Source organism: Amblyomma maculatum, chromosome 11 (assembly GCF_055883805.1).
Source record: "Amblyomma maculatum isolate TAMU_Amacu chromosome 11, ASM5588380v1, whole genome shotgun sequence".
Taxonomy (NCBI): Eukaryota; Metazoa; Arthropoda; class Arachnida; order Ixodida; family Ixodidae; genus Amblyomma; species Amblyomma maculatum.
The window spans coordinates 135,042,288-135,103,235 of record NC_139354.1 but is presented as its reverse complement, the minus strand read 5'-3'; the positions used below and the strand labels follow the sequence as shown (position 1 = coordinate 135,103,235).

General features: G+C 42.6%; 1 protein-coding gene and 1 long non-coding RNA gene across 4 annotated transcripts; both read left to right on the top strand.

Moving 5' to 3' along the window:
* Positions 1–7,781: 7,781 nt before the first annotated feature.
* LOC146175015 (uncharacterized) lies at positions 7,782–23,142 on the top strand. 3 transcript variants are annotated; one of them, XR_014701755.1, is made up of 7 exons: positions 7,782–7,922; positions 8,918–9,013; positions 9,075–9,159; positions 10,606–10,674; positions 11,210–11,260; positions 16,115–16,180; positions 23,090–23,142. It is a non-coding gene; the product is annotated as an uncharacterized LOC146175015 (long non-coding RNA). The 3 variants fall into 3 exon arrangements; XR_014701756.1 differs by lacking the exons at positions 16,115–16,180; positions 23,090–23,142 and having other exon boundaries at positions 11,210–11,301; XR_014701757.1 differs by lacking the exons at positions 7,782–7,922; positions 8,918–9,013; positions 9,075–9,159 and having other exon boundaries at positions 10,532–10,674.
* A 1,672-nt stretch (positions 23,143–24,814) lies between these two features.
* LOC146175014 (uncharacterized) lies at positions 24,815–29,935 on the top strand. The gene is made up of 3 exons (XM_084583431.1): positions 24,815–25,019; positions 27,231–27,396; positions 29,759–29,935. Exons 1-3 carry the CDS (start codon positions 25,008–25,010, stop codon positions 29,899–29,901), a joined length of 321 nt encoding a protein of 106 aa, XP_084439557.1. The 5' UTR covers positions 24,815–25,007; the 3' UTR covers positions 29,902–29,935.
* Positions 29,936–60,948: the final 31,013 nt, after the last annotated feature.

Sequence of the window (60,948 nt, the reverse complement as noted above, 5' to 3'; positions counted from 1 at the left end):
ATTGATTTTCAGGTACAATGGATCGCGCCCAGATTCGATGATCGAACCTTAATTTGGACCGAGCCACCTGAAAATTGACAGAGGCCAAATTCGACCAAATTGATTTCTGGGTATAACGAACTGCACCCAATTCGATTATCGCACCGTAATCTGGCCCGGACCAAGCCCCCAAAATTGGTACGTGTCAACGGAAGATTGACCTCGGCCAAGCTGGACAAAAATTGGTATAGAAGTAAACGCACCGCGCCCAGTTCCATAAATCCAGAGTGTGGAGCCTGCTTTCGCACGATCGAGTAGGCAGTGTGTCTTGAAACCGCTCATTTTTGTGCTGCCTGGCATAATGCTTTCACATTAAAAAATTGCCTGTCGGGTTAACGTACGCAAAATACGTAGGCAAGTCGGGAGGAATTCGTTCGAGAGCGGATGATTTTCCTGAGGGCCTCTTTGCCAACGGCACTTAAATCGCCTTCACGCCTGGGGTGATATTACGTGCAGAGGGAACAGGAACTGGCTTATTGTTTGCGCTGTTGTCTTGAACTGCTACAGAGTACATGTACACGCAGTCAACAATTGTGGTGACCTTGAGTTAAGAATCGGCGGGTGCTAGTAAATGTGGGCAGAACGTAAACGCCCTGCGAGCCTGGCCTTTAGTGGAAGACGTTATCGCTGGTACCAGGGCAATTTTTTAACCTACACGAGCTACACGGGTAGCAGAACACCATTGGAGATATTGAAGTTTTGTCACACTGAAGTAGATTATAATGTCGGCCAACGTCCACCGAAGCAGGGGAACAAGTGAGCGCATCACTCGCCTCACTCTTCACGTGCCTTCACTCCGTCTCAAGTTAGCGGTAAATGAATAGTGCAGAAAGCTTTTGCCACAAGATGTCCGCGTATACCAAAAATTCAGCGCTAAAACGTCAGAAGTAAGATTTCACCTGGATTCACACAACTGCTCAACTTAGCGGCCACGCGCGTCATTTAGTTGCCATAGCGATAGACGCCAGCGCGGGATGTTCAAATAGGGGGATGCTGTAATGCCTCAAAAAAGCCCGCTTTTTGAAGTATTCATACAGGCTCACATGTGCTCGCTCGCGGATACACCTACTGCCAGGTGACCGCAGGAGCACAGCAACGCTAGTGTCCCTGCATATGCTCCCTAGGGAGCACGCAACGCTGTCCGGGAGTACACCCTATGCTCTGGCAATGCAGTAGGTGCTCGAAGGTTTCTACCGCGACGCAGCCATCATACACGTCACTGGTCGCGAGTCCGTGGTGCATCCCGTTCCCCAGGCCACACGCATCCAATGCGCGCACTGAGAATTATTGCGCGCTGTAGCCGAGCCATCGATCGGCCCTTGACGCTGTGAATGCGCTCACCATCTCGTGCGATGAGCGGGTCAGGGCGCTGCGTCCGGAGGTACCGGAGGTGGTCTAGAGGGCGAGGGACTCGTCGCTGGGGCGGAGACGGAGTTCATGCGCTGCGCTCGCGAGCACGTCGGCGCTTTCGCTGCTTTCAGCGCCGCAATGACCTCCGCCAGGCGCTCGATGCGCGTGCGAATCTGGCACGGCAGCGGAGTTCCACGATCGAGTATGTAATGCTAGCATATGCAGTCTTCGAAAACCTAGAGTAGCCCCCCCCCCCCCTTTTTTTTCTGTTGCGCTCACTCACAACCGCAGCAAACGTATTACATCTCACCAGAATTAACTAGCTTGCATGTAAAATAAACTGCCTTCGCTTTTATTATAGCGCTACTTTCATCTTGTGCTCTGGTCGAGTGTTTCATAATGAATTTAAAGCGCAATCGAACTAGGTTTGTTAGTGCGATAACGTTAAGGTACCGCTCGGCGGAAAACCCGGCGTCAGCTAGACAGAAAAATTGTGATTGGTCGAGCTGCAGCATGAGCATTCATTAATAAAAGAGAAAAAATAATCATGGGCAATCATTAGAATCTGCCCTCTGACCCTCTGAATAAGGAGCGAGACGTTATTACCTCACCGAGGCTTATTTGCCGGATTACAATGCAGTACTTAATGGCAAAAATCATGTTGATGTCTGCAAAAGGGTGTGCCAAGGGAGCCCCAAGTGGCCTTAGGGACCATTAGGGCAATGGCGTCACGGTCTTGTGGTGAATTTGGGTCACCCACGTTCTTGGAGCCTTTTCTATGCAGTAATTAAAATGACCGCACAGGAAGATGATATAATTGCCTACTAATGGAATGAACCTTATGGCTTCATATCTTTCATTGCGGCTGGACAATGCAAGCAGTCAGTGTTACGGTGAATTTATACAGGCTGGTTAGTGCAGAATCTTGCTTTTGGATCACACTGTAGCATCCAAGAAGCTGCAATTCACATTATTTCCTTGATTTTGCAGGTGCCATGGCACACACAATCGAAGGTCGTGGAAAAAAGTATCCATTGTAATAATCTGTCATGGATACGTTCTTGAAAGGGAAGCGTAGGCGTGAGCTGAGGCTTGTCAAAAGCGCAAGTATTCGTTGCTCTGAAGATGTCTCTGCCAACATGAGGCAGGAAGAGGCAGTAGAATACATACCGAGGGCCATTTTTGTGCCATGCAACATCAATTCTGCACATGCTGAATATAAAACCAGTCGAACTTTGGTGGAAAGCAACCAAGTGATACTAATTTTCCTCGTGATGACCATGAACCACGTACTAATTCAGAGGAAGGCGGATGTAACAATAATTTTCAAGAAAGACCAGACCTCCTCGAAGAGTATGATGATGAGAGCAATGCTAAAAGATGTTGTCTAGAGCCTACGGGATTAATATATGGTAACATAAGAGATCAATTGCAGGCTTGGGCAGTGCAGCACCATGTTGAAAGGGGAACAGTGGACGAAATCCTCAGCATTCTGAAATCCTACTTTCCAGAACTTCCAAAGGACAGCAGAGCTCTCTTACGCACGCCATATGCAACTCCATTTGTGCCTATGGGCAGTGGTCAATATGTCCACCTAGGGCTTAAGGAGGGCCTCATGCACACATTCAAAGTGTGGCAAGTAACTGAGAACTTTCCTGAACCTCTGAAGCTTTCTTTCAACATTGATGGCCTCCCTCTTTTCAAAAGCAGCAACAAACAGTTCTGGCCAATACTAGCCTTAGTACATCATCCACACCAAAGGCATAAGGACAATGTGTTCGCTGTTGGAGTATCTAAGCCAAGCTCCCTAGATGAGTACTTACAGCAGTTTGTTGATGACTTGCAGTGCCTGCTGGCTAATGGTTTCACTTTTAACATGCAACACTACAGTTTTGAAGTCCGGGCAATTCTGTGTGATGCACCAGCCAAAGCATTCATCAAGGCAACGAAACAGTTCTCAGGTTATTATGGTTGCAACAAATGCTCTGCAAAAGGCACCTACCTTGGCCGCATGACTTACCAAAGCATGGATCGCCGTTTAAGAACAGATAATTCCTTTAGGAACTTTGAGCAGGAAGAACATCATAAGGGTGACTCCCCATTAACAGCGCTTGGCCTGCCCATGGTGACTGGTTTGCCACTTGATTATATGCATGTAGTTTGCCTGGGTGTTGTCCGTAAATTAATCGGTTACTGGCTCAAAGGAACAATTGCAGTCCGCCTGCCGTACTCTTCAGTGCAACTTGTGTCACAGTCGCTTGTTTCTTGTAAAGGCTTGATTCCTGCAGAGTTTGCACGGAAACCACGACCGCTAGATCTTTTATAAAGGTGGAAGGCTACAGAGCTTCGCATGTTTTTATTGTATTTAGGGCCTGTCGTTCTAAAGAAAGTTCTGAGGCGTCGAATGTATGAGCATTTTATAATCCTACATGTAGGCATCGTCATTCTTTGCTGCCCAGCTATGTCAGAAAGGGTCAACTTTGCAGACTAAATGATCCGTAGATTTGTACAGAAATGTCGTGGAATTTATGGAAAAGAGTCACTGGTGTACAATGTGCACTGCTTGATACATCTTGCTAGTGATTGTGAAACACTCGGCGTTCTCGACACATTCAGCTGCTTTCCCTTCGAAAACCATCTGAAGGATTTGAAGTTTCTAATAAGAGCAGGGAACAAGCCTTTGGAACAGCTATACAGGCGGATCTCCGAGCAGCGGGCATCACCTGTCTCCTGTAGTGGGCCTGAGGAGGTAAATAATTGCGGTGTAATCCAGTCCTCCAAGCATGTCAGAGGCCCAGCTTTGTCGTACAGTGACTGGGATCAGTTTTCCAGGGCATTTTGGAACTACACTACTCTTGACACTAAAAGGCCAAATAACTGCCTGCTTCTTACTGGTAACAAAATTATTGTTGCATCCAACTTCTTGTCCACTGCATCGGAAACTCTTATCGTTGGAAGACTGTGCAAAATTCTAGGTGATCTCTATATCCACCCATGCCGCTCTTCACTGCTATCCATTTTCGTTGTTTCGCTTAGGAACACAAATCTAAGTGTGTTTCCCTTTTCTGACATTGTCTGCAAAGGGCTGCTTTTGCCATTAAAAACCCATCATGTCTTTTTTCCCATATTTCATCTCCTTTGAAGCCAAATATGAATCCCCAGATGTAAGCTTTTAACTGGAAATCTACTGGTTTGTGTTAGTATTTGCTAGCTTCAAGTGGTCCAGAACTTTGCTATTTATTTGCTGGGCCAATTGTTTCAGGCAGCAAAGCTGGGCCAAATGCTACCAGAAGGAACCTTGCCAGTTTTGTATTATATGAAATGGTTGCTAATTTTGTGTTGGGCCAATTGGTTTGGAGGAAACTTGATGGCTCCAACTAAAGGCCTGGTGGTTATGAACTGGGATCTATTGGTTCCAGCTAAGTTCTTGCTGCCCAGTTTGAAGAATTTCTTGCATTGTTTGGAGAATTATGATGTCTAACATTTTTAACTAGATATTTTGAATTATGCCTGCAATGAATTTCATCGAGTATGAAAGCTAGGAGACTTATTACATATTTCTTACTCAAGTTATATACACCCTAACAAAGGGCACATATGAATTGAGCCCAGAAATCAGTTTAAACGTGAGTGAAGTTCTAGATGTAAGTTGTATTTTAATACATTGTTGTTGCTCTTGTAGTGGCTGCTTACTGAGTGAGGTCTGAAGCTACACTTAATTTGTGCTTTCACATGGTCGTGCAGAGTAATTAACATTTTAACATAGGTCCTGAGTGTCTTCAGTAATTTGTTTTGGGTGCCAACATAGCATTTAGGAACCGTTACTTCAGAGCTCAAGTGCAATATTTCATAAAGGTAGACAGCAAAACGTCAGTACCAGTTCCTTATTACCGGTGAGCGGCTATGTTTCAATGTAGGCAGGGAACCTATTGGTTCCAGCAGGTGCTTGTTCCAACAGCTGTTGGTCTTAGTAGCTATTGGTAGCTGCTGTTAACATTAATGTGTAAAAAAAAGTGCATCATTCTCAGAACCAACACTGGACCAGCATATATTTCCACCTGGGATTTATGTCACTTGCCTGTTGTCTACAACATTGGTCACGCCACTGATTATGCTGGTATTGAACTTCATACTGAAAACTCCCTAATTAAAGGCAGAATTCCTCAAAGTATGTCCCCACTACCCAGCCTAAGGCAAAAGCAGCAATTTACAAACTTTTGTCAGATATATCTTGCACACTTTTCTTGAAAAGCAAGAGATAAAAGACAGTGGCATGCAGCTATTTCACTGCTGTGGTGTGTTGGCTTAAGGTAAAATAGGAGCCCTCAAAAGGCAAAAGCCCTCAAAAGAGAGGCCCATGGAAGATGACAAGATACTGACAAGTGAATATAGCTGTAAGAGCAAAAGTATTTCCAGCCTCATGTTGTCCCTTGGAATTAAAAAAGGAATGCCGTAATTTTTGCTACAGTGCATTAAAATGCTTACCATAGGTTTCAAACGCTAGCCTCAATCCAGCTGTTCATTACACCTTGATGGAGACTTTATTCATCAGATATCACATCATCGAGTTTCTCGGTGGAGGAAGCACATCAGTTGTGCCTGAAAGCTGGGTATTTAAAGAAGGCGCAGGCACTATGTGCTTTTGGCCTCCCTCAGCATCAAAATATGAGGTCACAAAAATGGTAATCAAATCTGTGCCAGTGGAAAAGGACTGGAAGAAGTATGATGCCAGGATCCTGGCAACTAAACGCAAATATACACATTTATAAATCTCTTTTAAATGTAGTGCCCTCAAGGTTTAGGAGATCTGATATGATGTCAGGATTTTCTTTTCACGTGCATCAGCTCCACTAGTGCAGGTGCTACAGTCACTGCTCACTCTGCCTACTGGGAAACAGAAATTTTTTGCACAATAGAATCTATTCAGTTTTTATCATAACTAGCTTGAGCACTAATGTCTGAACGAAATGTGAGATGATCACAGAACATGGAGCCACTGGTAATTACTAAAGTATTTCTCTATATGTAAATAAATAAATAAGACAGCAGCAAAAATTCGGCTGAAGAATAAGTAATGGTGCTAAAAGTACTAAGAATATCTAATGGTGCAATGGAAAAAAAAGACCCAATGTTGGCTAAATGCAAATATGTTATTGCTTACTTGCAACCTAATTCTCAATTATGTTCATATTAAAAGGCATTAGCATGACACATAGGCACAGTAAATGTTGTCCTGATTATATCTTCGCCAAACAGTGTACAGAACACATAAATTTATCTTTCCCTGGTCGTGTTCATATTTATTAAGCTTAAAATATTGCCCAACTTTTTTTATTTCATTTTTCAGGGCTGCCTCTAACTACAAAATGTCTGTGTGACATGTCCATGACTTTTATTCTACTAGTAATGATTATCCTTATTTCCAACAGCAGCAAATTTATCAGCAAGACATACGTTCCAACTGTTAGGAAGCAAGCACAGCTTGTCTTCCATAAGTGATCAGCCACAATCCTGTTATTTATTTCTTGTCCTACTGCTGAAACAACCACTAGCTCGAGAGGTGCAGACTTCCCTTTCCTGGAGCTGTACTGAAAGTTAGTTGCTTTCTGCAGAAGCGAGATAAGTATAACGTTTTTTTTTTTATTCGCTAAAAGGGTAGGAAAAGTAGTTGAAAAAACAGCTGTCTTTTTCTGTCTAGGTGGTGATCTACCACGTCAGCTGCATAGTGGAAAACACTGAACTATGAGACCTACAAAAATAGTGACAGGTGCTTTCCTTTCTGTTCCTGGTGTTGTTCTGTTTCTTCTCCTTTTGTGTTTTGTGTGGCACAACCTAAATGGCTGAAGCGAAGCTATTTCATAAGATAAGTAATTATAGCGGACACTCGGCAGCGCTGTCACTATTGAATCTTCAGAGCCTCACTTCTCACGGCTTGCAATTTTTTGAAGCTACACGTTCTTCTAGTTATACGGTGCTAAGCTTGTAGTTTACAGCATGTACAAATTCCATACTGTGTTTTATTGGTGCTTACTTCGGCATTTTCTTTGCAGTGCCTTCAACACTAAAGCCGCATGATGTAGCCCTTGCAAAGTAGAGTGTACCTGGGTTGCAAAACTCTCTACTTTGCTTAATATTTTTACCTATGGCACAGAATGAAACATCAGTTCTCTTTTGGTGCTGCCCTAATTTACGTAGCACATATAAGCATTAGCTGCAGTTGCATTGCTATTCCTCTTCGCATTCCTTGTACTGTCATCTTCTGTTGTGAAATAGGGATGTTTCAAAAAGTGCAGGTCTATCTGCATATTTCTGTTAAATGGGTAGAAAATGATTGCCCCATTCTCTCATGCCCTGTGTGTTATAAGCAGCATGTATGCAGCACTGCACTCCTTTTTAAACCAGGAACTTACGAGGAAGCGAGAGACCTGGAGCCCAGTGCACTAGTTACCTCCCACCTTGAATCAGAAGATTCCGAAGAAGATGTAGTCCATAGAAAAAAGGAAGAATTTTACTCATCGACGACGAAAATGAAGGTAAACAGAAGGAATAAATGACTGTTTTTTCAGGGTACCTTTTAGGGCAATAGTGTCAAAGATACCAGTCTTCAAGGAATCTAGCATTGACATTGTCTGCAAAAATAACAGACATGGCTCTCGCAGGTGGTAGGTGATAGGTGACATGGCCATGCAGGTGCTTCCAAATAGAGCTTCACCTTTAAGATGGAAGGGTGAAATTAGAATGCAATCTTCCAGGAACTTTGGATCGAGTCAGACATGCTCTCCTTAGGCCACACAGGCACGCTCGTGTGGCTATGTTAAAATGAGAATCTATACATATAATCTGTATCGTGTAGTCTCTCATACAACGGTGTACCTTATGACTGTAAACTAATGAGAATGTGCTGGATATTAGGGGCACAAAAAATTATGGGGGACACTTATGCGCCTCCTTTATTGGCAGGGCACGAGAGCATAGGTGAACCCCCGACATATAACTGAAACAACCAGTTGGTCCCACTTTGGCCAAGGGGTATGAACATGCCTCCGTAGCCTAGGTGCAGCATGCCTGACTTGGCATTCAGGACCACTAAAAGGCTGATTGTTATTTTACCTTCCCATTTCAAATGTGCAGCCTAAGTTGGCAGCTCCTCCTAACTTTCTGATTATATGTGGTCTCTTATGTCGCACAAATTATAGAAGAATCAATGCCCATCCATGTCAGCTGCCAGCTTCCACCTGCCTGTGCCATGCATGTCATTTTTTGTTCACAATGCCGATGCCAAATTTTGTGAGTACAGCCCCTTTAGCTCCATTAGGTTATTAAACAATTACTGATTAAACGAGAAGAGAATGGACATGAACAGGGATCCGCAAAGGGAGTCAAGAGATGGGTGCCATTAGTGTCGTCACATCAAAACCTTAAAGGCGGAGCTTACAACTTCCCTCTTTTTGTTTTTTCTGCTTTTTTTTACAGCTAGTAGTATGCACAAGAATTATAACCAGCCAATTAGATTCCTCATTTTTTTCAGTGAACACGGGGGCTTCTGAGAAGCCACAGAGGGCTTCACCTCTTGAAGCAAGCTGGAAGGGAATGCATCGTTCTACAGAGAAATCTGTCAAGTCAGGTAAGTAGTTGTTTAGGCTTTCCTATTCAATATATAGCATTGTTGTGCCTTATTCTTTCAGGGCAAATTTCAACACCCACTACTGCAGGTGTCTCAAGGAAAGCAGCTCATGAGATGAAAAAAAAAAAGGCGCGAAGCGAAATGCAGTGAGTGCACTTCCCTGCTTCAGGACATCGCTGTAGGCAGTAAAACAATGCAAATAGGCTGGCATACATAACAAATGTGACATCATCACCTAAACCCTTAGGCCTGAAATCTGTATACCAGTGAAACTGAACCTGCGAGGTTCTAAAAATAACAAACCCCGTTAAAAACCTTTCCGTGAATAGTGACTGATATGTGGTTCAAGACGCAAGATGGCTAAGGTTCAAAATTGCCCACTAACCATGCATTTTCTTATTTCATTTAACTTCCCAGAAAGTGTACAAAGGGATTGGGTGAGAAATGAGCCATGGTGTTGGGATCAGTGGAAAGGTTTAAATAAGAAAGAAGAGGGTTCATAATTGAGAAGTGGCTTAGTGCACTGTTTAGGAAAAAAAACAAAAACCTTCGATATTTATATCCGGACAGAGCTTAAGGTTTGTAGAATTTAATGGCCATCCCAAAGTAACTCAGGCTATGAGGATAGAACTTAAGAAATGGGCTGATAAGTGAAAAGGGGGTGACTATGGAATGACAGAACTGTTTGGCAGACCACATTGGCAGGAAAACCTCCTTTAAGGAGCATTCCATCACTGCTTCATGGACTATAAGTAAAGGTGCGGACATAAGTAAATGGTGTACGCTTTTCCATTCCAATTAATATCACGCCTTCTGCACTGGGGATAAGAAAACAATGTTTGTCTAAGTGAAAAGGCACTGGCATCTACAACCAGTTTGCACATACCACGACTGCCAGTTTCAATTATGCTATGCCTGAAAATGTAGTACAAGGAAAAAGCATGCTCCATTTACTTTTGTCCACGCCGGTAAGTTGACAACAAAAATTAATACATGATTCTTGTTTTGTATTGCAGATATTGCTTCCAAAATAGACTACTGATGAGTCATTCAAAGCTGAATTCTGTTTCTGAAATCGATAATAGAAATGAACTGCTCAAGGAGCTGCAGCCTTCTACTTACGAATGATAAAATGTTTAAACTTGAGTAACACCTTCATGTGCAAGGCCGTAGCATCATTTGAGCCCATATGTAATGAGGAAGCTTGCAATAATGCCTTTATTATTAGTGTTTATAGATGCTCTTCAGTGAATCTTATTGAATTCAATAGTATGACTTATAACAACATAAACTGAGTTAATAAAGGTAAGTATACAGTATTCTTTCTTGTTACTAGGTTCATATGGCAGTAGTTCTTCAGTGAAAACACCTGCTTGTACTATAGAAGGGTTAAAATATTATATTATGATAATGCTACATGTTTCGAATCAACTCTGCTATTAGTCGCAATGTGCAATGCTGTAGAATAACATTACATTTAGTACAGAAGCACGAATCTTTACAAAGAGTAAAGCTTTTTTCTTGCCACTTTGTTTGGTGTTCTCTGTTAAAAGTGCCATGCATAAATGGCTAGTATCTCATTCGGCTTGCAGATTCTCCATCCTCGATTATATTGTGCAGTCAAGAGCGGGAAGTGGTTCAGCGGCAATCTAGCTTCAACGGTAAGATCCGACTCTCACCAAACCATTACAAGAAAGACCAGGTAGTATAGGCTCACTCAAGGAAAGCGCAGTCATCAAAGTAAACTGTCCACAAGACACATCAGCGACAGCCTTGTGCTCCATCTTCTTATAGTGTGGTACTAATACAAACACTTCTAAGAAGTATGTCACAACAACAGCTAGGTAGGTGCAGGTAACCTAGCAAAACAGCAGATTTTTCTGACATACTTAAATTAGCACACAGCCTCCACTTCCTCCACAGCACATCGTTGCATCAAAGGTTTGTCTTGCTTAGCATGAGGCACAGGTAACGAACGTAGCCAGGCACAGCAGACTTAATTCTGACATGTTAATACAGAGACAAGCACTATGCTTTGCATTGTTAGCATGTCAAAGAACGCCGGGCAGTCTAAAATATTGCCGAGGCCTTCAATAAGTTGCAGTTCTCTTGACTGGTCAGTATGCTTAAGCTGCATATGTCATGTGCTTGAATTAACCAGTATCCTGCATTCGATTTATTTTGTTTCTTTTCTAGATTTTCCATCACATAACCCTAGCACCCCACCTGGTGTATCCTGCTTCTCAGGTAAGCTTTGAGAAAGGCTGCGAGATATACTGCTTCCTGTCTATGAATCACAGAGCACCGCAGTCGACCTGAACTAGATGTTGTAAAAAATATTTTGCACCTTATGCAAAAAAGAAAACTGGATTCTCTCTGATGTTCATCTGGCAAAATCATAAGCGCATTACTTTTAGGGAATTGAATAAACAAGTTTCTTATGGATTGCATATTCACCTGACTTGCAATTCGCCCCTGCAAGGGTGTTGTTGTCCGTAACTGGAAAACATTTTCATTTCAGCAATCACATCTGCGATGAAAGTGACATATTCACTGCAACATAAATGTGCTTTGTTTCGGATGCTTGTTTAGCCTTATCATGCACTGCATCAACATGTCTTGATACCACTTGAATGTTGTGTTTACCAAGTCACAATTTCCAGAAACGTGGAAACAGTTAAGGGAAACTCAGTCTGAAAAATCTTTTTAAAAACTTTGTTGTGGTTGAACTCTGGTTAACCCTAGCTGAATTTCAATAGCAATGGCGGAGCTTCTTTTGCCTGCTACATTATTCCGCTAGCACGCCCTATCTGTGTAAGGTGCTACATGACTGGGGACACTTAAGCTCATCCTTTAAGAGTATGACGCGAGAGTGTAAGCTACTAGCCCACATATAAATGAGAAGAGTTCCATGCTGCTGAACCAAATGTGGAGCGAAAGCATTAGCTGCCGGTGGTCGAGCGTTCTTCTTCTCGGCTGTTCAAGGTCAAACATGGCCCTTTCCGGGACGACGCAACGGCCCGAAACTTGACGTAGTATTGTTATCGCAATAAAAGATAACGAGCCTGGCATGCAGAAGAGACATAGGAATGCACTTTTTATATGAACGGCTCCATATTTTATGGGAGATCTAGTAAAGCTGCGAGGAGTATCAATACCCATCTGCTTGTTTCGCAAGCACATGCCTCACCATATGCAAGATGTGTTGATATCACTGCACGATGGCTTATTATGACAGAGGTGTCTATAAAGCAGTATAAGTAATACCTTGAAAAAAGTGCCGAGTAGCAATTTTCTATATACGATGACTCAAATCTTGCATGAATAATCAGACAATGTTACAATACTTTTTGTGTAATCATGACCATGGTCCTTATAAAAATTTGAAGCTATGAAAAGCTTACCACTAATCGATCACAATTTGTGCCTGAAGAGGCTAGCTACTGGCATCATGCCTGTATTATATTTTTCAGTGGCTCGAAACAATTTCCAACTGCAAAAGCATTACAAAGGCAATGGACCAAAACATCTCCTTACAGTACTTAAGAAGTATAGATGTCAGATTTTTGGTTAGTGCTTTGCTCTTTTGCAATGATGCATACTGTATACACATACCCCCATGCGGTATTCCCATACGACTGCCAAACAATTTATAAAGACTTATAATCGAATTTTCTTCTCTTACCTATTTTAAGGCTTTTTTTAACAATGCAGAAATAGCTACGGCATCAAAGTTATCTAGGTCAATGAAGGATTTAAAAAAGCTGCAATATTATCACTTTTTCATTCTGACTCAGTACAATGCCAAAGTCAGCCTTCTTCAAAAGCTAGATCCACAATGAGGAAGAAGCGGCAACTATGTTAGAGTAGGAACCATTTTGTTAGCGATATAAACATGGACACAAAGACCATGATACACAAGGGACACCTGCCAGACTGGAACTAGCTTTTACTGTACAAATACATGACATATATATATGACAATCAATGAGCACACGCAGATGCCTCGTCATTCACACATGGTCTCACCCCCACCCCCTCCACCCTCTTTTCTTTGTGGCATGCGATTACGAAGATAAATAATTTCTTTTCTTGCCAATGCAAGGGAAGGGGTACTAACACACATGTCACCCAACTTGTCAATTTGATAGGCCTCAATAATTTCTCTTTCTTTTTTTCTGGGCCCACACACATCACGGACGTAGCATCACATACTGGAAAACAATCCTTGCAACTCTTGCAATGCTTCACCAATTCCGACCCTCCGGCCAGTGATTGAGCAGCCCTACGGTGCTCTCTTATACGGTCACTCACACACCTTCCAGTTTGGCCAATATACACTTTGCCACAGGCAAGCGGGATTGAATACATGACTCCTGTTCTACATGTCACAAATTTCGTTTGGTGCTTTCTGCTGCAGCATGGCTTCTTCGTTTCCGTGACTGCGGAACATAGCTGGATAGTTTTCAAGTATGTGGGGCTACATCCGTGGTGTGTGTAGGGGCCCAAAAAAAGGAAAGAGAAATTATTGAAGCCTATCCAATTGACAAGGCGAGCGACATGTGTGTTAGTAGCCCTTCTCTTGCATTGGCAAGAAAAGAAATTATTTATCTTCATAATTGCATGCCACAAAAAAAGAGGGTGGGGGGTGGGGGTGAGAACATGTGTGATGGACGAGGCACCTGCGTGTGCTCATTGATTGTCATATATATATATATATATATATCATGTATTTGTATAGTAAAACTAGTTGCAGTCTAGCAGGTGTGCCTTGTGTATCGTGTTCTTTGTATTTGTGTTTATACCGCTAACAAAATGATTCCTACAAGAAATTACCAACTAGCCCAGCTTGAAGTCCTAACGCATGTTATAGTTTTTTTAATGTCTCATGTGACCTATATGAAACTTTACATCACAGCTGTGACTCTGCTGTTGAAACCAAAATGGAAACAGGCTAGAGGAATTATAAATGGTTTGGTTTGTGTTGTGGGGTTTAATGTCCCAAAGAGACTAAGGCTATGAGAGACGCAGAGGAATTATAACTTAGTTATGTCTCTTGAAGAAGCTCAACCTTAACCTTGTAATAGATTTATAAGACATATTGCTGTACATGGTTTACCAAGTGGTATTTGCCTACAACTACTAAGTTATTTATAATTTCTCTGAGTAGTTGTAGGCAAATACCACATGGTAAACCATGTACAGCAATATGTCTTATAAATCATTTACAAGGTTAAGGTTGAGCTTTTATCTTCTTCAAGAGACATAACTATGACAACAGGTGGTAGGGCCTGATGGGTTCATAATTTTCCTGTGCAGTGCACTCACTTTTAACACACAAAGAAGTAATTCATTTACATTAGCACAAATATTTGCTTTTTAGTATCTTTTTTCAATTTGCTCATGAAGAGACACAACTTAATATCTGAAGATGGATTATTTAGAATAACTGAGATCTATTTAACTTCTGTCTTCCATAATTACCTACTTCATGGTTTAAGGAGCCGGCTTCTTTCTTGCCCGATGGAGTTTGGCAGGGCAGCTAGGAAGGATGGGGCACAAAATACTGCAACTGATATGATTCAACTAGAGAAATATGTGGACCTGCATTGTTTTTAGAAGAGTATATTTCTGATATAGTAGTGATGTAGATAAGTTATGTAGATGTAGGTTGAGGGTTGCCGGAGAAGGGGTAGGCAGCGAACGCGATGGTTAGATGGCATCCTCGAGGCACTGCATATGAAGTTATGCGATGTTAGGAAGATAGTGAGAGACCGGAAAGCGTAGCGTGACATGGTTCATAGGGTCACGAAGAGTCGGACACGACTGAACTGAACTGAACTGAGATAGGTTTTCAGGTTTGTCATGGCAGTCCTCAATAGCTTCAAGAGAAACCATTTAACACAGGTCTATCTGGTTGAGAAAGGAATATAACTTAAAATAATAATGCCCTCAGTATGGAATGCCTTTTTTGCACAATCAACCAATTTTGACAATTCTAGTTGTGATACTGAAAACTAGGGCACAATTAGGTGATCTAGAAAGAAAAATGTAGGTAAACACTCTGAGACTTGGTAAAGACAACAGTTCTACTTAAGTCTGCAGTTAGTTCTGAAGTGTGTGAAATGTTTTTAGAAAACATCAATCCCAAATTTGGTGTCTGTACCCTTTTAAAGCACTGACAGATATGCTGCTTGCTAATATTATCGGACATGTTCTGTCATGCTTTCTTGTTAGGAATGGGTGGTGATATGGACTCCAACACAATGAAGGACTCGTCGCAGGTTTGTCTCTTGTCGCTGATCTCAATGATGAGACAGGGAGTTCAAAATGAGTAATTGGAGATAAGGTGTAAAAAATTTAGAGTGCACTAAACGCATTCACAATTATGCACCTTTTCGCAGTTTCTCATCACATTTGCTAGGACAGTAAGCAAGCCATGCAGTGCTGTGAGTTCACCTCCCTTTCCGCTTCCAGTTTGCCTCTCCTCCCTCATGGCCTGCTTAGAGGGTGCAGCGGCATTGCAGGAGAGGATGGAAAGTTACAGCCCTATGTGATGCCCTTCTCCCGTAGCAAGGCACAGTACTGAAAGTGCAACGAGTCTCCCACTAACAATGAAAGGTGTCTACAAACTGCTGTTGCTATAAACGAAGAGCCATCCATTTTCCTGAAATCACATGACATGCCATGCTAAGAGTTTTCTTTAACTGTTTGAAAAACTGCTACTATCCTGTTTTTCCTGAACTTTGTTTTGAACCAGTAAAATTGATTATGCTAAAAAAGCATATCTGAAGTAGTGTTTGTATTATGACGATACCTGAATACAACTAAAGAATTAAGTTGCAAACACATCTCAAAGATGGTCCTCCATTTAACGGTGCTGACTGTTTGTCACAATGTCACAGTTTTTGCTCTAGTCTGAGATCACAAATCGATAGGAGGGGGCCCCCTCAAATGGCAATAAATGGAAAATTATGACAATTGCTCAATACCTCTGGCTGGAGGGCCTCATTTGAGAGGTGGTTGCCATTGTTTTATTTCAGTATTTTTCTGTTTGCAGTATTTGAGTGGCATAATAATTATGGGCTTCTAACTTTGCAGGCACATCATCTATCGAAAGCCTCACTGGAATAGGACTCCATGCTGCTCAGCCCCTTCATGAATACAGTAAGCCGTAAACTTCTTTCTTTATTAAATAAACAATTATACCATTAGCTGTACACATCATCCACATTCCATGAGACCACTCTCTAGGGAAAATAACTATCATGCTACTGATCAAATCAGAACTAGAATGCGACATAAGGAGAGAGCTAACAGCCAATAACAGAAAGGAAAGCATATAGGATTTTTTTTGCTAATGTCAAGTATTAATGTAATAGCAGAAAAAAAGTTGATCTTGTGACTACTTTTCTGCGTTTCTGTTTTGAATTTAGAGGTCTAGTCAATAATGAGAGATGGATACTTGATAAAAAGCAGACTATGAAAAGCATGAAAGCAAACAATCTGCTCCGTAGGGGTGGTGTAGTGGTTACGGCGCTCGAGTGCTGTGCCCAAGGATGCAGGATCGAATCCCGTCCCGGGCGGCCGCTCAGTGCCCGTGTGCTGTGCGATGTCAGAGTACGTTAAAGAACTCCAGGTGGTTGAAATTTCCCGAGCCCTCCACAACAGCATTGCTCATAACCTGACTTGCTTTGAGACATTAAACCTTGGAACCAAACCACAAAATGTCTTACAAAAGTTAACGAAACAAACACAAACAGGAAGAATACTTTTTTTTTCTGGGGGAAAGTGGGGGGGGGCTTCCTAAGCATATATTATCGGCTGTTGGGGTTCCTTGAAGCAAAAAGCCTGACTTCTCCTATACTGCAAAGAAAAAAAAATACAACATGCAACCAATGGGATTTTAACCCGGAACCTTCTAAGCGCAGATCTGTTTCTCTACCAGCTGGCATAGTACGACAATGACTGCTCAAGCTTCCACTTGGGTATTTATGTTGTACAGTCTATCAAAAGTGTAAGCGAAGAGGTCTGCTTCTGATCACTTCGTGCGGCTTGTAATGCATTTCCATCGTTGCGAATCCCTTGATGGTAAGATTTTTTTGTCCTGCCCTGTCCAATGGGAAGGACCTGAACTAATGCTCAGTGGTGGAACTGCTGCGTTAATTGCACCAAACTGCACCAAATCAGAAATCCTGCTACATACTGCTACAAAATCAATTTTTTGCCTACTTCTGTGCCATGCCTGTGCCAAAAGCCGCTAACTGTCGACAGCGAAACCGAATTGTTGCGAAACCAAAACTGACATCTGCTGACAACACTGTGCAAGGCGGAAGAATACTTTTGCAGGTCTTGGGCCAACGTTAGCCCTAGGCGGACAATCACTTGACACAAAATTTACGTTTGTCTACGTTACTTCTGCATCTCCTGCTGGTGTTTTTTTTTTTACTTGGAGGGAGTGAGAGGGTTCTGCAAGATATATCTAAGTCCAATGCATGAAAAAGGTGAAAGGAGAGGCTGGCAGGCTGGCCGTCTAAGGTTCGAAGCACGTTCAAGCGCGTGACGGCTTCGAGCTGCCTTGGGCTGCGCGGCTGTGAGTGCAAAGGATGTTCGAGAAAGCCGGCCAATGCAGACGGCGCGATTTCGAATGAGCGACTGTTCTGACATGCGCTCAGCAAAGCACAGCTGGAGCAGTATGCACGCTTGCTTCCTTTTTTTTCGTACCAGTGAGGTATGGATTGCGATGACCTGAGTAGCAGCGGAGGGAGCGCTAATGATTTGACTGCTTCTGTGTGCGCGCACTGAACTCTGTTGGCCACTTTGTACCTTAAGTCCAACTGGTTACGTGGAACATCTTGTATAATTTCACAGTTTAACTCATATGCAGGTACTCAATATATTTGCAGCCCCACATACGGTCAGTAATTACCCTTGGACATTTTCATTACAATGAGGAAAGCATACACACAATCCTTGCAGTGAGCTGCGAAAAAGCAGACTCGCGACTCCGAGTGCTTGCGTCGCTTTGATTAAGCAGCCACTCGCCAAACCACCGGAAGAAAAAGAATGAAAGCAAAGATTACGAATGCCCGGAATCAGCACACACTCCACATCCCGCGCCTTCTGACTTGGCAACGCCAGCAGCATGCCTCTCGAGGGAAAAAAAATTCTCCACCCAGGACATGCAAAAGTATTCTTCCCCCTTTCCCCTCCAATCAGAACGGATCTTGAAGGCAAAAGGCAACCTCAATGTTACCCTGATGTGCACGATAAGGACACTCAGAAAAGAGGTCAGAATCAGAAAAAGGTACAGGAAGACATCAGGCTGGTGATTAATATGAGCACCAATGCTGAGCTGCTTTTCTCAAAAGGCGTTAAGTGTAAAATTTTTCCAGACGTTGACAGTGGACAAGCCCTTCTGAAGAATGGACAGGAAAGGCTTGTAGCGGCACTGTCCAAGCTGGAGTCATCAAGGCAAGAAAACAAATAGTGCCTTAAAGTTGCAGTTTTACGAAGCGGCAGTTTTGAATTTCTATAGAGCGTTTTTATATTAAGACAGCTAGCTACCTTCTTTCCAAGGCTACAGTGTTTATAGTGTAGTTGCATATCTCGTTATGCGTTCCCTCTGAATAAAAACGGCTCTGTTTTTAGCAAAACGTCCTGTTTAGGCTGCATTTGAGCTTGAAGCTAGCTTTTGCATGGCTATGGTCATTATAAACAACTGAGCAATTAGGTTCCAGAAATAAAACAAGCCTTCCTTTATTTAGGCGTCTATAGTTCGAAATTTTGCTATAAAATGTTTTTCTGCTACAAAAGCTGAAATATTTGCTATAAAATGCTATTTTTCTAGGTACAAAACTTGCAATTTCTGCTACAAACTGCGATTTCTTCTGCTTTAAAAGCTGCTACAAGAAGCCAGTTGACAGTTCCACCACTGAATGCTAAATCAGTGCCACTACACGGTTCAGAAGCAGGTTCCCCAGGCTCTACACTTTCGATAAAAGCTGCAGTTAAGTAGAGAGTAGAACCACTGTACTGCAGTAGGTAGGGCAACAACATGGGACCAGCCCTTGTGTTGCATTGTTCTCTCTTCTGTGTGCATCTTATTTGACTGGTAAAATACCCTTCAGCATGCCATACCAACAGGCCCACCATTCAGCCTTGCTGCAATAGGTAAAGCACCGAACGTGAAATTTGGAGCTCACGAGTTCATATCCTGCAGGTAGCGTGCAGTTTTTTATACTTTCAAGTTATCTTCCCGACATTATTACTTCACCCTAATAAAATAATAATTCGCCTATGTTTTCCTTTGTGTCAATGGCTGTTGGCTCCCTCCTCTCATAACAAAGCCCTTGATAATCTCCCTTGCATTAGTTTGCTAGCAAGGATGCTAGACACTCAAAATGTTGGCAATGCTCAAAAATAGCCACAATCCCAAATCTGGAAAGAGATGGCATTCTTACCTGCACAAAGGAATATCTAGGGAATAATAATGTATGCAGTGAAGCATCCTTATAGTTTGTTAGGCATTCTGTGAGTATATGGCAGACAATTTTTCTGATGGCTTACTCAGTTGATAACTGAGCAAACTAGACTATTTTAAAGGGCAACTTCAATAGCTTTTCGTCATTTTTAGTTACTGACTGTACCACAATCCTCGGTGTCACCTGCCTCCAACACAAAAACCGTTTTTCATAATACTATGTAGAACTGTTGAATAACAAATAAAGAATGAACTGAAACCAAAACTGGTTTGACTGCTACAAGCAAAGTTGCGTTGACGAATCAATGATACCGCATACAGTATTGCAAAAACACTTGCGCATGTGTTGGCAGAAATAGAGACTGAAAATCATGATCCGGCTGATAAAATCCCTAAGATGACCGAATACAGGCCGCTAAATTTTGTTCATGCATTGAGTGGGCAGTTATGTGGGTATAATGTTTGTGATGTCGCAGACGCAGTCTTGCCCACAAAAATCAACTGAACTGAGCCCGCAAAAATGGCACACTTTAATATTGAGTACTGCAAAAATTCATTATCACATGGCTTCCAAATCTGGTAGAATGGGTCAGGACTCAGAGAAAAGCCTGCAGTAAAAGCTCTGCCAGAATATGCAAATGTCAAAGAAAAACCCGGAGTTTACCTTAAGTGTCAGTGAAGCAGCGATGAGATTGTTGTTCTACCTTTTACCTCAGTCACAGTGCCTCTCTGCAAGTGCTTTATATAGAAGACTGAGTTAATGTCGCACAATTTAATCATGTAGCTGTTCAATAAAAAGTTTGGCATTGAGAGGACCTTGAAAGGGGGACTTCAGATTAGGTCGCTAGTGTGTGCAGAAGTAAAGCTGTCCCTGCAGGTCACAGTGGCAAAAAGGCCATTTCACAAGCGGCAAGATGCCCATTCCATTTGTTATAACATGATGCCACAAGAATATTACTGTGAATCCTCATGCTTTCACTTTTGAAAGGCCAACCTGAAAAAACATGAGACAGTTGGGCAATTTGGAATGTGCCATACTGAATCAGACAGCACTGTCAAAAAGAACGTTCATTTGGGCTAGATGGTGCGTAATATCTGAGGGATCAAGTAAAGGCGAATAACTGAGACAAAACGCAAGTAAGAGTGAAGAAGTACAAACGCTTGTCCTGCGTCGGTCTTGTGTTTTTTCTGTTATGTGCTGTTACTTTATCCCTCAAATAGACAGCATTGGAAACAGGGACAACGAACAGCGATACAACTTAGCTGAGCTCTTCTTGGTTCTTGAGCCCGCCTCTTCCCACTTACTTCGCTTGAGCCTATATACATGTTGGATCATTGCCGCACGTACACTGGTTTGCTTCTTGATCTTCGTCACTGGCAATGTGCAGCAATGTTTAATGGTTTTCTGGCGCTGTATTTAGGAGAGGTTGACATGCACGGGTAACTTTAAAAACTTCACTACAAGCTTGCTTTCGAAGTACTACAGGCGCCCCTAATGGTTCATAGCCAGCCACAGCATCCTCAAAGCCGCAGGCTGCGCGTCGTGCCATCATTGTTTCCATTGCGGCCTCCGCTGCTTCCGCGGTGAACAAGAACTATAGTCTATGGATTTTCCAGGGAGCATACAGCAACTATTCTAGTCACCATACAGCAACTGCGGTTTTCACGTCACCCTGCATCCCCTGCACCGCTGCCCCTTGCATACACGCATGCGGTGCCAGCTTCTCTTGTTGACTGAAAGATGGCGCGCGTATAGACAAACGCGGGCGATTCAAATATATCTGTCGAGAGGGTGATACAGATGCTGATAAATGCATTCAGTGTGTAGGGCGAGTGATTTATTTATTTATTTAAATACCGTAAGCTCTTACGGGCTGCTGCAGGGTGGGAAAGGAATCGCTCAAAGCAATCGCCCAAAGTATAACTCCTTGGAACAAAACCAGCGATTAAGTACTCTAAAGCCTTTTTTTTTTAAATTCGCGAGCAGATCAGGCGTTTGGTAATAAACTTCAGTATTCCTAAACCCTCAGTCATTTTCAGCTGCCGCTTTCCCTCGTTCTGTTTGAGCTAGGTCAAAAATTCCTGTGCGGATCGATCATTCAGTCTGCTAGTATCCCGACTTTTCTTAGCATCAGTGACTGCTCCCTTTCTGTGAGCCCTTAAAGGACTATAGACACCAAATTTTGGTGCAATTTTTCTTCTTGTTAATGATGCATAAACCATTCCTGTATATCGATCCGAATGTAGTTTGCACCTGCGACCACCAAATAATTTATAATTGGATTTTCTTTTATAATCAGTTTCGGTTTCAGCAGTCGAGAGATGGCTGTGACGTCACAATCAAGCCTTGACGCGTGGCATGAAAACAGCGATATAATCGTTAATTGTTCACTTGTGGTGATTGCTGTTATTGTTGCAGGCTAGCTTTATCATTGTAGTGAATTCAAATGACACAGGAATGATTATATCGCTGTATTTTCACCCCTCACGTGACCTAGACCTGACTTCGACGTCACAGCCATCGAATCCGAAACAGAAACAGGCGAGAAAAGAAATTCGGTTATGAATATTTCTGCAGTCTTAGGCTAATATGACGTGGTGATCCGCGCACAGTAATGTCCTAGGCATCATTACAAAAGATAAAACACGAACCCACAAATTGTGTGTCTATAGGAAGAAGCAGAAGAAAACGCATCCTTCAGTTCTGTGGACCTTTAAGGCCCACAAAAAGGAAGGATGCGTTTGTTCTAGAAATTACATCTAATGACACAAATAGGAGACACATTTCTGCTTTCATTGATACCGAACCAAGATCTGCATTTTTCATTTTGCTGTGAAAATTTAATTCTAACTAGAATGAAGTATTGCTGGAGTACCTAGTATTTTCTACATTTTATCCAATAATCATATCAGGGTTCGTTATAACATTGTTCAATAAACTGAGATGTAATCTTTCACAATGCGTGCATATAAAAATTATGTGATTCAAAGGTTGAATGCTGTTGACTACAGAAAAAAAAAACTTTCTAGAATTGCCATTTCAGCTGTAAAGATTTCACTGTTGAATGAGCAGCAGTGCATATAGCTTGTATAAACCTGTTATTTAACTTTTAAGGAGTAATGCTTCCTGCGTCCTTCAAAAAACTTTAATTATATACTTGTGCTGTGAGATCTGAACCCATTGTACAATTAAATTACCTATTCCAATATGCACATCATATCACTGAAGTTTCAGGTTAATCTTAAGTGCACATTTTCCATTTCAACTAGAAAAAGCATGCTGGTAGTAATTCCCAGCTGGACTGTCATCTTTCAGCTGGAAGGGGATAAGATTCAACTGGGGTCATTTCCAGGTGAAGTTTGACTAGAGGTGTAAATTTTTTAACTGGATAGCAAGAACATTTCGGAACGGCATGTTTTCTAGTTGAGAAATCCAGCTCGAAACAATTAAATGTCATTTCAGCTTGAATTGGTGGTTTCTTGACAAAATGTATGGTTTAAAACTAGATGGGTATGATTTCCATTCCAATAATCCAGCTGCAAACCAGGTCTTTTTCAACCTGGAATGTTTAAGCATTGTTTGTTATTCACAGGCCCCCTCCTAGATGTGTGCAGTCGGGTCAAAAACCTGGAGTCTCGATTGTATGTAAGTTTTTGTTATGAGTTTGCATGTATATATATGCATGGTTATGGTGCATTCAGAAAAATTCAGAGATCATGTTTGTCAACAAGTCATTTGCCCAGAGTATAAATAAACGCCAAAAATGTATATTCTGATGCAAAACGTATTGTTTAGTTGTTAACATCACAACTAGTCAGGGACACATAAAGGCACGGCAACCTAAAGTAATGCAGGAAAGTACACAGATTTGTCATCGCCAGCAGCATAAAGATTGCCTACTGGACTAAATGACCGGCTCTTATTTGATGTGGTGCAAACATAATTAATACAAAGATGACACAGCCCCCTGTGTTCTACATCTTGTCTTCGACCCGGTAGTACCGTCTCGATCTTCAGACTTCCGTAATTATCACTGCTTGGCTCTTCCTTGAATTAGCATAAAAATGATGCACAACTGATTGTCAGACTGATCAGTTCAGCATTATTTGCCAACAAGTTACAATAATTTCTAAGGTGCAACATGCACTACTTGCTGATATTATGAACCAAGGCCCTGCAATGCGTTTGTCTGAGTGCTGTAATATTGAAAGCTACAAGCTTGGTTTTCACAATGTGAACATGCATCAACCATTCTAAACTTCAATCACTAGTTTCATAGCAAGATTATCCTGAGAGACTATTACCAACTCTCGTTATATGTTTTGCATGTGCAACTTTTCGCTTCAAAGTAATGTCTCAATGCAACTTTTGCAATGCTTTTTGCATGAACTAGAATGATTAATTTTTTTTACTCAAATGTGCATTAGAGAGTGTCCTGCACCATGTGAATAGCACCTGAAATCAGGCTGAATCACACTAATATTGTTAAGCTTGCATTCACAGCATTGTGTGAGACATACAATATAAGCAATAAAAATTTTCCTTTAGTTCCTCACTTCTTCCTTATGGCAATATAGCCTGTCATAACTGTTGTGTCATCTTTATTATCCTGTGTGTCTTGCTGTAGTATTTTACAAAAGCAAGTTAGTAGGTAGTATTCACCAGTGCTCATAAAAATGAATTGGTATTATATGACTTAACTTCCATACCTTTTGCTTTTGCATTATTGAGTTGTAGGTTTTTGGTACATCTTAATAGTAATGTAGGTCCAGTTACATGCCTTAGAATCTGTAATACTGTTACGAAAAGTTTAGCTCTGTCTATACACCTTTTAATAGTTGCTCGCTGGACTGCATTTTGTGCTTGGTGCTTGCACAGTGGAAGCCACAGAGTAACCGGTTTTTCTGCAGTCTTGAGAGCGAGGTGTTTCAACAGCTCCCTCACAAGATGAAAAGGTGTACAAGCTCTTCCTGAACTGGCTGCATTATACCCTCCTACACATTATAAAAAGCTAAGATAGTGTAGCAGTCATTTATAGAGTCAAGAGGCATTTTATTATAGAAAATTATTTTTGTCACATTCACTGACTGCATGAAACAATATTAGCAATAATATGAATTAATGAATATTATTATGGTTCTGTTTGTACAGTCTTGTATTGAATGCATACTATAATTCTTCACTAGTACTGACATTCTTCTCATTGTGAAACTTGTTGAACCATACAGTATATGAATCACCATAAAATGTGCTAGCCTTCAGCTGTTCAGTTCTGTTGTTTGAATTCCTTGTTGTAATCTCTACTTGCCATCACCATTCTTGCAGCCTTTGAAAAAAAGGTATTTGACAATCAAGTGCCATTGCTCAATGAAATCAAAAGCCTGCGGACCCTGCTCACCACAGCAAACAGCTCAAAATGTGCCAAAATTCCTGATTACTGTCCGCAGCTGCCAGCAGTGAGCAGCAAGGATCTGTTCGAATTTGAGGAATATCTTGGCGAAGAAAAGAACATGGAGAGCAAGGTAACAGTCTTTTTTTATTCACAAGAGTTGCGTGAGCAGCACCTCTGAAAGCTGCAGTAAATATTGATGGTACTTCACAAAATTTAAAATATGCTCTCGTATGTGTAAAACATTTGAAGATACTTGATTTAAAGAAATCTGCTAAACGCTTTTGACAATTTAACTTGGTCTTCTCATATTTCCGACATTTGTTCCTCCGCATTTTCCAAGCTGTGCTACATGAGGCGGAAACTTAATGATGCTCCAAGTAAACTCAAACTTCTTGCATACACATCATTTATTAGGTCTAAATTAGAGTATGCTTCAGTTTTATGGGATCCTTATTTAAAAAAAGACATACATAAAATAGAGATGGTGCAAAGGAAAGCGGTTAGGTTCATTTACAGTAAATACAAGAGGTCAGACTCACCTACTACACTAATGAAAGCTAATCATATTCCACTACTTGAACTACGCAGAAAAATGTCCCGTTTATTGTTTATGCACAACCTCTTAACACACAAATTAAACATACCTCGCCCTGAAATCCTTAAACAATTGTCGCGCAGGACACATCATTCAAAAAGTAACCTGCTCGAACCCATTTTTGCTAGGACTGACTCTTTCAAGCACAGCTTTTTTCCACGGACCATTTCCGACTGGAACTGTCTTCCTGAGGCCATTCTCCAGTCTTCCAATTTCAATAAAGCTCTTGAGTTACATTTTTTTGAATGATACAGTGTTGTATTTTGACTTGTTCATTTACTCTAATCCCGTGTTTTGATTTTTATTTTTATTTGTTGTTAATGCCTTGTATATCCACTCCTGCCTGGGCCAAAATATTGGCCTGCAGTATTTTGAAATACATAAATAAATAAATAAATAAATAAATAAATAAATAAATAAATAATCTAAACATAAAAAATTATGATCTTCAAGTGTACCATCTTTAAATGCAGTGTGCAGTATAATTACATTTATTTTGAATATGATATGGTAAAGTTTCTTGTGAGTAAGCAAGAAGATGGAGATATTTTCAATCTAAAACTATGAAAAAAATGCATATGGGAGAAATAGTGACAGTGTAAAAGAACTACAGTATTTTGTATTCAACAAAAGAAATTTATGATTTCACATACACTTTTCATGAACTGACATTGTGTTAGTTAACTTCGTCACTTCATAGAGAGGTCACGTAACACATTCCTAATTAAGAAACTAAAACTTGTCTCTTATAAGTTCAAACTGCTGTATGCCTTGAACGAAGTTTTTTTTTTTCTCTTTCTGTTGTGTTGACCAGACTTAATTTGCGATTGCTGCCATTTATGCATGTTGCAATTTTAGCGCGATATCATTACAAACATTCTGCAGAAATTCTGGCATGGGCGTGAGCGAAAAAATGAACATGGCTCAGGCAAGTAGTAGCTGGAAGTTGACATGGCCGCATACTGGTTGGTCAGTTGGTTGTGTGATGTCATTACACCACCCAACAAGGCAGGAGATGCCAACTTAAGCTTTTATTTTCAGATGTGTGGGTGAAATGGAAATAAAACTTTTCATAACCCTTGGGCAAGGAGTAAGGCACACTACTCTTAAGCCATGCAAGTGTATACGACTTAGTTAAATGGGTATCAATGGATATCTATGTCAGGTGGTCTTCTGCATAACTTGCTAGTTTATGACTGTATGCTAATGATATATATGAGATAAGAGAGGCAAAAAAATAGAGTTAAAGATTCAGCGACTGCAAGTGGATAGAAGACCTGCAAGAGAAGCTGCAGGCTGGACCTGTTAACAATGTATCATGATATGTTTAAAGGCGAGCTTGTGTACCCAAAGTTTACTGCTGCAAACCATTACATCATCCCTATGTAATATCCTAAGACATCAAAGAAAACAAATGAAAAATTAAATGCAGCTCTATGACAAATTATTGGCCTGCACAAGTACCGCAGCAACAAGCCTGGCTTATCCAATATTGCCACGACTCAAGCCACTGGGAGCCGTGAAGTACATGTAGACAAGGACCCAAGAATAAGGTCGGCTTCTAGCTGCGATAGCAGTGTCCAGCACCAGCACGCCTCTCGAGCCAACAACTGCTTCGTCGGCGGCGGCACCAAGCACGGTGGCTGCGCCGTGCTAGGCACGAGGCAATATGTTATTCTAGAATGATGAATATTTGTACTTTCATAAATCTAAGCCACTGATTAGATTTTGTTTTTTTTTATCCAGGTGAAATACTTCTCGAGATTGGGCGGAACTGACGTCGTCGATATTATAAGAGTCCTCCTCAGAAGTCTACTGACCAAGTCAGTAGCAATGGAGTTCAGCTGGGAAGGCTCCAGGGGGGAAAAGTTTGCCTTTATAAAGCTGGAAAACATCCGGACAATGATACTAGGTAATATTTCAGCTAACATTGTCAATTTAAGAGTCCATAGTGAACAATAGTACATCTCATTTTTCGGAATTGGTGTGCTTCATATTATTTTATGTGGGCTTATGCATTACCAGTTTGATGTTATTCTAATGCAATGAATGAGCTCATTCTTTGTAATCAGCCTGAATACATTGCAATGCAGGGCAAAGGCCTCTCCCATATCCCTCCCAGCTCAGCCTTTGTGCTAATTTGAGGTAGTTGAAGTATTTGTAAAAGAAACTAGTTCACCATGGTGCTTGATATAAAACAGTAGTACATAAATCATCCTCTCAGGAAGACATGCTTACACAGATATACTGCATCCCAAATTATGTCTTAACATTATGACTTAACATATATCACAATTTTTTTCTTTGATTCTCAGGAAAGTTACAGAAAGTTACAAAAGTGATTTAATATATTATGGTTTCGTGCTGCACATGGGTCAAGAAAACACTAGATGAACTCAGAAATAATTGGGTACAGATTTTTAAGGAACAGAAGGCATGAACAGAGTTGAGTTGATTAGGGAAAGGAAATGAGAGGAAACGCAAACAGTATAGGAGCAGCACGAAACTTGTACGCAGCAGTGGTTGCAAATCGATGACGGCAGTCAGTACTATAGTGGACTGCACGTACGCATCTGTTTGATGCTTTGTTCTGCTCATAAAATGTGCTCATATTTTGGATGCATTTCTTTTCAGAGAGTGTCACTGTATCCATTGCTTTGCTGTTTTTGCATCCCGTCTCTGTTTTTCTTTTCCCCAAAAACATTGCTAATTCGGCTCTAATAAAGTGTGAATGCACATAACATATTTATCTTTTATTTTCCTAAAGACTGAGGTCTCCCATTGAGTTAACCATGGAAAGATATATAGCAAACGATCGTTAATTCGAACTTCACCAGACCGTGCAAAAGTTTGATTTATCGAATGACCTCAAAAAAAAATGACCAGAACCATTTGCAGTAACGCTAAATTTACTGTTTTTACTCGCGTAATAGACCTACTCTTATTATTAACCCATCCCGCACGTTTTCGCCCTAAGAGTTAGTCCACAGCTCATTTTTTGGCAGTGCCCAGGTGCTGCGCGGTGATCAAAATATCATGGTGTGTTTATCTTTTCATGTTAGTTCTAGTGGCGGACGGGGGGGGGGGGAAGGTGAACTTTGCAGTGCCAGCGGCATGCTGGCGGTAGCCTGTTCGGCCCGTCCATCTGCACAAGGCTATGTGCTCATTGCGTTCGCTAGCATGTCGCGATTAGGGTAGGCGCCGTCGGCTGCCACAAAACCATTGGAACGCGATAGCCTTAGGAAAAGTCGAGCAACTACGTTCGGTTATCTGGCTGATGCATGGCCAATGACCTCCGTTGCCACGGACTGACGCGGGGCTCATAAAACTGAAATCGAAACTTTGTCGGCCTATTATCGACAATAAAGCCATTTGTGTTTCTTCATACTTGCCGTTACGCGTACTTCAGAGGAGTGCTATTTTGATGATCTCTGCTTGCAATCGTGGCCTTAATACAACAGCACAAAAAACGACGAAACACAGATAAGATGATCGACGTCACTACTCTTTTCATCGGTCCTCGTTATTTTTTTTCGCTTTGCGCTGTTGTATTACGACGACTCTTTTCATCGTTTAGTCCTCGTGTTTTGCGCTGTTCTTTATTAAGTATCTTAACCAACTTGCCCAGCTTTTGGTTCTAAGCAATCGTGGTCTGACTGGTGAGACCTGCATACCTTCCGTCCGACGCGCATGGGCGTTGTCTGGACTGCGCCAGCTGAAATACTCATCTTTCTAAATTAACGGGGATCGATTTAATGAGCATTTAGTTGCAACTCTTTGAGGTCGCGTGCAACAGACATTAAGCGTGGTTGCCGCCACGGCCGCCTCCTACCCTTCGTAGCGACCAGCCGCTGCGCTGGGCTTCACCTACGCTGTCATGTTCCATGTTCTGTCCCGTTCTGTTCTATCTTCTGTCCTCGTTTAATTATGACGTGCACAGCCTCTTAACGCAGGCGCGTTTCTTTGGCCATATATATGTGCTGGGCGCCAGGTCACCCAAACGCGTAGGCGCGCAGCTCGAATTATCCTTCGCATTCGAATTAATGGTTTTTTATTGCACAAACCAGTGCAGAGCATGGCCGAACCAATCAGTGCAGTTCAAATTATCCGAACATTCAAGTTATCGAGGTACGAATTAATGATTGGGCTTTCACTTTATGTGACATTTGAGTAAACTAAGGCCAGATAACTACACTGATTTCCTGCTAGGTCAGGGTGAAAGTTGTAAATGCAATAACAAAAGGAGAAGCTGACAGTTTTCTTGTATTTTTCAGAATGTGTGAGGAGAGATAGCGTGCCCTTGGGCAACACAGCAACGATGAAGCTCGTGGAAAATGTCACCAAACGATGGCTAATAGGAGCTCTGGACAGGGACGGCGGCCGCAACGAGCGACGAAAGACAAAAGACACAAGCTAAGGACCGATCGAAGACCGAAACCATTTAATTTTTTCTCTGCATAGTATTTAATGCTAAATAAAATTGTGTTTCCTAGTGTTTGCTTAGTTTGAAGCTTACTTAAGTTTGAAGCTCAATTATGACAAACTGGTGGCATGCTGAGATAAAAAAACCTTATCAGTGTATAACAGCATTTCAATACTTGTTCACTAATACTTTGTATTTTCGGAAAAATCTGAAACGTAAACGTATGCAATGCTATTAATTTCAATTAATAGCTTCTAGAGAAAAATTTCATTTTTAGGTTGAACTAATACTGAAACAAAATCTGCAGGGCTGTGCATGACCAAACATTTTTGGTTTTGCACGGTAAGGGCAAGTAAAGCCGGCAACACACTGACTGTGCGCCATGGCCCGAGCTCGGCAGTTGGGTGGCCAAGTCGGCAATGCATTGGTAGTGTACCACAGTCCGACATCGGCTGTCCCCTGGCCAGGTTGGCAATGCTTTGATTGCGTACCGCGGCCCGTCCTCGGCCGGAGACTGGCCAAGGGGGCGTTGCGGTGAGTTGGTTGTGTGGCCCGATCTCGGCCTGAGGCCGGCCAAGTGGGCTGCAGGTTGGTCGGCCCGAAGTCGATGGGTTGGCCGATCAGGTCGGCCCAAGCTCAATGGCCGACGATCGCCCGTTCTTAGGCCATTGTCAATCCCCAAGCTCGGGCCGAACTTGGCAGCCGAGGTTGGGCCGGTGAGTTTTGGTCGGCCAGAGTGGCAATGGCCAAGCATGGGCCGATTACTGGCCTGCCGCCTGGGAAAGTTTCGAAGGCGTGAATCCAGAGCGACATAAATGATCATTGAGGCAAGGAATTCTACAACGCATATGAGTCATGGAGACCTCACATTGTCTCGAGGTACAACATCGGACATTCCAATGAAAGTTTAAATGGTTAAAATCCTTAGTCGAGAGGTGTGGCTCAAGGCTCAAGGAGTTTAATGTTTGAAACCGTTCAAAACGGCATATGTTTAGCAAATTAATATTCAGTATAACATCGGCAACAGGCCCATTGAGTGACTGAATTTTTTAAATAATCCGCCATTATATTAGAAGCGATGCCGCACTGTCCCAAAACCTACTGAAAACATACTTTCTGTAAATATAACGGAAGGAAAAACATCAGAATTTGTTTCAAACGACGCATTTTTGGGATTTCTAATGCTGCTAACACTGACAGGCAGTGAGAGAGTATGATTACGTACCGGGAACGTTTTGAAGGGCCAAACCAATTGCAAGCAATTCAGCTGTAAATATTGGTGTGCAATCAGGGATCCGTACAGAAAAACTCCAATCGAGTGGCTGGGAATAAATACCTTTTGCTGCTTTTTCATTTCGTTGTAAGACATCTGTGAAAATAACTACGTGTCGTGGATACTGTAATAAATAATCTTCAAGCTGCCCATTTATTACAGTGGTAGTCAAGTGTTTTGCATTAGATGGCAACGACTGGTCAAAGCACAGTGCGGAAGTAACTTGAATATTGCCAACACGTCTTACTGACATAAGCAAAACTGCAATTTTGGACAGCAAGGACTGAGTAAATAAAAATTGTGGCTTCTTATAAATAATGCGGCCAATGATAATCTAGAACCTGAGCTTGATGTTAATAAAAATGGGAGAAGACCATTCAGGCCGAGGTTCCAGTGCTCGTAAAAAGGTTCGCACAGGGAGGAGCTCGAATCGAGAGTTCAAGTCACGTACACGGGCCTCTAAATGGAGGACTGCATTTGAAACAGACTTTGGCAACCCCAAACAGTCTTAAAGTGCGCCTCTCCAGTAGCAACAAAGCTAGTAGTTTTTATTTAGTACTGCTGGAGAAAAGTACATAGCCAAACACCAGAACTGGTCTCACATACGTTTTATAGAGAAACAAGAGTTTCTCTGCGCATATAGAAATTTCTTATGGCTTATTCGAATCTGGTGACCAATTACTTTTGATATGAGGCCACCAGTGTAATCGGGAGCGATATAATACGCCCCAGTACTTGAAGGAATCAATCTGTGCAGTTTGTGAACCGCAATATGCAAGGAAGATATAAAGATGGAGTGCCGGTGGGAAAACGAGTACTGAGTATTTCTTCACGTTAAGAATTAATTTTTCTTTACCCAGCCAAAGAGAAAAGGACAATAAAACCCGCATACGCGTACGCTTTTATATTTGGATGAACAGGAATATCACTCATAAATATATAAAACAGCAATGGAGATAGCACCAATGCCTGAGGCATGCCTCTAATTTGGTAATAAGTTTCAAAAGTGAAAGAACTTCTAGTGCAGAAAAATGTTCTATTCCTTAAAGATTCTTTTAGCCATGCAAAAATATAAAAATGTGGCCTAATTTCGTTTATCTTATTCAACAGTATAGTGTGTTCTACACTGTGATATGCTTCGGCGATGTCCAAGTGACCAATGCCGACACTTCTTTCTTCTTTATCGCTAACCTAATTCTACTCTCCAAATCTGTATGAACCGTCCAAATAAAACATCCCTGACGAAGCCCACTTTGTTTATCACCAAATGCATTCAGCCCTCTGAGTTGACCTCAACGTAAGTAGAACCCTCTTGGTTAGCCTCCACGTTTCAGCCCCATAGGTGAGTACAGGTATCTGGTACAGATTCTAGTGGAAATTAAGAAGAAATGGGCATGGGCAGGACATGTAGTTCAACAAAAGGAGAACCGATGGTCGCTGAGGGTAACAAACTAGATTCCAAGGGAACGAAAGCGTAGCAGGGGGCGGCAGAATGTGAGGTTAGCGGATAAGTTCAAGAACTTCGCAGGGGTCAAGTGGATGCTGCTTGCACAGAACCGGGTTAATTGTTGAAATATGGGAGAGGCCTCCGCCCTGTGGTGGGTATAGTCAGGCTGATGATGATGATGATGATGCTGAACTGCTTTCAGGGTCATAACACGGTTTGTGAGGCGCAGATGAACTATGCGTTCAATAAGTTTCACTAGATTTGAAGTCAGAGAAGTCGGCCGAATAATATCCAAATCAAAACCTTTTTTCGGAGTTTGAGGATTAGTATAATTTTAGCAACTTTCCAGTCTTCAGGTAACGAAGCCGTTTCCAGGGAAAAATTTACAATATTCAACACTTCCGCGTTGTGGTCTTGCACTAAAGCTTTCAGCCTGGCGACTGTAATACTGCCAAATCCAGAAGCTGGAGGTGTCAGAGCAGCCGCTATACAATGCAATTCCGATGGCAGAACAGCAATGAAATCAGCACATGCCGTAGGCCACAGTAACAAAACCACCGTTTGCGCTTCAAAGCGAATAGCATGGTCATTCGCAATTGGTTTAAGTATATCTTTTGCTTCATTGGGTGATAACACTTCTGACTCGGTTACGTGTGGCGAAGATGAACTTTGGCTGCGTTCCTTGAATCTATACAATGTCTTCCAATTAATTGGGTTGAAAAGATAAATATTTATATTAGCATTATAGTCATCCTTTTGACGCCGCGTAAAATTTATAATTATTCAATTTCGGGGACACTGGTTATGGGAAAGGGTCTTCCATGCAGCGTTTCTACGACGGAATGCTTTTTACATTTTTCGTTCAACCATCGGCACGATATTTTGTTATGGACAGACAATTTCTCAGTGAAGTGAACACTAAACGCTCAGTGGCATCTAAAAGAGAGGAGAGTGCTTGTTGAGCACGTTCAGAATGCTCAGATGATGCTATGGAGGAAAAAGAGCAACTCACAAACTTTTTAAAGAGTTCATGGTTCACAAATGTTTGTTCACAAGTAATTACTCTAAGGGGAGCAGATACTATATTAAACGTAACTGGGAAGTGGTCGCTAGATGTACCACAATCCACCGTAGCCCATGATGAGACCCTAACGTTAAATCAATTACTGACCTAGAAGCTGCTCGCATGTAGGTTATGAGCAACGCACATCATTTGCAGACATCCAGTTCCTAAGCCGCTGCCCACATATATCATAACGGTAACCCGAAATAACATCGTGCGAATTAAAATCACCAGCAATAATCAGTCTGTTGGTTGAACTCAATAGATCACCTAAACAATCTAGTGTACGGACACCGGTTGGGAAGTAGACATTTGCAATAGGGAGAGGAGCACACTGTGGAATTGCGACATCAACTGCAAGCAGTCAGTCTTGTAAAAGTTTGTGTGACACCTTCACCCGATGAAATGTTTTTGACGAAATTAATGTTAGCAATCCGCCACCCCGGTCACTAGTGCGATCTGATCTAAAAGTTCTCAAATATTTGAGAAAAAACGGCCTGTTTTGGGAAAATCCAATTTTCTTGTAGTAAAAGTATGTCTGGGTTAAAATTTGAGATAAAATTTTGTAAATCGTCAAACGAAGGCGCAATTGAACGACAATTCCACTGTAGTACTTTTAACCCCGCCATGATTATTGTAGAATCCGGGAGGCTGTTAACAGCCGCCTTTAAGATATCAGTGTTATTCTAAGGATTAGGGGAACTTTTTTAGATTTAATGTTAGATTCGGCGGATTTTGAGGGAGAGGAAGAAGCGCGGCGCTTCTGGTATGAATATGTTATCTCTACATGCAATGAGTAAACGGTGGACGCGTGGGTATCCACAGGACCCTGACCCTGAACTTTCATTGAAGAAAAAAGAGTAGGCGTCTTCTGGGTGGAATCTTCATAAAGTGAAGCCCTAGCAACCATAGGAGCATGGCATTCAGCTATACCAGGGTTGCCAACTTACAAAGTTGCAACTTCTGGGGAACCAATATTCGTAGCTATGACCTGTGACACAGCTTCTGTAAACGTGATTAATATACGCTCGAAGACACCCTCAAGTGATTTCTCTACAGCTAAGACAACCGACTTTGTCAGGCCTCCTTCCACATCAGCACCTAGTGTTTTTGCACAAGCTGCATATGAATTCCTCTATGGTCTACCTGTGCATAGGCATCTGCTTTCTAGCACTTTTTGTGCTGGATAATGTCGAGAAGAGTTTGCTCATGTGCACGTTTTGGGCATGCATCATCATCAGCAGGGTAATCTGCGTGACATAGTGTGCAAATCTAAGATGAATGGTTATCTCGGCACAGTCTGCAACGTGTTGCGGATTTGCACGCCTTGCTGCTGTGTCCAAATCGCCAGCAGTTTTTGCAATACAAAAGGGAAGGTGCAGGGGATCTACACGGTACACAATGGGCCATACCCTAATCTCTGTTGGACAGTTAGCCCCGGCTAACGTTGCTATCATCGATTCTGTCGGCACCCTAGAGCTACCAGCATCCCTGCTGCAACGAAATAGTGATATGATTCCAGCCCTAGCCTCGTAAATTCCTCGAGCGTTTCTTTCGGATAAGCCGGCGAATCCACGCCGCGAGCATGCCAGCTGTTCAGGTATAAAAGACTTTACTGGCAGTGATGCAAACGATGTGCATCGAAGCAAGGCCGACACACACTGTATGTTCGAGGACTTACAGAGGATACCCCTCCTGCCAAACGGATGCACCTGAGAGATTTGTAGGTAGTGGGGAGTGACAGCCTTTAGCTGCTCCTGGAATATTTTTGGATTTTTCAACTTCTCAGCTCCATCTCCAATTGGTACAAATGCCACCGGTTTTATGCTTGTTCCATTCCTTCCAAAAGATTCCAAGTCCAAACTTTGGGCCGGCAGACTGGTAAACCAGGATGCCGAACCCCCACCTGGGGAAGCTAGAGACATTATAGGCCTGTTTGTACATGAACTCTAATTCCGATTTAAAACAACTAGTGGTCAATTCTCCAATGTGAAATGGCCTCACCGGAGAGAACGGTCAGGCTCGCAGACAATACAGAAACCAGCAGTCAGGAGAAGACAGCAGAACAACACACCAGCACACCAGAACAGTGCGCCTCAACAGCCTCAACTGCGTAGATCTCAGCACACGGGCTGCGGGTGATCGACCGTTCTTCTTTTCTCTTTTTCTTCTTCCTCAGCCCAAATATAAAATCCCGCTTTAACCAAACCGCATGAACGTACCTTAGTAGCGTACAGGGGTATAGTGAATGCCAGGGCCCTGGCAGGCTGGTAGGATTGCTTTCGCAATAATATATAGATAATTGCGTCCTACATTTATCAGCGTTACTTGATTCTGCAATATCTAGTGGTAGGCAGTTCCACTCCGACGATGGTTTTATAATCAAAGAATTTATGCAGGATGTTGTATGGCAACGAGGAATGTCATCATTCCTCGAGTGATTGACGCAGGATGATAAATATGTCGGCATAGGGATCAATGCATCGTTAAGAGTGAAGGTCCTATAAATAAAAACAGACAGACGTGACACGTTTTTGCGCAGAGCAAGATGTGTCAATGTAAACATATTTTATTGCAAAAGCAATACTACTCTAGGTTTCGAGCCTTCAGAGTAGTACCGCGGTAGCCACGTACGTCTTACCCACGTGACGCTGTGACGTCACACCCGCCTGATACTAGGCTGAAAGCTGGGCTACGACCTCAAGCGGTCGTTGTAGCGCGGCACATCTTACCCACGTGATACAAAAGTGAGAGGTGGGCACCGAACTCAAGCCGTTGGCGTGGCGTGGTTGGAGCCGCGGCATCGTTGGCAGGAGCAGCCAACGTGTGTCTCTCGTTTCACGTGGGACAGTGATATCAAAATCAGCCTGCTAGGACCCTGGCATTCACATTACCCCTATAGGCCACTAAGACTCGTTCATTGCCTGTGCTTCTCCGCTCTGCGATTCTACGACTGTTTTCCTGTTGCCTGACCCACTATGGCTTGGTCCTCTGCCTGTCTTGGACTCTTCTTATTGTGAACTGGTGAGGCCTTTCCGCGAGGGGGAAATTTTGCCATGTTTCCCCTTTATGGTTTAGGTTTCATACCTAGCTAGGGCTACGACCATGCCATTTTCTTCCCCGGGCTCAGGTCCGGTAAACTAGTTCGCCAGTTTGCCGGGAGATAACTCACCTCTAACATGCATTTCTGCCAACGATGTCAAACATATTCCTGTGGCACTTATTCCTGTTGGTGATAGATTATTTAAAATGAAATATCCTTGCCTAATCCAAGATCAACTGAAAGCTGCAACGAGCTGATACCTGTAGAATTCGGAGGGGCAAGCATTTGATGGAAGAGGTTTATTATGCAAATCTGATGACTTGGACTGCGTTGCTGACTTACCGCATTGCACTTGATTTGCCTCATTTCCTGTGAAGGCACTTATTTCAGAACAACTTGCATGCGTGAATGTAATAATCCGCGGGGCTAATTTCTCCGCTAAGCAAGCAGAGATTCTTGAGGACCTTCATGATTCCGGTGTTGGTATCATGTCAGTGTACCGTTGTAGAAGAGAGGCTGAAGGCTCGCGCATAAAAACGGAGTCAGCAATTGCCACATTCGCCCTATGAACCATATCCTCTTACCCATGTGAAATTAAAGTTTGGCCAATTATATACAGTGTTGACCTCTTACATCCTCGGCCATTAAAATACAAAAACATTGCTGGCATTTTGGACACAGTGCCAAAGATTGCAAGTCGGCAACGCGCTGCCGCATTTTCAGCGGTGATCATGCTTCAGATTCCTGCACTTCTTAGTCTATTAACTGCTGCCTTTGCCAATGCAGTCACACAGCTGATTATCCCACTTGTCCAAAGAGGCCGATGAGCAGTGTCCTAGACATTATTCAACGAGACAGGTGCTCGCGCGCCGAAGCTTATGCCCTAGTAGCAAAAAGACAGAGTGCATACGCAAAGGTTGTCAGCACCTCATCTGATGTTGAAGCAAGCTTAACAAAGTCGGTTGTTGCTGTAATAGAGAAGGCTGTTGCTGGGTTACTCGATCGCTTGAATGATACATTCAGGGATGCTTTGCAGCAAGTAATTTCCCCGCAGGCCGCATCGTCGTCCTAAGATACTATAACTCCTTCTACCTGCTCTATTTCCTATAAAACAATTGATAACATTCAAACTACCTCCTCTTCTGCATCCACGCGTGTAAAGGCAAACGATACTGACTCAATCCCTATTTCTGCTGCATGTCAGTCAGATGTTGAGACGGCCTGCCCATCTCAGAAGCGTCGTGCTTTCTCTTCTCCTAATAAATTAGACCATGCGCATGTCAAATCTAAGAACGGTACTCAAGGAATTGCAAAGAAAACGGATGTGTTGAAAGAGGATATTGCTGCCTCATTTTTAAAGCAATAATTATGGCGGAAATCTGTAATCCAGGGGAATTGACGTTCTATCTTATCATCTTTTGACGACCTGCAGCACCTTCTACTTAAAATTACCCCTGATATTATCTTCTTGAAAGAAACTTGGCTCTTTTCTAATCGTCCTTTCAGAGTTAAAAAGTACCGTGTTTTTATAGCTGATAGCCCACAAGGCAGGGGCAGAGGCTTGTCAACATTGATTTCAACAAATCGAGTTTATCGTGCTAAAGTAATTCATGTATTGGGCCTGATTGTAAGATACTTGTCGTTGAGTTAACTGTCCCGCAGTGTGTCCCGGTCCTAATTGAATATATCTAATTTCCCAGAGGCGTCCGTAGGACAGATTGTTTAGAAGCTTTGCTGACAATTAAATAAAATGCAGGTTTGGCTGGGGAATAAATTCCGATCATGTCATATGGGGTTTAAAAACAGACTATAGTGGGCTTTGGTTTTGGTCGTCCAGAAATGATGTTGAAAGTTATAATGGTCGCGCCTATACTTATATGAGAGCAAATTCTCATTCAGCAATTGATTTAACATTAGCTACAAATGGTATTGGGGTATCATCGTGGTCTACAATAGACTTCCTAACACTTTCAACATTACATATAATCCGATTAGGTCAACTGGTACATCAGGTATATTTGTCAACATTACCCTGTTCAAGAAATATCTAGGAGAGGCCTTCAGGTCTTCTGCTCCTTCTGATAAATCGAATCGTGGTCCTGAAGTATAATCTTCAGTTTTAGACGCCGCTCGGTGATCAAAGTTTATTGTTCAGTCTGCCATTAAACAAAAAACAAGACTGCTTCGAGCTGGTGGAATGAAGAATGCGAAAAAGCCTGTCGTCTGGGAAAAGCCGCATAGAAGCGCCTAGCCCATATTCAGTGCCCAAATAACTGGATTAATTACAAATTCTTTGCAGCTTCAATTAAAATAACAATGTCCAAGTCTACCCTACTGAAAAAGTGTATGCGAAATGTTCGAGATTGCTACGATGTGTACGAGAAATGTGGGAGATTTCTAAGAGCTATGCGATTTGTACAAGAATTCTATGAGGTCTCTTAGAGCGTCTACGATGTCTCGTAGAGTTGTACGAGGATTGTACGATGTCTCGTAGGGCGTCTACGGTGTCTCCTAGAGCGTGTACGATGTCTCGTAGGGTTGTACAAGAATTGTAGGATGTCTCGTACAGATGTACGAGGGCTCAAGCAGCTTGTAGAAGATCTCGTAGAGTTCCGTAAAAACCCCGCAGACGTCGTACGCGGTCTCGTAGAGCTCGTACGCTCAGTTGTAGGAGACATCGTAACGCTCGCTTAAAATCACGATGCTCGTACAGCACCAGCACTCGATTTCGCAGTGCTCATTCAGAGTCCATGCGAGTTCAGTTTCCTCACTAAGCCTCCCCGTAAAAATTTGAACCAGTTATAACATGGTTCCATTCGGCCCCACACTGACCCAATTAGATACAGCCATATATGAGCTCAAATGGGCACAAAATTACGACCAATTTGGCAGCTAACGGAATTACCCAAATGGTTTTGCAAACAATGGGCACTCGCAATTGTTCCCACGTTCATAATGATCATTTAGAATCCCAACTGGATTTTCAATATTATACAGGATTGCAATTCATATATGTCCTATCCTATTGGATATTCAAATTGATTTTGAAAATTTGAATTGGTCCCCGGGATTTCAAATGGCACTTCATGGTATATATGTAGTTCTCAATTGGAAGTTCTAGTTGGTTTGGACGATATTCGTAGGTGTATGTCCTCATCAGTTCAGTTCAGTCGTGTCCGACTCTTCGTGACCCTATGAACCATATCACGCCAATCTTTTCGGTCTCTCACTATCTTCCTAGCATCACATAACTTCATCTGCAGCGCCTCGAGGATGCCATCTAATCATCGCGTTCGCTGCCTAGCCCTTCTCCGGTGACCCTCAACCTTTCCCAACATCAAATCTTTCTCCAGGGACTCCTGTCTTCTCATCAGATGACCAAAGTAGCTGAGCTTTAACTTTAGAATTTGAACCTCCAATGAGCAGTCAGGGTTTATGGTCGACAATATCGACTGATTTGATCTTCTGGCCGTCCAAGGAACTCTCAATATTCTCCGCCAGCACCACAATTCAAACGAGTCAATTCTTCGGCGGTCAGCCTGCTTCACAGTCCAACTCTCGCATCCATACATTACAAATGGAAATACCATAGCACGAGTTATACGGATCTTGGTTGGCAAACTAATGTCTCTGCTCTTTACTAGGCAGTCAAGGCTAGGCATGGCTCTCTTTCCCAGAAGTAGGCGTCTCCTAATTTCATGGCTGTAGTCTCCTTCCGCGGTTACCTTGGAGCTCAAGAAGAGAAAATCTGTCACAGTTTCCACTTCTTGTCCCTCTATGCTCCAAGACTTGATGGGGCAAGGCGCCATGATCTTTGTCTTTTTAATGTTCAGTTTAAGCCCACACTTCTCACTCTCTTCTTGTACTCGCATCAGAAGTCTCTTGAGCTCCACTTCACTTTCTGCCATTTAAGTGGTATCATCCGCATGTATGTCCTCATATTTGACAGTTAAATAGAAAAGATCATTAAGAGAATATAAAGTTTGTGTCATAGTTTTACAGTTTATCACCGAGTTAGACAGTTGATACCAATTTCCTTCATCTGGTTGGCGAACCATATTGTATTTACACGTGAATTCCTGAATAATCACTGATATATATGCCATATATATTTCAAGTTTAATGCTTTCGTATATCTACATGGGCGTGCTGCTTACATTGAATGTAAAATATAGGCAATAGAACACATATTTTTAATAAATACAGAGTTCAGCATGAACATATCACAAAACAAAAATGTATCCGCAATATATATATATCATGGCATGAAAGAAATGTGGAAGAAATAAGATGAACTAAGACAAGATTTGAGCATTGTAACTAAATTCATTGAACGCACATCAGTGCCATAACATGCCGAAGATCAAAGATTAATTATAATTATCAGTGCAAAATATAAGAAGAGAAAGTAGTTACACAAAGTTAAAATAATTTTGGAGCTTCAGCTAGTTTACCTCAATAACAGACGTGACAGCATCTTAAACATGAACTGCATTTTCATTCCGCAAATTTTTATATAATTTTTCTCGTTTAAGGTTATCTACTTTTCCAAATTATTACCAATGTAACAGCATTCACTAAATGCCCCACTAACACACCTTTGACCCTACGTGGCTATAGACATTGCATGCAGAGGGCACACATGGGTTCGAGCTTTCGTATTAACGTATTTATTTTATTAAACTACTATTTTCTGAAATGCCCTCATTAGAAGAGCTTTCTTGATAATTGGCTTCATTTGCGCCCTTCCTCTTTTGTTAGCTTTATTTCACTGTGGGATGTTTGAAATTCTCACGCGAGGTCGTGTAACTGTGATGTCATGACAAATATGTCGGCTAATCAGGATTTTTTTGGTATTTATTGTGCAGAATCTTTTCAGTCGAATGAGAACTGTTCACTTAAACTTTAGTAAATGATGTTCCTGCTGCACACCTTGACTAGCACTGCCCTTCGTTCATTGTATCTGCCACTATGCTGTGTGCACAATGTTGGTGTGTTGCCGATGCCATGTATACGATAGTCAACCTGGCAGTCAAAATCACCCTTATATTGTGTTTTGCATATGAATGGAGGTGACGCACTATAACTGCACAGCTTTACCACCGTCAGGCATCACAAGTTTGTATGAAGAATTGGCTTGGAGTTTCATCTGTAGCAGGAAAAGTAAGTGTGATAGCAGAAATGTGAAAGCCAACTCCAGTACTGAACTTCACGAACTCATAATCCCTTGCAAAGACCACAGAAAGACAATTCTCAAACGACTGAACAGCACTAACAGATGGGATGGGAGAGAAGATGACAACAATTCTGCTTCTTTCTCTACATCACTCATTTGACTGATTATAAACAACCGGACTGAGTCTCTTTTTCAGCACAAGGATATGCCGAGCCAAAAAGCTGCTACAGCCTTTTGAGTTTTGACTTGCACATCTACATCTATACGCCATTTTTAAGTTTCCTGAGACTATAACAAACCCTTGCTGAACTGAACTACTCTGAATTGAAGCTTTCTGCTGCATAATGACACTTGCAAATGCTGTCCGTCTCATTGTCAAATGAAAAAAAAAAGAAACGATTGAATCGGTGATCTTAGACTGACGAAAAGATGCAAAAGTCCTAGTACTTTATGAGGGGCGATACCAACAGTATATGTGTTGCATCTCGAAGCTATGCATACTATACACATACATGCTGCAGCATAATATTGCAAGGAAATGTCTTTTAGATGGCATATTTTTCAGTGTCAATGTAGGCTGCGTCACGCGAGATGCGTAACCTATTGAAGAAAGCTGCACGTGCAACTCGTCCACCAATATATGCTGTGCAGTTTCCAACAGCAGTGCATAATTATTTATGCTGCAAGGAACAAGCAGCTTGGCTGCTTTTTCTTCTTTACTGCATGTATGCTGTAGGCCACATAGACAAGTTGAAATATTTGTATGGTCAATTTCATTAGTGCCTAATTGAAGTAACGTGCACGCAAACAGGTGTAGGTAAAAATGCCCCGGAAAAAACGTCTCCGGAAGAATCGTCCCCTGAAGAAGCGGAAACTAGGAAAAAACGTCCCCAAGGCCAAAACCGGCCCTAAAAAAGATTTATTCCGGAACACACATGAAAAAAAAAACAAATTTATGCCATTCTTTCTTGGCTTTAAGTTAAATGTAATCATCATATGGAACCTGCGTCCTCTGGGGGCCCGAAATGTTTACAAGAACTGTGTAAATTAAAGCATGTCACTGTCACTGTATTACCGCTGCCATAACCTTTTTTTTGTCATGAATGCCCGCATCAATTCGATGTTCGCGGTCAATTCCAAGCCGACAGGTGAAACCGTTGTAATAAAGTTAACATGCATCATTCATCATTGCAGCTCGCCACAGGGAAACGTAGTCTACGTCCTATAGCGCAAGACTCCAGCCCCGTTCGGGGACATTTTTTCCTACTTCGCCAATAGGGACATTTTTTCCGGGGGCATTGGGATCCCCACGTAAACACCCCACACTGTCTTCGCTTGAAGCTTGACCGGCAAGCTATTTTTGCATGTCGCATATCTTGCCTGACTGCAGGCGCCATGCTGTCACAAAACTGTTTTTGCTTTTGCTATAAGCTACAGAAATTAAAATTTCATCACCATTCAAGAGTTAAACACTGGTAGTAGTGATGCACACATCACAAAAGAAAGTATCGCTCGCGGGTGATCAGTGGAGCAGTGTGCGAGCAGGATTCGGCGTCTGTTTCCAAACAAATCACTTGATCTTCCAATATAAACGCACAACTCAAACAATGGCCACTGTCGCTGTTTATGATCAGCAATTTTCGCAAGGAACTTGGCGATGCATTGGGCCAAAGCTCCGATTTGCTGAACCGCCGCAACGCATTTCTTATCTGTCAACCCGCCGTACATGACAAGCACGCATAGTTTTTCCAGCATCGCAAAAAAAGAAGCGAAGCTCACGGTGGTCTTTTCCGCCACCGCTAGCTTTCGCTAGCACCGCCACATTTCTGAATGCGCAAACTACAGGCGCGCATACACGACAAACATGTAGCGTTAGCGTGTAGACACTTGACATCGTGCTTGCCGCTGTTAAGCGAACAGCAAAGCCGTTAAGTCGGCAACTTCCGAAACCGAAACAAGTCGAAATCAGCCGAAGCAGCCGAAGCTGTAGTGCTAGTCATAGCCATTGGTGGCGGCGTCGCTATAGCGTCGCGGCGTCGCGCTTTCTTTTGTACTGCTGCCGGCGTCATGCTCTCGAGATTTGCGAGGCACAAAGCGCAGCAAAATAGCTCGTGCGATGTGCAGAAGCGTCGTCAGGTTCTGTGTAAACCTGTGCAAAAAGTGTGCCGGCGTGCCCAACAGATAGTGCGTCTTCCTTTGTGCGCTTTCACTGGAAACACTACGCTGACGGCGGGACTATTGGAGGGCGGTCACCACCCGGGACACGTTTGGCATCTCAGATGTAAGTAAATTTCCTTTGGTCCTGCACATTCTTCTGAAAACAGCGCAGAACTGGTCATGCATGGTCATATGGGAGAAATAGTGACAGTGTAAAAGAACTACAGTATTTTGTATTCAACAAAAGAAATTTATGATTTCACATACACTTTTCATGAACTGACATTGTGTTAGTTAACTTCGTCACTTCATAGAGAGGTCACGTAACACATTTCTTATTAAGAAACTAAAACTTGTCTCTTATAAGTTCAAACTGCTGTATGCCTTGAACGAAGTTTTTTTTTTCTCTTTCTGTTGTGTTGACCAGACTTAATTTGCGATTGCTGCCATTTATGCATGTTGCAATTTTAGCGCGATAGCATTATAAACATTCTGCAGAAATTCTGGCATGGGCGTGAGCGAAAAAATGAGCATGGCTCAGGCAAGTAGTAGCTGGAAGTTGACATGGCCGGATACTGGTTGGTCAGTTGGTTGTGTGACGTCACTACACCACCCAACAAGACAGGAGATGCCAACTTAAGCTTTTATTTTCAGATGTGTGGGTGAAATGGAAATAAAACTTTTCATAACCCTTGGGCAAGGAGTAAGGCACACTACTCTTAAGCCATGCAAGTGTATACGACTTAGTTAAATGGGTATCAATGGATATCTATGTCAGGTGGTCTTCTGCATAACTTGCTAGTTTATGACTGTATGCTAATGATATATATGAGATAAGAGAGGCAAAAAAATAGAGTTAAAGATTCAGCGACTGCAAGTGGATAGAAGACCTGCAAGAGAAGCTGCAGGCTGGACCTGTTAACAATGCATCATGATATGTTTAAAGGCGAGCTTGTGTACCCAAAGTTGACTGCTGCAAACCATTACATCATCCCTATGTAATATCTTAAGACATCAAAGAAAACAAATGAAAAATTAAATGCAGCTCTATGACAAATTATTGGCCTGCACAAGTACCGCAGCAACAAGCCTGGCTTATCCAATATTGCCACGACTCAAGCCACTGGGAGCCGTGAAGTACATGTAGACAAGGACCCAAGAATAAGGTCGGCTTCTAGCTGCGATAGCAGTGTCCAGCACCAGCACGCCTCTCGAGCCAACAACTGCTTCGTCGGCGGCGGCACCAAGCACGGTGGCTGCGCCGTGCTAGGCACGGGGCAGTATGTTATTCTAGAATGATGAATATTTGTACTTTCATAAATCTAAGCCACTGATTAGATTTTGTTTTCTTTATCCAGGTGAAATACTTCTCGAGATTGGGCGGAACTGACGTCGTCGATATTATAAGAGTCCTCCTCAGAAGTCTACTGACCAAGTCACTAGCAATGGAGTTCAGCTGGAAAGGCTCCAGGGGGGAAAAGTTTGCCTTTGTAAAGCTGGAAAACATCCGGACAATGATACTAGGTAATATTTCAGCTAACATTGTCAATTTAAGAGTGCATAGTGAACAATAGTACGTCTCATTTTTCGGAATTGGTGTGCTTGATATTATTTTATGTGGGCTTATGCATTACCAGTTTGATTTTATTCTAATGCAATGAATGAGCTCATTCTTTGTAATCAGCCTGAATACATTGCAATGCAGGGCAAAGGCCTCTCCCATATCCCTCCCAGCTCAGCCTTTGTGGTAATTTGAGGTAGTTGAAGTATTTGTAAAAGAAACTAGTTCACCATGGTGCTTGATATAAAACAGTAGTACATAAATCATCATCTCAGGAAGACATGCTTACACAGATATACTGCATCCCACATTATGTCTTAACATTATGACTTAACATATATCACAATTTTTTTCTTTGATTCTCAGGAAAGTTACAGAAAGTTACAAAAGTGATTTAATATATTATGGTTTCGTGCTGCACATGGGTCAAGAGAACACTAGATGAACTCAGAAATAATTGGGTACAGATTTTTAGGGAACAGAAGGCATGAACAGAGTTGAGTTGATTAGGGAAAGAAAATGAGAGGAAACGCAAACAGTATAGGAGCAGCACGAAACTTGTACGCAGCAGTGGTTGCAAATCGATGACGGCAGTCAGTACTATAGTGGACTGCACGTACGCATCTGTTTGATGCTTTGTTCTGCTCATAAAATGTGCTCATATTTTGGATGCATTTCTTTTCAGAGAGTGTCACTGTATCCATTGCTTTGCTGTTTTTGCATCCCGTCTCTGTTTTTCTTTTCCCCAAAAACATTGCTAATTCGGCTCTAATAAAGTGTGAATGCACATAACATATTTATCTTTTATTTTCCTAAAGACTGAGGTCTCCCATTGAGTTAATCATGGAAAGATATATAGCAAACGATCGTTAATTCGAACTTCACCAGACCGTGCAAAAGTTTGATTTATCGAATGACCTCAAAAAAAATGACCAGAACCATTTGCAGTAACGCTAAATTTACTGTTTTTACTCGCGTAATAGACCTACTCTTATTATTAACCCATCCCGCACGTTTTCGCCCTAAGAGTTAGTCCACAGCTCATTTTTTGGCAGTGCCCAGGTGCTGCGCGGTGATCAAAATATCATGGTGTGTTTATCTTTTCATGTTAGTTCTAGTGGCGGACGGGGGGGGGGGGGAGGTGAACTTTGCAGTGCCAGCGGCATGCTGGCGGTAGCCTGTTCGGCCCGTCCATCTGCACAAGGCTATGTGCTCATTGCGTTCGCTAGCATGTCGCGATTAGGGTAGGCGCCGTCGGCTGCCACAAAACCATTGGAACGCGATAGCCTTAGGAAAAGTCGAGCAACTACGTTCGGTTATCTGGCTGATGCATGGCCAATGACCTCCGTTGCCACGGACTGACGCGGGGCTCATAAAACTGAAATCGAAACTTTGTCGGCCTATTATCGACAATAAAGCCATTTGTGTTTCTTCATACTTGCCGTTACGCGTACTTCAGAGGAGTGCTATTTTGATGATCTCTGCTTGCAATCGTGGCCTTAATACAACAGCGCAAAAAACGACGAAACACAGATAAGATGATCGACGTCACTACTCTTTTCATCGGTCCTCGTTATTTTTTTTCGCTTTGCGCTGTTGTATTACGACGACTCTTTTCATCGTTTAGTCCTCGTGTTTTGCGCTGTTCTTTATTAAGTATCTTAACCAACTTGCCCAGCTTTTGGTTCTAAGCAATCGTGGTCTGACTGGTGAGACCTGCATACCTTCCGTCCGACGCGCATGGGCGTTGTCTGGACTGCGCCAGCTGAAATACTCATCTTTCTAAATTAACGGGGATCGATTTAATGAGCATTTAGTTGCAACTCTTTGAGGTCGCGTGCAACAGACATTAAGCGTGGTTGCCGCCACGGCCGCCTCCTACCCTTCGTAGCGACCAGCCGCTGCGCTGGGCTTCACCTACGCTGTCATGTTCCATGTTCTGTCCCGTTCTGTTCTATCTTCTGTCCTCGTTTAATTATGACGTGCACAGCCTCTTAACGCAGGCGCGTTTCTTTGGCCATATATATGTGCTGGGCGCCAGGTCACCCAAACGCGTAGGCGCGCAGCTCGAATTATCCCTCGCATTCGAATTAACGGGTTTTTATTGCACAAACCACTGCAGAGCATGGCCGAACCAATCAGTGCAGTTCAAATTATCCGAACATTCAAGTTATCGAGGTTCGAATTAATGATTGGGCTTTCACTTTATGTGACATTTGAGTAAACTAAGGCCAGATAACTACACTGATTTCCTGTTAGGTCAGGGTGAAAGTTGTAAATGCAATAACAAAAGGAGAAGCTGACAGTTTTCTTGTATTTTTCAGAATGTGTGAGGAGAGATAGCGTGCCCTTGGGCAACACAGCAACGATGAAGCTCGTGGAAAATGTCACCAAAAGATGGCTAATAGGAGCTCTGGACAGGGACGGCGGCCGCAACGAGCGACGAAAGACAAAAAACACAAGCTAAGGACCGATCGAAGACCGAAACCATTTAATTTTTTCTCTGCACAGTATTTAATGCTAAATAAAATTGTGTTTCCTAGTGCTTGCTTAGTTTGAAGCTTACTTAAGTTTGAAGCTCAATTATGACAAACTGGTGGCATGCTGAGATAAAAAAACCTTATCAGTGTATAACAGCATTTCAATAATTGTTCACTAATACGTTGTATTTTCGGAAAAATCTGAAACGTAAACGTATGCAATGCTATTATTTCAATTAATAGCTTCTAGAGAAAAATTTCATTTTTAGGTTGAACTAATACTGAAACAAAATCTGCAGGGCTGTGCGTGACCAAACATTTTTGGTTTTGCACGGTAAGGGCAAGTAAAGCCGGCAACACACTGACTGTGCGCCATGGCCCGAGCTCGGCAGTTGGGTGGCCAAGTCGGCAATGCATTGGTAGTGTACCACAGTACCACAGTCCGACATCGGCTGTCCCCTGGCCAGGTTGGCAATGCTTTGATTGCGTACCGCGGCCCGTCCTCGGCCGGAGACTGGCCAAGGGGGCTATGCGGTGAGTTGGTTGTGTGGCCCGATCTCGGCCTGAGGCCGGCCAAGTGGGCTGCAGGTTGGTCGGCCCGAAGTTGATGGGTTGGCCGATCAGGTCGGCCCAAGCTCAAAGGCCGACGATCGCCCGTTCTAGGCCATTGTCAATCCCCAAGCTCGGGCCGAACTTGGCAGCCGAGGTTGGGCCGGTGAGTTTTGGTCGGCCAGAGTGGCAATGGCCAAGCATGGGTCGATTACTGGCCTGCCGCCTGGGAAAGTTTCGGCGTGAATCCAGAGCGACATAAATGATCATTGAGGCAAGGAATTCTACAACGCATATGAGTCATGGAGACCTCACATTGTCTCGAGGTACAACATCGGACATTCCAATGAAAGTTTAAATGGTTAAAATCCTTAGTCGCAAGGTGTGGCTCAAGGCTCAAGGAGTTTAATGTTTGAAACCATTCAAAACGGCATATGTTTAGCAAATTAATATTCAGTATAACATCGGCAACAGGCCCATTGAGTGACTGAATTTTTTAAATAATCCGCCATTATATTAGAAGCGATGCCGCAGTGTCCCGAAACCTACTGAAAACATACTTTCTGTAAATGTAACGGAAGGAAAAACATCAGAATTTGTTTCAAATGACGCATTTTCGGGATTTCTAATGCTGCTAAGACTGACAGGCAGTCAGAGAGTGTGATTACGTACCGGGAACGTTTTGAAGGGCCAAACCAATTGCAAGCAATTCAGCTGTAAATATTGGTGTGCAATCAGGGATCCGTACAGAAAAACTCCAATCGAGTGGCTGGGAATAAATACCTATTGCTGCTTTTTCATTTCGTTGTGAGGCATCTGTGAAAATAACTACGTGTCGTGGATACTGTAATAAATAATCTTCAAGCTGCCCATTTATTACAGTGGTAGTCAAGTGTTTTGCATTAGATGGCAACGACTGGTCAAAGCACAGTGCGGAAGTAGCTTGAATATTGCCAACACGTCTTACTGACATAAGCAAAACTGCAATTTTGGACAGCAAGGACTGAGTAAATAAAAATTGTGGCTTCTTATAAATAATGCGGCCAATGATAATCTAGAAACTGAGCTTGGTGTTAATAAAAATGGGAGAAGACCATCCAGGCCGAGGTTCCAGTGCTCGTAAAAAGGTTCGCACAGGGAGGAGCTCGAATCGAGAGTTCAAGTCACGTACACGGGCCTCTAAATGGAGGACTGCATTTGAAACAGACTTTGGCAACCCCAAACAAAGTCTTAAAGTGCGCCTCTCCAGTAGCAACAAAGCTAGTAGTTTTTATTTAGTACTGCTGGAGAAAAGTACATAGCCAAACACCAGAACTGGTCTCACATACGTTTTATAGAGAAACAAGAGTTTCTCTGCGCATATAGAAATTTCTTATGGCTAATTCGAATCTGGTGACCAATTACTTTTGATATGAGGCCACCAGTGTAATTGGGAGCGATATAATACGCCCCAGTACTTGAAGGAATCATTCTGTGCAGTTTGTGAACCGCAATATGCAAGGAAGATATAAAGATGGAGTGCCGGTGGGAAAACGAGTACTGAGTATTTCTTCACGTTAAGAATTAATTTTTCTTTACCCAGCCAAAGAGAAAAGGACAATAAAACCCGCATACGCGTACACTTTTATATTTGGATGAACAGGAATATCACTCATAAATATATAAAACAGCAATGGAGATAGCACCAATGCCTGAGGCATGCCTCTAATTTGGTAATAAGTTTCAGAAGTTAAAGAACTTCTAGTGCAGAAAAATGTTCTATTCCTTAAAGATTCTTTTAGCCAAGCAAAAATATAAAAATGTGGCCTAATTTCGTTTATCTTATTCAACAGTATAGTGTGTTCTACACTGTTATATGCTTCGGCGATGTCCAAAGTGACCAATGCCGACACTTGTTTCTTCTTTATCGTTAACCTAATTCTACTCTCCAAATCTGTATGAACCGTCCAAATAAAACATCCCTGACGAAGCCCACTTTGTTTATCACCAAATGCATTCAGCCCTCTGAGTTGACCTCAACGTAAGTAGAACCCTCTTGGTTAGCCTCCACGTTTCAGCCCCATAGGTGAGTACAGGTATCTGGTACAGATTCTAGTGGAAATTAAGAAGAGATGGGCATGGGCAGGACATGTAGTTCAACAAGAGGAGAACCGATTGTCGCTGAGGGTAACAAACTAGATTCCAAGGGAACGAAAGCGTAGCAGGGGGCGGCAGAAAGTGGGGTTAGCGGATAAGGTTAAGAACTTCGCAGGGGTCAAGTGGATGCTGCTTGCACAGAACCGGGTTAATTGTTGAAATATGGGAGAGGCCTCCGCCCTGTGGTGGGTATAGTCAGGCTGATGATGATGATGATGATGATGATGATGATGCTGAACTGCTTTCAGGGTCATAACATGGTTTGTGAGGCGCAGATGAACTACGCGTTCAATAAGTTTCACTAGATTTGAAGTCAGAGAATTCGGCCGAATAATATCCAAATCAAAACCTTTTTTCGGAGTTTGAGGATTAGTATAATTTTAGCAACTTTCCAGTCTTCAGGTAACGAAGCCGTTTCCAGGGAAAAATTTACAATATTCAACACTTCCGCGTTGTGGTCTTGCACTAAAGCTTTCAGCCTGGCGACTGTAATACTGCCAAACCCAGAAGCTGCAGGTGTCAGAGCAGCCGCTATACAATGCAATTCCGATGGCAGAACAGCAATGAAATCAGCACATGCCGTAGGCCACAGTAACAAAACCACCGTTTGCGCTTCAAAGCGAATAGCATGGTCATTCGCAATTGGTTTAAGTATATCTTTTGCTTCATTGGGTGATAACACTTCTGACTCGGTTACGTGTGGCGAAGATGAACTTTGGCTGCGTTCCATGAATCTATACAATGTCTTCCAATTAATTGGGTTGAAAAGATAAATATTTATATTAGCATTATACTCATCCTTTTGACGCCGCGTAAAATTTATAATTATTCAATTTCGGGGACACTGGTTATGGGAAAGGGTCTTCCATGCAGCGTTTCTACGACGGAATGCTTTTTACATTTTTCGTTCAACCATCGGCACGATATTTTGTTATGGACAGACAATTTCTCAGTGAACACTAAACGCTCAGTGGCATCTAAAAGAGAGGAGAGTGCTTGTTGAGCACGTTCAGAATGCTCAGATGATGCTATGGAGGAAAAAGAGCAACTCACAAACTTTTTAAAGAGTTCATGGTTCACAAATGTTTGTTCACAAGTAATTACTCTAAGGGGAGCAGATACTATATTAAACGTAACTGGGAAGTGGTCGCTAGATGTACCACAATCCACCGTAGCCCATGATGAGACCCTAACGTTAAATCAATTACTGACCTAGAAGCTGCTCGCATGTAGGTTATGAGCAACGCACATCATTTGCAGACATCCAGTTCCTAAGCCGCTGCCCACATATATCATAACGGTAACCCGAAATAACATCGTGCGAATTAAAATCACCAGCAATAATCAATCTGTTGGTTTAACTCAATAGATCACCTAAACAATCTAGTGTACGGACACCTGTTGGGAAGTAGACATTTGCAATAGGGAGAGGAGCACACTGTGGAATTGCGACATCAACTGCAAGCAGTCAGTCTTGTAAAAGTTTGTGTGACACCTTCGCCCGATGAAATGTTTTTGACGAAATTAATGTTAGCAAGCCGCCACCCCGGTCACTAGTGCGATCTGATCTAAAAGTTCTCAAATATTTGAGAAAAAACGGCCGGTTTTGGGAAAATCCAATTTTCTTGTAGTAAAAGTATGTCTGGGTTAAAATTTGAGATAAAATTTTGTAAATCGTCAAACGAAGGCGCAATTGAACGACAATTCCACTGTAGTACTTTTAACCCCGCCATGATTATTGTAGAATCCGGGAGGCTGTTAACAGCCACCTTTAAGATATCAGTGTTAATCTGAGGATTAGGGGAACTTTTTTAGATTTAATGTTAGATTCGGCGGATTTTGAGGGAGAGGAAGAAACGCGGCGCTTCTGGTATGAATATGTTATCTCTACATGCAATGACTAAACGGTGGACGCGTGGGTATCCACAGGACCCTGACCCTGAACTTTCATTGAAGAAAAAAGAGTAGGCGTCTTCTGGGTAGAATCTTCATCAAGTGAAGCCCTAGCAACCATAGGAGCATGGCATTCAGCTATACCAGGGTTGCCAACTTACAAAGTTGCAACTTCTGGGGAACCAATATTCGTAGCTATGACCTGTGACACAGCTTCTGTAAACGTGATTATTATACGCTCGAAGACACCCTCAAGTGATTTCTCTACAGCTAAGACAACCGACTTTGTCAGGCCTCCTTCCACATCCGCACTTAGTGTTTTTGCACAAGCTGCATATGAATTCCTCTATGGTCTATCTTTGCATAGGCATCTGCTTTATAGCACTTTTTGTGCTGGATAATGTCGAGAAGAGTTTGCTCATGTGCACGTTTTGGGCATGCATCATCATCAGCAGGGTCATCTGCGTGACATAGTGTGCAAATCTAAGATTAATGGTTATCTCGGCACAGTCTGCAATGTGTTGCGGATTTGCACGCCTTGCTGCTGTGTCCAAATCGCCAGCAGTTTTTGCACTACAAAGGGGAAGGCTGCAGGGGATCTACACGGTACTGTCGTGACGCTGGGACTAAGTCGACCCGGCCTTCACTTGGTAGCGTGCAGAGACTCGGGGTTGATGAAGGATTGAATCTTCGAAGTTGGTACAATACATACAAGCAGGTTTAATGGCACTTTGGGAAAACTTATTTACAGGATTATTTACATGAAAAAGAAGGGTACATCAGCAAAATGGCAAGCGTTAAGAGTTCATAGCGAGAAGCGTCTGGATGAGCCGTTTACCCAGGGCTCAGAGCGACCTTTCGTGCTCTGCAGCGTCCTTAAAACCCCCTATGTCCAGCCCCTCTCAGAAGATGCTGACCAACCAAATCCAGGGCACGCCCCTCAGATATCGGCATCCATTCGAACACATCACTGCACTGGTGGTCTGAAGCACTGACTGGCCCGGCATTGTTTCGTTGAGCCTGGTCACTTGTTGGCGGGAAAAGCTTGGGAACTGCGAGGAGGTACATTTCTATTCTTCAGCCAAGAATCGATAGGCTGGTTCCGGCAAGTGGATTTACTTCTCAGAAACCCAAGTGCACGTGCGCGCCGCATACGCTCCCAGCATTGTCCGTTTTCGACAATTGCAAATCTTTCCCGCATTCCCGGGAAATCATTTAATGGCTGTATGCGTCATGCTCCTTTCTTGTCCTGCACGTCAGCGGACCTGTCACTCTGTCGTCTCCTTTGTCCAGTAGGCATTCCTCACTGGACAATAGCACTTCTCGACGGGATGGGTGAACAATTGAACGAAAGCACTTCCGGCTATTTCCCGCAGGGGGTCATTTCTTTGTGTTTTTCTAGACGTTCTCTTGACAGGGTCAATTTGGCATTTGCAGGGTGTCCACAAAGCAAAACAGGCTTACAAAACAGGATTCCTGGAAACAGGCTCACTTAGAGCCATTGTACCAACACCACATATCCACAGCACTTATCCATGCCCACAGGCGAACAATAGAGCGCGCAAGTGCGGATGATGCACGGTCGTAACAGTACACAATGGGCCATACCTTAATCTCTGTTGGACAGTTAGCCCCGGCTAACGTTGCTATCATCGATTCTGTCGGCACCCTAGAGCTACCAGCATCCCTGCTGCAACGAAATAGTGATATGATTCCAGCCCTAGCCTCGTAAATTCCTCGAGCGTTTCTTTCGGATAAGCCGGCGAATCCACGCCGCGAGCATGCCAGCTGTTCAGGTATAAAAGACTTTACTGGCAGTGATGCAAACGATGTGCATCGAAGCAAGTCCGACACACACTGTATGTTCGAGGACTTACAGAGGATACCCCTCCTGCCAAACGGATGCACCTGAGAGATTTGTAGGTAGTGGGGAGTGACAGCCTTTAGCTGCTCCTGGAATATTTTTGGATTTTTCAACTTCTCAGCTCCATCTCCAATTGGTACAAATGCCACCGGTTTTATGCTTGTTCCATTCCTTCCAAAAGATTCCAAGTCCAAACTGTGGGCCGGCAGACTGGTAAACCAGGATGCCGAACCCCCACCTGGGGAAGCTAGAGACATTATAGGCCTGTTTGTACATGAACTCTAATTCCGATTTAAACCAACTAGTGGCCAATTCTCCAATGTGATATGGCCTCACTGGAGAGAACGGTCAGGCTCGCAGACAATACAGGAACCTGCAGTCAGGAGAAGACAGCAGAACAACACACCAGCACACCAGAACAGTGCGCCTCAACAGCCTCAACTGCGTAGATCTCAGCACACGGGCTGCGGGTGATCGACCGTTCTTCTTTTCTCTTTTTCTTCTTCCTCAGCCCAAATATAAAACCCCGCTTTAACCAAACCGCATGAACGTGCCTTAGTAGCGTACAGGGGTATAGTGAATGCCAGGGCCCTAGCAGGCTGGTAGGATTGCTTTCGCAATATTATATAGATAATTGCGTCCTACATTTATCAGCGTTACTTGCTTCTGCAATATCTAGTGGTAGGCAGTTCCGCTCCGACGATGGTTTTATAATCAAAGAATTTATGCAGGATGTTGTATGGCAACGAGGAATGTCACCATTCCTCGAGTGATTCATGCAGGATGATAAATATGTCGGCATAGGGATCAATGCATCGTTAAGAGTGAAGGTCCTATAAATAAAAACAGACAGACGTGACACGTTTTTGCGCAGAGCAAGATGTGTCAATGTAAACTTATTTTATTGCAAAAGCAATACTACTCTAGGTTTCGAGCCTTCAGAGTAGTACCGCGGTAGCCACGTACGTCTTTTCCACGTGACGCTGTGACGTCACACCCGCCTGATACTAGGCTGAAAGCTGGGCTACGACCTCAAGCGGTCGTTGTAGCGCGGCACATCTTACCCACGTGATACAAAAGTGAGAGGCGGGCACCGAACTCAAGCGGTTGGCGTGGCGTGGTCGGAGCCGCGGCATAGTTGGCAGGAGCAGCCAACGTGTGTCTCTCGTTTCACGTGGGACAGTGATATCAAAATCAGCCTGCTAGGACCCTGGCATTCACATTACCCTTATAGGCCACTAAGGCTCGTTCATTGCCTGTGCTTCTCCGCTCTGCGATTCTACGACTGTTTTCCTTTTGCCTGACCCACTATGGCTTGGTCCTCTGCCTGTCATGGACTCTTCTTATTGTGAACTGGTGAGGCCTTTCCGCGAGGGGGAAATTTTGCCATGTTTCCCCTTTATGGTTTAGGTTTCATACCTAGCTAGGGCTACGACCATGCCATTTTCTTCCCCAGGCTCAGGTCCGGTAAACTAGTTCGCCAGTTTGCCGGGAGATAACTCACCTCTAACATGCATTTCTGCCAACGATGTCAAGCATATCCCTGTGGCACTTATTCCTGTTGGAAATGGATTATTTAAAATGAAATATCCTTGCCTAATCCAAGACCAACTGAAAGCTGCAACCAGCTGATACCTGTAGAATTCGGAGGGGCCAGCATTTGATGGAAGAGGTTTATTATGCAAATCTGATGTCTTGGACTGCGTTGCTGACTTACTGCATTGCAATTGATTTGCCTCATTGCCTGTGAAGGCACTTATTTCAGAACAACTTGCATGCGTGAATGTAATAATCCGCGGGACTAATTTCTCCGCTAAGCCAGCAGAGATTCTTGAGGACCTTCATGATTCCGGTGTTGGTATCATGTCAGTGTACCGTTGTAGAAGAGAGGCTGAAGGCTCGCGCATAAAAACGGAGTCAGCAATTGCCACATTCGCAGAATCCTCTTACCCATGTGAAATTAAAGTTTGGCCAATTATATACAGTGTTGACCTCTTGCATCCTCGGCCATTAAAATACAAAAAAATTGCTGGCATTTTGGACACTGTGCCAAAGATTGCAAGTCGGCAACGCGCTGCCGCATTTTCAGCGGTGATCATGCTTCAGATTCCTGCACTTCTTAGTATATTAACTGCTGCCTTTGCCAATGCAGTCACACAGCTGATTATCTCACTTGTCCAAAGAGGCCGATGAGCAGAGTGTCCTAGACATTATTCAACGCGACAGGTGCTCGCGCGCCGAAGCTTATGCCCTAGTAGCAAAAAGACAGAGTGCATACGCAAAGGTTGTCAGCACCTCATCTGATGTTGAAGCAAGCTTAACAAAGTCGGTTGTTGCTGTAATAGAGAAGGCTGTTGCTGGGTTACTCGATCACTTGAATGATACATTCAGGGATGCTTTGCAGCAAGTAATTTCCCCGCAGGCCGCATCGTCGTCCTAAGATACTATAACTCCTTCTACCTGCTCTATTTCCTATAAAACAATTGATAACATTCAAACTACCTCCTCTTCTGCATCCACTCGTGTAAAGGCAAACGATACTGACTCAATCCCTATTTCTGCTGCATGTCAGTCAGATGTTGAGATGGCCTGCCCATCTCAGAAGCGTCGTGCTTTCTCTTCTCCTAATAAATTAGACCATGCGCATGTCAAATCTAAGAACGGTACTCAAGGAATTGCAAAGAAAACGGATGTGTTGAAAGAGGATATTGCTGCCTCATTTTTAAAGCAATAATTATGGCGGAAATCTGTAATCTAGGGGAATTGACGTTCTATCTTATCATCTTTTGACGACCTGCAGCACCTTCTACTTAAAATTACCCCTGATATTATCTTCTTGAAAGAAACTTGGCTCTTTTCTAATCGTCCTTTCAGAGTTAAAAAGTACCGTGTTTTTTATAGCTGATAGCCCACAAGGCAGGGGCAGAGGCTTGTCAACATTGATTTCAACAAATCTAGTTTATCGTGCTAAAGTAATTCATGTATTGGGCCTGATTGTAAGATACTTGTCGTTGAGTTAACTGTCCCGCAGTGTGTCCCGGTCCTAATTGAATATATCTAATTTCCCAGAGGCGTCCGTAGGACAGATTGTTTAGAAGGTTTGCTGACAATTAAATAAAATGCAGGTTTGGCTGGGGAATAAATTCCGATCATGTCATATGGGGTTTAAAAACAGACTATAGTGGGCTTTGGTTTTGGTCGTCCAGAAATGATGTTGAAAGTTATAATGGTCGCGCCTATACTTATATGAGAGCAAATTCTCATTCAGCAATTGATTTAACATTAGCTACAAATGGTATTGGGGTATCATCGTGGTCTACAATAGACTTCCTAACACTTTCAACATTACATATAATCCGATTAGGTCAACTGGTACATCAGGTATATTTGTCAACATTACCCTGTTCAAGAAATATCTAGGAGAGGCCTTCAGGTCTTCTGCTCCTTCTGATAAATCGAATCGTGGTCCTGAAGTATAATCTTCAGTTTTAGACGCCGCTCGGTGATCAAAGTTTATTGTTCAGTCTGCCATTAAACAAAAAACAAGACTGCTTCGAGCTGGTGGAATGAAGAATGCGAAAAAGCCTGTCGTCTGGGAAAAGCCGCATAGAAGCGCCTAGCCCATATTCAGTGCCCAAATAACTGGATTAATTACAAATTCTTTGCAGCTTCAATTAAAATAACAATGTCCAAGTCTACCCTACTGAAAAAGTGTATGCGAAATGTTCGAGATTGCTACGATGTGTACGAGAAATGTGGGAGATTTCTAAGAGCTATGCGATTTGTACAAGAATTCTATGAGGTCTCTTAGAGCGTCTACGATGTCTCGTAGAGTTGTACGAGGATTGTACGATGTCTCGTAGGGCGTCTACGGTGTCTCCTAGAGCGTGTACGATGTCTCGTAGGGTTGTACAAGAATTGTAGGATGTCTCGTACAGATGTACGAGGGCTCAAGCAGCTTGTAGAAGATCTCGTAGAGTTCCGTAAAAACCCCGCAGACGTCGTACGCGGTCTCGTAGAGCTCGTACGCTCAGTTGTAGGAGACATCGTAACGCTCGCTTAAAATCACGATGCTCGTACAGCACCAGCACTCGCTTTCGCAGTGCTCATTCAGAGTCCATGCGAGTTCAGTTTCCTCACTAAGCCTCCCCGTAAAAATTTGAACCAATTATAACATGGTTCCATTCGGCCCCACACTGACCCAATTAGATACAGCCATATATGAGCTCAAATGGGCACAAAATTACGACCAATTTGGCAGCTAACGGAATTACCCAAATGGTTTTGCAAACAATGGGCACTCGCAATTGTTCCCACGTTCATAATGATCATTTAGAATCCCAACTGGATTTTCAATATTATACAGGATTGCAATTCATATATGTCCTATCCTATTGGATATTCAAATTGATTTTGAAAATTTGAATTGGTCCCCGGGATTTCAAATGGCACTTCATGGTATATATGTAGTTCTCAATTGGAAGTTCTAGTTGGTTTGGACGATATTCATAGGTGTATGTCCTCATCAGTTCAGTTCAGTCGTGTCCGACTCTTCGTGACCCTATGAACCATATCACGCCACGCTTTTCGGTCTCTCACTATCTTCCTAGCATCACATAACTTCATCTGCAGCGCCTCGAGGATGCCATCTAATCATCGCGTTCGCTGCCTAGCCCTTCTCCGGTGACCCTCAACCTTTCCCAACATCAAATCTTTCTCCAGGGACTCCTCTCTTCTCATCAGATGACCAAAGTAGCTGAGCTTTAACTTTAGAATTTGAACCTCCAATGAGCAGTCAGGGTTTATGATCGACAATATCGACTGATTTGATCTTCTGGCCGTCCAAGGAACTCTCAATATTCTCCGCCAGCACCACAATTCAAACGAGTCAATTCTTCGGCGGTCAGCCTGCTTCACAGTCCAACTCTCGCATCCATACATTACAAATGGAAATACCATAGCACGAGTTATACGGATCTTGGTTGGCAAACTAATGTCTCTGCTCTTTACTAGGCAGTCAAGGCTAGCCATGGCTCTCTTTCCCAGAAGTAGGCGTCTCCTAATTTCATGGCTGTAGTCTCCTTCCGGGGTTACCTTGGAGCTCAAGAAGAGAAAATCTGTCACAGTTTCCACTTCTTGTCCCTCTATGCTCCAAGACTTGATGGGGCAAGGCGCCATGATCTTTGTCTTTTTAATGTTCAGTTTAAGCCCACACTTCTCACTCTCTTCTTGTACTCGCATCAGAAGTCTCTTGAGCTCCACTTCACTTTCTGCCATTTAAGTGGTATCATCCGCATGTATGTCCTCATATTTGACAGTTAAATAGAAAAGATCATTAAGAAAATTAAAGTTTGTGTCATAGTTTTACAGTTTATCACCGAGTTAGACAGTTGATACCAATTTCCTTCATCTGGTTGGCGAACCATATTGTATTTACATGTGAATTCCTGAATAATCACTGATATATATGCCATATATATTTCAAGTTTAATGCTTTCGTATATCTACATGGGCGTGCTGCTTACATTGAATGTAAAATATAGGCAATAAAACACATATTTTTAATAAATACAGAGTTCAGCATGAACATATCACAAAACAAAAATGTATCCGCAATATATATATATATATCATGGCATGAAAGAAATGTGGAAGAAATAAGATGAACTAAGACAAGATTTGAGCATTGTAACTAAATTCATTGAACGCACATCAGTGCCATAACATGCCGAAGATCAAAGATTAATTATAATTATCAGTGCAAAATATAAGAAGAGAAAGTAGTTACACAAAGTTAAAATAATTTTGGAGCTTCAGCTAGTTTACCTCAATAATAGACGTGACAGCATCCTAAACATGAACTGCATTTTCATTCCGCAAATTTTTATATAATTTTTCTCGTTTAAGGTTATCTATTTTCATAATTATTACCAATGTAACAGCATTCACTAAATGCCCCACTAACACACCTTTGACCCTACGCGGCTATAGAAATTGCATGCAGAGGGCACACATGGGTTCGAGCTTTCGTATTAACGTATTTATTTTATTAAACTACTATTTTCTGAAATGCCCTCATTAATAGAGCTTTCTTGATAATTGGCTTCATTTGCGCCCTTCCTCTTTTGTTAGCTTTATTTCACTGTGGGATGTTTGAAATTCTCACGCGAGGTCGTGTAACTGTGATGTCATGACAAATATGTCGGCTAATCAGGATTTTTTTGGTATTTATTGTGCAGAATCTTTTCAGTCGAATGAGAACTGTTCACTTAAACTTTAGTAAATGATGTTCCTGCTGCACACCTTGACTAGCACTGCCCTTCGTTCATTGTATCTGCCACTATGCTGTGTGCACAATGTTGATGTGTTGCCGATGCCATGTATACGATAGTCAACCTG

Excerpts from the sequence above, each read along its gene's own strand:
- LOC146175014 (XM_084583431.1), top strand. Across the intron at positions 27,397-29,758 it reads CATCCGGACAATGATACTAG|AATGTGTGAGGAGAGATAGC; the intron begins GTAATATTTCAG and ends TGTATTTTTCAG.